This window comes from Sorex fumeus, unplaced genomic scaffold, assembly GCF_029834395.1.
Source record: "Sorex fumeus unplaced genomic scaffold, SorFum_2.1 ptg000077l, whole genome shotgun sequence".
NCBI classification, from domain to species: Eukaryota; Metazoa; Chordata; class Mammalia; order Eulipotyphla; family Soricidae; genus Sorex; species Sorex fumeus.
The window spans coordinates 3,833,104-3,905,192 of record NW_026606134.1 but is presented as its reverse complement, the minus strand read 5'-3'; positions in this window follow the sequence as shown (position 1 = coordinate 3,905,192).

Here is a 72,089-nt window from a genome sequence, read left to right as displayed (position 1 = left end):
GGTTTTGCTTAAGAACCAGCACAAATATGATTAATGGGAAAATGGGTATGGAAAGTTTATATTTTTTAAAAAAAATGTTGTAATCAAAACACAAAGGACTAAACAACTGTAAGTTATTTTCTATAGATTTGTTCAGGGAAACATATTTGGTAAATAAAAGTGAGAGGAGTACTCTATTGCCATTCTAGATGTCCTGATACTTACAGATGTGTCGTACGTAAATCTCCAAATCTATAGAGATTTGGCCAAGTCATTGGTAAGAACACAGATTGTGGAGTCATCGACCAAATTTCTCACTCCTACTTTGCCATTACCTGTGTGCATTTCCATTTTCTCATATCTAAGATGAATGTATTTCTTCTAGGAATTCAGTGTTTTCAGTTGTAAACAAAGCAGTTAACCCAGAGTCAATACAAAAATATTATAAATATTATCTCTGCCCTTAGTTTCATTTACTTGTTTTACTCCCCAATATCTATGCCTAGGATCCAACATATGTTGAAGTGGGGAGTGCATGGTCTGCAAGTGTGAGGTCCTGGATTTAATCTCTAATACCTGACAAATGAGGGAACAGGGGTTGGGGCTTCAATTATACTGGTGATGGGGAGAGTTGTATATTTATACGTTCAAAGTGCAGACTCACAACACTGAAAACATGATATCTAAGCTGTAGTCAAAATATTTGTAATGTTCCTGTCAAGGGCGGGGAAGGGGGGAGTAGAGCGGAAAGGAGGGGGATGGAGTGAAAATAACCATAAGAACGCTGGTGTAGAGAAGTTGACATTGGTAGTAGGGTTGGTGTTCAAATGTGTGTCTATAACTCAACTATCAAAATCTTTGCAAATCACAATTCTTTAATTAAATAGAAAGTTAAAATACATGCAATGAATAAATAACTCTCCCTTTTCATTAGTTTCTTTTACCATTCATCCCCCTATGACTATTTTATTTCTACTAGAAATTTATTTCTTAATTTCTAATTTAATTGTCTCCTTCTCAATTGCCTATTAAACCCTTGCTTGAATGGGTTTGGAACATTTCAGAACTTTCACAGATTATTATGGGTTTTGTTATCTATTAGCACATATAAGCTTTCTACCAACTTTATCAGATGGACTTCTACTCCTAATTTCAAATGCAGGTCTAGCTTCATTTCATTCCTCAGGTAAGACAAGATAAATTGAGGTATGACTGTTTTTTTTTTCTTTTTTTATTAGTGAAACACCATGAGGTACAGTTGTAGACTTACAAATTTTTGTGCTTGGGTTTCAGTTATACAATGATCAAGTACCCATCCCTCCACCAGTGCCCATCCTCCACCACCACGGGTCGCAGCATCCCCCTATCCCCCATCCCCCCAGTCCCACCCTGCCTCTGTGGCAGGGCATTCCCCCTTGTTCTATCTCCCTTCTTTTGGGTACTGTGTTTTGCAAGAGAGGCATTGAGTGGCAATCATGTTTGGTCTATAGACTACTTTTAGCATGCTTCTCCCACCCTGGGAGGGTCCTCACAACACCCTTTATTTGGTGCTCTCTTCTCTATCTGAGCTTCCTTTTCACCTAGCACGTGTGGCTGACCTTCAAGTCATGGAGCAAAATTCATGGTACTAATCTCAGCCATTCCTGGGTGTTAGTCTCCCTTTTTGTTGCTTTATGTTCCCCAGATGAATGCAATCTTTCTGTGTCTATCCCACTCTTTCTGACTCATTTCACTTAACATGATACTTTCCATGTAGTACCACTTGTATGTAAATTTCATAACTTCATCTTTTCTAACAGCTACATAGTACTCCATTGTGTAAATGTACCAAAGTTTCTTTAACCAGCCATCTGCTCTTGGGCACTCAGGTTTTTTCCAGATTCTGGCTATTGTAAAGAGTGCTGCAATGAACAAACAATTGCAGATGTCACTTCGACTATACCTTTTTGCCTCTCTGGGATATATTCCCAGGAGTGCTATAGCTGGGTCAAATGAGGTATGCCTGTTTTTTAATATCTTAGTTATTCATTGATTTTTTGCAATTATTCCTTCTGTATTCTTTGTACAATGTTCCCTGGCTAAAATATAAATTTTTAAAAGACAAACAATATATATTATTTTTTATTAGGTCTCTCAGAATCTAACACCCTGACAGATACATAGAAAATACATAATGATTATTTTAATACCAAGAAAGAATTATAAAGAAATACTAAAAACAATGCCTTTTACTGAAAACAATTACATTTTCACTGAATACTAAACTGATCATTTATGGTGTTATTCATATTATGAACAAATATGCAAATATAGAGAGTACACAAAATATATTTCTTAAAAATAGCAGAATTAGAAATGAGTTATATTTTATAATTTTATCCAGTTCCAAAGCATGTTACAAAGATATTTTTGTGATCATAATAGAGAAGATTCATCTCAAAGTTATCCTACTCAAAATTTATTATGACCTATTTAAACATTTAGTCAAGAATTTTGACTAAAAATAATGTAATAACTAGAGGATAAAGATATTAAGAATTTTTATGAAACTCAATATAATTCATATATTTCTTTAACACTGATTATGCATTATTTTATTCATAGACATATGATCTTTTTCTATGTCACAGTGTACACTGCAAACCCCAGATTCTTTTTTTATTGTTAAAAATTATTTCTTCCTTTATTCTCGTTGAGAAGTCTATTCTCTTTTTTTTATTAGTGAAACACCATGAGGTACAGTTGTAGATTTACAATTTTTTTGTGCTTGGGTTTCGATTATACAATGATCAGATACCCATCCCTCCACCAGTGCCCATTTTCCACCACCATGGATAATATCCCCCCCACCCCATCCCCCCATGCCCCCCTGCCTCTGTGGCAGGGCAATCCCCTGTGTTCTCTCTCTCCTTTTGAAAACCCCAGATTCTTAACACATAAAACTCATCTGTTGAACAAGATTTCTGGAAAGACAAAGCACAAAGTCATTTTGCCATCAGAAAGACAAGAAAATGTAATAAACCTTATCTTCTTTGAAGCCATTCAGTTGAATTTAAATATCTAAGGAAAACTGCCAGTTATAGTTCTTTATGTAATCAATTAAAAGTCTAGGGAGATTTTTAATCTATTACAGAGAGGGAAGGTGAGGTACACAGTGATCTTGTGACACATGTTGGCTCTCTGTGTCTCTTTTCATTTTTGTAGCATCATAGAAATATATGAACATGAATAATTTAGAGAATTCGGGATTACTTTTTAATTTTACTTATTTTGTTTTTCAGAAGACTCAGGACTATATAAGGTGACAGGATCTAACTGGGATCAGTGACATGCAAGAAAATGCCCTAACCTATGTATTATCTCTCTAATTCCTTACCTCCTAGTTTCATAGAGAGATAATTGAGTACTAGAATGAGTCAATTATTCCCACAAAATTATATAAGTATCTAAATGTAGCAACTGTTTCTTTATATTCTATTTATTACATTTGTTCTTTGTTCTCTATAAGAATAAGAAGATACAATCCTTTCCACAAACAGCATTGAGGACATACTTTAACCTTAATCCAGTGTTTATTCAACTAGTTATCAAAATAAAAATGTTTTGTGTTAACCAGAAAAGAAAAGTTACACATCAAATGTAACAGCACCTTTTTTCTTAATGGAGTTCAATGTGCTTTCCAAATATTTTTGATAACTCCATTATTTTATTTTCTTATTAAATAGTGATTGGTGACAAAGCCAGTAAAAAGATTAAAACTTCTAAATTGTATCTAATGATGAATATACTTATGATGTTTTCCTAAATCTTAAATGATAGTAAAGATAAAAACTGTTTTTGCCGGCTTCAAATTTCAATTGATGGTCATAGGCTAAGACAGTCTTGACTCATTCACAAAAAAAAAAAAAATGTGTTTGGAAGATGCGTTGAGACATGGATGAGCCTGCATTTCCCAATCAAGGCATGATTTGAAAGATAAAGGATCTCGCCCTGCCAAGATCACGAGTTGCCCCCCATGAGCAGCTCTCCAGCACGGCCATGACCCCAGAGGCACATGGACCTAATTCAGAACCCAGTATCTTCTGGCAGAAATGTTAATGAACTATGCAGTAAGCTATAGCACCATGCCACCCCAAGAGGAAAAGTGTGTCTGTCTCTTCCACCATTCTCTCACCCCCTGGCAGCATGGTGGCCGCCACCTCAGAGCTTATTGAACAGCCAGGTATGAGCCAGCAGTGATGGGACAACTGCAGTCTCATAGGATGGGGGAGGGGGGGCGGAGCAGAACCGGCACATCCTTCTTGCCCTGACGAGACCACGAGCTGCCCCCCACGAACAGTTCTCTGGCACGGCCATGGACCCAGAGGCACACAAACCAATCTTAGAACTCTTTGGCTTTTGGCAGAAATCCCTTCAGACTTAATTAGTAAAATATCAGAAATCCAAAATCGAGTGGCTGCTACTGCAATCTTGTGACATTGTATGGTCTTCTTAACCAGCAATAGAAAACAAAATATTTCATGATTCCTTTTCAGCAGGTGTGATTGTTGGGGGGAAATTCCAAATAATTATGGTGCATCTTTTGCTGAAATTATGAATGTAATCAAAGTAGAGAGAGAGTTAAGTGGAAATCATCTACCTCACAGGCACTGGGAGGGGTGGCATGGGGGTATATGGGGGTTCTTGGTGGTGGAAAATATGCACTGGTGAAGGGATGGGTGTTTGATCATTGTATGACCGAGACTTAAACCTGAAGGCTTTGTAACTGTTCTCACAGTGATTCAATAAATAAATTTTTAAAAATAATAATATATAAAAAAAGAAAGATAGAGGATCTAAGTTCTAGCTATATTTGTGCCCCATATTAGCTCAACTCTTTATGGTAAGATACCTCTTTCAGATGTCAATATCTTCACTAGTTCTAGAAAGAATTTATGGGACCGTCCTAATTCCTTTTCCATTTTGTACTGTCTCTGAAAGGTCATAGCAGGGGCTCTTTCTAACTGGCAGTCACCTGCGTACCAAGGGCCTTAGAATGCGTAGCAACTTATGGAGCTAGTGACAAGTTTAGAAGCCACTGGCATTTTAGGAAGCAGTGGGAAATAGAGATTGAACCAATAGGTGAGCATAGTTACACAGAATATCTGGAAGTCCCTACTCTAATATTCTAACTCACTTTCTGTGTTGAGATTCCTGAATATAAAATAAACTAAGAAAAGTCCTTTTGCTTGTAGAGCAGTTAGGTCAGATGGTTATTCTGTTATGTAACTATGTTTGTTTGACAGGAGATTAAACTTGGGACTTGGGACTTTCACAAAAAAGAGAATTCATGCCAGTCAATTCAAAGTCAAACATTTAAGTGTTCTATGTATTTCACTGGAAAAGGACCATGTACGACTTGATGGCTGACTCTATATATGAGTCTGTATCATCAAATATCCTGTCATTGACTTTCTCAGAAGACTTGGCACTTTGAAAAGTACTAAAACAGGACCAGGTACAGGCCTGCTGAACATTCAACCAGTTGCTCTTAATGCAACCAAAAGAACCTCCCTAATGGCCACAGAGACCCTTTGAGATCCAGGTTTTACTCACCCACAGCTCTAATTTCCATCTCTTTCCACTTTGATATCACTATGCCTCAAGCCCACAGGTAAGGTCTCTTAGGTCGTCAAAGGCCAGCCTCCCTTTCCATTTGTTGACTTGGAGCTATCCTCTTATTCTCACAGCATGGTTCTCCCAGAAATTTGGCTGGTTGATTCTTTCTAGTCATTTGGGATCATATACCAATGTATATAAACTTCCTTTGCAATTTATTCTTTCTATACTATGCACTGTCCCTATTTAACCTTAGTGTCCAGGGAACTAAATATTTATCTTCCTTCAATGCTGTGTCTTCAGGACTAGAAATTAATGCATAGCAATTATTTGAATGTCATTCATCCATGATCTATTTATATAAAAAATGTAGCTAGATGCAGCAATTGACAAAGAGTGAGAGATAGAAGAGAAACACTGGCTCTCCTTGGTTCTCTTTGCTTCCTTCTTTCTATGACCTTCTTTTTGAATTTGTGCCCACCATATCAGGCTTTCTTTGTTTGCACATTTCTTGTTGAATTCTGTATAACATCCTTTTGCTTTCATGCATTATGCCTAAACACTAAGAATTACTTTTCTTCTCTGTAGCTGGTTGGTTTGCATCATGAAGAAGGCTTAGCTGAATAGAACAATCAAAGAGCTACTCACATAATTAGAGAAAAAGCCTCCTTTCTTCATTAAAAAATGAGAGCAATGCTTCTGTCATTGTCTGCTTTCATATATGCCTTATCCCCCGATGCTCCATAAAGCTGAATTTTCAAATTTGTAATACTTCTTCAGGTCTCTGAGTTTGATTAATAATAATTGTCAGTCCATTAAAATGGATTATGATGATTCCCAAGGAATTGGTTGTTAACATAATTAACAGCTGGCTTTACTTTCAAGGCATTAATCAAAAGAGCAAGTCGCTGGAAATGACCAGGTTCTCACAAATGTTGCCAATTAGTAAAGGCATTGAAGTTGTGTGACAGTGATTCCTAATGCCATTATCTGCATGATTATATTGAACCTTTAAATCCTCCCATTGTGATGTTTTCTCCAGTTTATTCACCATATTCACCAATAAATATTTGAGTTAATTTGTTTTAGAACAAACAAACTACTAGTTTTACAAATTTCTGACATAATCCGGTCTTCAAAAATTGGAAAATGTGACCATGCTACACAGTGTGTAGCATTTTACATTCATAGATGTAAATGCATTTCGTGTATGCTAATGACTCGTACTGTTCCTGTGTAATCTATGTAGCTCTTTGGTCAAAATAACATTGATTTTTAAACGTGGAGATATTTCAGAAAAGTAGAATAGAACTTCTGTATGATCCAACGATACAAGTTCATATTATTTATCCTCCAAACACAAAATCATTTACTATTTCAAAAACATATGCACACTTTTGTTCATTGAAGTGCTTCATACAGTAACCAAAATATGGAAAAAATTTAAATGCCTCACTTCAGATGAATAACCTTAGTATATTGGGACTGGTGAAATAGAACAGTGGGTAGAACATGCCTTGCATCTGGCTAACCCCGGGCTTGATCTCTGGCATGCCAAATGGTCTCTCAAGCATTAATAAAAGGAAATTCTGAGTGCAGAGCCAAGAGTAACACTGAACATTTGTCAGGTGTGCCCACCCAAGAGAAGTTGTGGCATATACACCAGTGAAATATTATGCAATGGTTATGAAGGAATTCCTGTGAATTGTACAATTCACAGTAGCCTGGATGGACCTAGAGAATTACTTTGCAGAGTGAAGTCAGTCAGAAGTACAGTGATCGATACAGAATGATCTTTCTCATATGTAGGATTAAAGACACACAATAAAGGACCAAAAAAGGACCAAAGGCAATAGAACAAAAGAGTTGATTCACAGAACTGTATTTGCAAGGGATGAGGGAGTTTGAAAGGAAGGCAACTCTAAAACATCAGTGGTAGAAGCAGGCACTCTGCTGATAAGTGTGGTATTGAAAAGCAGTATACTTGAACCTATCATTAACAATACTGTAAATCACAATATTTTAATAAATATTAAATGTTATATATTAAATGTTCAGAATTCTTCAGCGAAATTTTAAAAAATGGTGCTTTAAAGCAGGAAAAACTTTACCCTTATATGCTCATATTGCACGTAGGTAAGTCTCTGTATGTACAAGCAATGCATATGGAAATTGAGGAAAGATAAATATTATAAAAAATTAGATATTAATATCAACTCCCACCATAAAAGATAGACTTCTGCTTACAATCTGAAGTATTAGACTCCACATGCTCATGGATCTAAACTATGCTTTTACTTTTGCAATTGCACTTTGTAATTTTGTATATATCCTGCTTTCTCTTAATATAAAACTGATACAAATAATTTTAGTTGGTATATATTTTTACCTCAAAAATGAATTTACTTTAAAATTTACTTTAAAATCCCCATTTGGGGGACTGGAGAGAAAGTTCAGTAAGTCACTTCCTTTTTATGTGGCCAACCCAGATTCAATCCCCAGAAGCTCATATGAACCCACAAGCCCCACCATGAGTGATCCCTGAATGCAGATCCAGATGGTAGTCCTGAGCACTGGCCGTGGCAAAAACCAAAATTTAAAAATTCCCATTTTATATGGAGTTTGAGTCATAAATTTTTACTTCTAAATATAACAGTATCATAAATCATTTAATCAATTATTTTAAATGCTTTAGTGCAAAAATCAGAAATAAATTAATCAAAAATCACTAATCCTATTTCTGTTAGAGATTCCAGGAGTCACTGTCACTGTCATTGTCCTCTCGTTGTTCATCCATTTGCTCAAATGGGCACCAGTAACGTCTCCATTATGAGACTTGTTGTTAAGTTTTTGGCATCTCGAATACACTCTGGCCCACTCCAGGAGTAACAAATGAAAATAAATAACTTGGTTAAATATTAATTTTATATAAATAATATATTTTGGGGCTGGAGCGATAGCACAGCGGGTAAGGCGTTTGCCTTGCAAACGGATTCACTTTCTCTGCCCCTCTAGGAGAGACTGGCAAGCTACCAAGAGTATCTCGCCCACATGGCAGAGCCTGGCAAGATCCCCGTGATGTATTAGATATGCCTAAAACAGTAACAGTACATCTCACAGTTTGTTGTGAGATGTTACTGGTGCCCGCTGGAGAAAATCAATGAACATCAGGGGGACAGTGCTACGGTGCTAATATATTTTAATATAATGTTGTTAAAATTTTAAACCATATTTAAAATGCATGCCATATGGTAAAATTATTACATATCTGAAATGTAAATGTATTGGGGCAGTATATATTTTACCTGGAATTTGTTGACAAAGAAGTTTATTCCTTATAGAAGAATACGGACAAATGGCTACCTGAGTCAAAGATGTCCATATCTTTTTTTTTTTGCATTTTGGGTCACACCCGGCTATGCACAGGGGTTACTCCTGGCTCTGCACTCAGGAGTTACTCCTGATGATGCTCATATGGAATACTGGGAATCAAACCCAGGTCGGCCACATGCAAGGTAAATGCCCTACCCGCCATGCTATTGCTCCAGCCCCATTCGTGTCTTTATTCCCATCAAGTATGAGCCTATAGACTAGTGGAGAAGGATGCTGTAGATGGAAGCAAGGATCCTAATCAGCTGATATTTGTATGATAATTCAGAGTATACTAAATTATTCAGGCTCAACATCCTCAGAAGAGTTCTTACACTCAAAGATGAAATTGAAACCAGAGAAACCATGATGAAGGAGACTCATCCAAAGTTGCTGACTTTGATTGTGAAGAAAGAGCCCAAAACCAGAGAAGTGGAGTGAATGGGTCACCATCCAGATAGCATTCTCTTCTAGAGCCCCTGGTCAAGAATCCAGCTCTCAGATATCTTGTGATTTTTGTCCTTTTGAGGAAGATACTCCCACACACTGTTTAGATTAATCCCAGGAACTATTTAATGGCATTCAACCGAACTGGACAGTTCCCTGCTTAGCCTTAATGATCTGACACTGTTAGGATCCAGCAAGGCTGACCAGCACTGGGTCTACTGTGGTAGTATTGGGGGACTCTAAGGCTTTTCCTGGGGGGTGTTTAGGAGGCTGTAGGGTGCTAAAAGTCTAACTTGAGTTTTAGTGTGCGCAATGCAGGTGCTCTGAACTCATCCCCATGGCCTAAACTTGTATTTTAAATGGTATTTTAAAGGCATTTAAGTTTGTAGTGTTTGATAGCTATGGAAAAGTAATACATGTAAGTTCATGAAGACTGGTAGTCACAGAACCATAAAGTAATCTGGATGCCTTGATTTTATTGTTGGAATGATACTCTAAAATATATTCAGAATTCCAAATGAAGACTCAGAAGGGATTTCCTAGAAGCTTGCTGCACGGTGAGTGCACGTATGTTTCTACTCCCTGGTTGGTTTTTCTTTCTTTTTTTTTTGGCGTAGCCCACCCTGCAACACTACAAAGGGAGCCTTCATCTTGAAAGCTGATATTGTTTTGTTCTTTGGTTTGGGATTGCTGGAGAATGACTTGAGAACTAGGAACTTCAAGCAATTGACATTTTCAACATTCAGTCATAAAATGAACTCAGATCAGAAGTTTCCCCCGGGAGTCAAACTACGTGAGAAATCAAAGAGAGCTGAACTACGTCATTGTTCTTCCGGGTAGACTTTCTCCCACTGAGAGGAGAGTCAAACCAATCTCCAAAATGTTTGTTAGTATCCAATGTGAAGAAGACCCCCAATATGAAATGCTTTTTTCTATTCATGCAGATCTATTATTACTGACAGAAAAAAAACCTGGAATAAAAGTTGCTTTGTTACAGGGTTGTGGAATAGGATGGTAACAACTCACTGAGTCCTGCACGTGTTTTCCTTTTCTAGCACTGATCTGCTCACGAGTTGTCATTAAGACAGGGGGAACTTTCCAGCCCATTGAAAATGTGCACATTTCACAGAGCTTAAAACAAATCAAATCTAGAGTTATAGCAGAGATTAAGACAGAGCCCTTCAGATCAAGATTTTCAGAGTAGTGAAGACAGGCCATAAACAAATCAGAGCTATGCATGTGATAAATGATCATGCAGACAACTGTCCAGGAAGCTCAGAGTCCTGGGGAGGCCATGGCAATTTACAGAAGCTTCCATAAGAATACAATGATTGACAAGTTGAAGTTGCATCAGAGATTTTTCAAGAACTCCAGCAGTCCATGTTCAGACATAGAAAGTGGCTGTGTTAAAGAAGTTAAGAGAATTATTCATTTTTCACGGTCACGGTCCTCCTGTTGTTCATCGATTTGCTCGAGCAGGCCCAGTAACGTCTCCATCATGAAACTTGTTGTTACTGTGTTTGGCATATCAAATACATCACGGGTAGCTTGTCAGGCTCTGCTGTGCGGGAGAGACACTCTCGGTAGCTTGCTGGGCTCTCCGAGAGGGGCAGAAGAATCGAAATTCATTTTTAAAAGAAAAAATAAAATATAAAATAGATGACTGAATGTAGTTGTGAATGTATATTAATTACTTTTTAATTTATGGCTATGTACATCATATTAATGTATAAGTATATACAAACATCTATATACATATATATGTATATATGAAGCAATTTCTTTGTTTCTTTGTTTATTATTGCACCCAGCAGTTTCCAGAAGCTGCTCTGGTTCTGTGCTGGAAAGTTTCTCTTGGTGCTGTTTGGAAGGTATTATGCAGTGCTAGGGAGTGAAGCCAGAACTCCTACATGCTAAACATACATTCAACTGCTTAAGATATCTCTTTAGTCCCACTATATAGTAGAATTCATTTCTTTCTTTTCTTTCTTTCTTTCTTTCTTTCTTTCTTTCTTTCTTTCTTTCTTTCTTTCTCTTTCTTTCCTCCTTTCTTTCTTCCTTCTTTCTTTCTTTCTTTCTCTCCTTCCTTCCTCTTTCTTTCTTTCTTTCTTTCTCTTTCTTTCCTCCTTTCTTTCTTCCTTCTTTCTTTCTTTCTTTCTTTCTTTCTTTCTTTCTTTCTTTCTTCTTTCTTTCTTTCTTTCTCTCCTTCCTTCCTCTTTCTTTCTTTCTTTCTTTCTTTCTTTCTTTCTTTCTTTCTTTCTTTCCTCCCTCCCTCCCTCCCTCCCTTCCTTCCTTCCTTCCTTCCTCTCTTTCTTTCTCTCTTTCTTTCTTTCTTTCTTTCTTTCTTTCTTTCTTTCTTTCTTTCTTTCTTTCTCTCTTGGGGTTGGGCCACAACTGGACGTATTCAGGGCTTACTCCTGGCTCTGCACTCAGGGATCCCTCTAGACAGGAGCTCCAGGGACCATGTATTTGTCACATCACGGGTTAGACCCAGGTTAGCCATGGGCAAAGTGAGTTCCTGACCCAATGTACTATGAACAATTCTTAAAATGATTTTGAGTCTCTTGTTTTTGAAGGATGTTTTTTGTTGATCATCTTGTACTAGGCAGTAGGTTAGGAAGTTGGTATGTTTTTCTGTTACTGCAATGCCAGAAGAGTTACTTGACCTTGGGTTAGACAAGATGTCACAAAAGGTCACTTGCTTTGTTTATAATGGGAGAGGATTCTATATCTAAACAATAGAAAGAGGAGTCAGGAGAATAGGTAGGTACAATCAGGGTTTTCCTGTTTTCAAGTGACTACGCCTATGCCAAATAATGTAGGGGAGAAACTTTAAAAAAGAAATAAATACTTCAACTCAAACTGTCATATTGTTGAGTAGGTTTGACTGAGGTAGTCCAGGGACCCAAGCATTGCTGCTTTTTATCCTAGAGCAATGAAAGAACTTCTCACTGCATCAGTATATATAGTCTTAGAGAACACTGGCACCTTGAGTCTATCCCTATGCCTCTAGCTAGACTGGAAGATTGTGAAATAAAATTGACTTGGCCTGCAATATGTCACATATGGCTGGAGGGTGAGACTCAGATTTGTAACCCCACAGGAACAATAAGAGAAAGTGAAGAAATCATTCTCAATAGAATGATGGATGTTCTGGATGGAAAGGAAAAAGAAAGCTTGGCAGCAAAAGTAATACCTACCCAGCACAGAGCAGCTGAAGATACAGGTACGAGAAATACAGCATCAATTGAAGAAGACCTCTTCTGCTTCAGATGGGAAGCAACACATCCCTTTAATGTCACCTCAGAGAGATTCTCCTGCCTACAAAACTGACACCTCTGCACTGCCTAAGTAACTTTCTGTCCTTCTGAACTTTTTATTTTCTTTCTAACACTATTCGTAAATTTATTCTACATAATATATTTCTTACTTGTTGACTGTCAAATATAAACTCCCTTATATCAGGAACCCTCTTTGTTTTGTGAACTATTTTAAATAACTCCTTGCATAGCATTTATTATATTTTGATTGAGTTAAAGATGAAATAGTTTGTGTGTGTATGTGTGTGTATAGCACATGTGTGTGTGCTTCTGTGTAAGGAGGAGGAAACAGAGGAAGGGCAGGAAGGTGGCAGAAGGAGAAAAGAGAGAATTAAAGAGTGTAAGAAAGGCCAGAGTGTTAGTACAGTGGGTAAGTTGTTTGTCTTGTATGAAGCCTACCAAGATTTGTTTCCCAGCATGTCATATGTTCCTCTAAACCCACCAAGGATGATCCCTGAACACAGACCTAGGAGTAACCTTAGTACTATTTTTGTGCACCCTCCCCCAAAAAGAAAGAAAGAGAGAAATAGATAAAAGGAAAAGGAAATAAAAGAAAGGAAGAAAAAAATAGAAAGAAAGAAAGAGAGAGAGAGAGAAAGAAAGAAAGAAAGAAAGAAAGAAAGAAAGAAAGAAAGAAAGAAAGGGAAGAAAGGAAGAGAAGGAAGAAAAGAGAGAAAGAGGAAGGAAGGAAGGAAGGAAGGAAGGAAGGAAGGAGGGAGGGAGGGAGGGAGGGAGGGAGGGAGGGAGGGAGGGGAGGAAAGAAGAAAGAGAAAATGAAGGAGGAAGGAAGGAAAAAGGGAGGAAGGGAGGAGGAAGAAAGAAAGAAAGAAAGAAAGAGAGAGGCAGGAAGGTAGGAAGAAAGGAAGGAAGGAGGGAGGGAGGGGAAGAAGGAAGGAAGGAAGGAAGAAAGAGAAAAAGGAGGAAGTAAGGAAGGAGGGAGGAAGGGAGGAGGAAGAAAGAAAGAGACAGCAAGGAAGGAAGGAAGGAAGGAAGAGAGGGAGGAAGGAAGGAAGGAAGGAAGGAAGGAAGGAAAAAAGGAAGGAAGGAAGAAAGGAGGGAGTGAGGGAGGAAGGGGAGGAAGGAAGAAAGAAAGAGAAAATGAAGGAGGAAGGAAGGCAGGAGGGAGGGAGGAGGAAGAAACAAAGAGACAGAAGGAAGGAAGGAAGGAAGGAAGGAAGGAAGGAAGGAAGGAAGGAAGGAGAAAATGAGAGGAAGGGAGAAAGGAAGGAAGGAGGGAGGAAGGGAGGGAGGGAGGGAGGGAGGGAGGGAGGGAGGGAGGGAGGAAGGGGAGGAAGGAAGGGAGGGAGAAAGAAAGAAAGAAAGAAAGAAAGAAAGAAAGAAAGAAAGCGAGCGAAGGAAAGAAAGAAAGAGGAAGGAAGGAAGGAAGGAAGGAAGGAAGGAAGGAAGGAAGGAAAAATGGAAGGAACGAAGGAAGGAAGGAAGGAAGGAAGGAAGGAAGGAGGGAGGGAGGGAGGGAGGGAGGAGAGGAAGGAAGAAAGAAAGAGTAAAAGAAGGAGGAAGGAAGGAGGGAGGAAGGGAGGAGGAAGAAAAACAGGAAAGAAGGAAGGAAGGAAGGAAGGAAGGAAGGAAGGAAGGAAGGAAGGAAGGAGAAAATGAGAGGAAGGAAGAAAGGAAGGAAGGGGGAGGGAGGAAGGAAGAAAGTAACATTGAAAGAAAGAAAGAAAGAAAGAAAGAAAGGGAAGGAAAGATAAAGAGGAAGGAAGGAAGGAAGGAAGGAAGGAAGGAAGGAAGGAAGGAAGGAAGGAAGGGAGGGAGGGAGGAAGGGAGGGAGGGAGGGAGGAAGGAAGAAAGGAACAATGAAAGAACGAAAGAAAGAAAGAAAGAAAAGGAAGGAAAAAGAAAGAGGAAGGAAGGAAGGAAGGAAGGAAGGAAGGAAGGAAGGAAGGATGGAAGGAAGGAGGGAGGGAGGGAGGAAGGGAGGAAGGGAGGAAGAACGAAAGAAACAAACAAACAAAACAAACAAACAAACAAAGAAAAAAGAAAGAATAGGAAGGAAAGAAGGAAGGAGAAAATGAGAGGAAGGAAGAAAGGAAGGAAGGAGGGAGGGAGGGAGCGAGGGAGGGAGGAAGGGAGGAAGGAAGAAAAAACAATGAAAGATAGAAAGAAGAAAGAAAGAAAGAAAGAAAGAAAGAAAGGAAGGAAGAAAGAGAGAGAGAGAGAGAGAGAAAGAAAGAAAGAAGAAAGAAAAGAAAGAAAGAAAGAAAGAAGAAAGAAGAAAGAAAGGGAAGGAAAGATAAAGAGGGAGGGAGGGAGGAAGGAAGGAAGGAAGGAAGGAAGGAAGGAAGGAGGAAGGAGGGAGGGAGGAAGGGAGGGAGGGGAAGAAGGAAGAAAGAGAAAAAGGAGGAAGGAAGGAAGGAGGGAGGAAGGGAAAAGGAAGAAAGAGTCAGGAAGGAAGGAAGGAAGGAAGGAAGGAAGGAAGGAGAAAATGAGAGGAAGGAAGAAAGGAAGGAAGGAGGGAGGGAGGGAGGAAGGGAGGAAGGAAGAAAGAAAGGGAGGGAGGGAGGAAGGAAGAAGAAGAAAGAAAGAAAGAAAGAAAGAAAGAAAGAAAGAAAGAAAGAAAGAAAGAAAGAGAAAGAGATAAAGGAACAAAGGAAGGAGAAAGTAGCTTTACAATTGTATCACATCACGGCAGTCCTCCCATTGTTAATTGATTCGCTCAAATGGGCCCAGTTACCTTGTGAGACTTGTTACTGCATTTAGCATATCGAATACGTCACAGGTAGTTTGCCAGGATTTGCCATGCAGGCGAGATACTCTCAGTAGCTTGTTAGGCTCTCTGAGAAAGGCGGAGGAATTGAACTCGGGTTGTCCGTGTTGGTTGTGTGCAAGGCAAACGCCCTACTTGCTATGCTATTGCTCCAGCCCAACAATTGTATATTATATGGAAATATAATTCTATAATCATGGAGCCATAAATACGAACAAAATGCACACTGATTACTTTGGCCACAATAATAAAACAATAGTCTGTTCTTTTCAATGGCATATGGAACACTTTACTCACGAATGTTTATGGTTCTGATTGTTTATTTTCCATTTTTTTCTAGGGTTAGAGACATAAGACAGTGGGTAGGGTGCTTGCCCTGCAAGTTGGCCAACCGCGGTTTTTCCCCAGCACCACATATGGTCTCCTGAGCCTTATCAGGAGTGATCCCTGAGAGAAAAGTTGGGAGTAAACCCTGAGCTCTGCTGGGTGTGGTCTGAATCCACCCCCCCCCCCCCAAATCTAATGGTGGTGCTGGAGGATGACTCAAGGGACTGTTTTCATGTTTTGCACATGGAAAGCCCAATTTCTATGCCCAGCACAAATGGTCTTCATGATCACCTGGGGTCATTCCCTTTAACAGAGCTCAGAGTAGGCTCTGGACACCAAAAGGTGTGTCCCCAAAAGCCCAAAAGTAATAATCTTTAATTTTGATTGCCTCATCAGAGACACATTCAGGGCTGACGAGATTAAAAAAAATAGCTAAATGTTCTTACTAAAAAGGCAATACTTATAAGCAACTTTTTATGTGGCAGATTGGCTCAATTTAGTTGCCTGGGGCTATATTCATAAAGTCTATAAATTTTGCTACAAAATAAAGATAAAGAATATCCTGCGACAACACATCTGAGGCACACACATGAAACATCTAGATGGAAATGTTAATGGAAAGAATCTTGAAAGTTAAATGACCATTTGTATGAAATCACGATTTAGACTTTCTTTAATAAGAGTTCCCCAAATATCTCTGCAGGGAAACAGTATAAAACTACCTTTTCCTGACAACTTTGGCAATGAGATACCCTCTTGTCTCCAAGTCAGCAATTGCTGGAAGTTTAACACATTTAGTAACAATACATTAGGTGAACTTTCAGAAGAACCTTGACAGCTAAGCTTTTTTAATACCTTATAAGAGAAAAACTTTTCCCTTAAATTACCGAAAAAAATTGTCTTCTTTCATTGAATTTTCTTAGTGAAGGTCTTGATAATGTTCAGTACTATACAAACAACGCACACAAAACCTTTTTGTGAGGAACACCAGTGATGTTTCCTCCTCCTAGGCCATATGTGTATGTGCATGTGTGTGTCATTTCACATAAATATGCATAGAAATACAGTTTCAGAAAAAGTAAATCTGAACAATGGTTTTGTGTGACAATATAGTGTCTTCTTTCCTAATTTTAGAAAACATTAAATTATTATATTACCTAAACTTTTGAATGTGTTTGAGTAGCAAACAGGTAGAAAAATCACATTTTTCCCTCTAATAATACACAGATTTTCATACACTATAATCCAATTGTGAGAGCTATCTTAATGCTTATGGGATATAAATAAAATAAGAAATATTTAGTCCCAATATTGAAAATATTATAATAAATAAACACAGGCAATAAAAAAACAATTTTCACTCTTGAATTATGGTGAAATCAATTACAATAATTGGGGTGAGAATAAAAGGAGAAGAAGAAGATTAAATTCAAGCATTCAAGTCTAATTTAGCCTATGTTTTAATTTTCTATAAAAATGAGGAGGGTTATGTTGGCTAAATGGAGACTCTGGGGGCCTCGATGCTCCCTGCTTAAAAGCTGCAGGGTTTTGGGGTTCTCAGTTCACTTTTTCTCTGGTGGTCAGTTTAGAACAGTCCAGCATGGAGATGGCAGGCGGTCTTGTAAAGAAGTGGTGGAAAAAGCAGACAGCAGGAGCAACCAATAGCTAAGACCTTCCACTTGATTGCTACTATACCTCAAAGTAAAACAAACTGAGAGTTTGTCCAACGGTTGAAACTTCTGGCATTTGGTGGACTCAGTTTCAGATCAGCTCAATGGATCTTCTTAATTGCTTGATGTAAAAAGTGCCCGGAATATGTAAAGTAGTGAGATGCCATAACCCAATGTACAATAGCTGAAGACCTTTCCAAACCTTGTGCAATATTCTACTCATTTTGCCTCTGTATTTTATTTCCCTGAGTATCAATATGCATTTTTCTTTGTTGGCATAAGATACTCTGAGACTTTGACTACTTGATGGCCCAGCTGAAAAGTAGGTTGACTAATTCAACAGAAGCACTTCTTTCTGTATGTGCTATACTTGGGCTTGGTTTGCAGAATGAAAACTATGGAGAAGACCATTGAAGATACCTCACAGTTTTTAAGCATTTCAGAAGAAAATGCAAAAGAATAGTTTGAAACATAGATATCCAAGTAATCTGAAATTTCTGAGCTTTCCATATGATTGCATAACTAGTTTTATAAATTATATGTTTTATTTTGTTCAAGTTCAATTCCTGAAGCAAGTCTTATTTTAGTCTTGAACATTAGGTTAGCATTCCTAAATATATAGTTATTTTAAAATAGATAAATTTATACGTATGTGAGTACGTACATATATTTATTAATATCTGCCCATATAATAAAAGGAAGGTATACTGTGAAGTGTTTTCTTCTAATTTCAAATTTATGATATTCATTTATACATGTACTCCCAGAGTGTGGTGTGTTTATGATTAAGTACGGGAAAACTAGAGAGAAAAAGAGAAAAAGTGAGAGAGAAGCAGCTTATTACAATGAAACTAACCTGCCCATTCAATTCTTCTTTCATTCATTTGCTAAACAATGTGCATGAAGTGAGATCTTGCCCCAGATTCTATGCGACTTTCTTGATGAACAATCTTTGTCTTCATTTTCAAGGGCCCATATTGGTTTGGGATCAGGTATGGAGACAATGGCTGGAGAGGTCAACCGTCTGCAGAATCCCATTCAGCACATAAACCAGAAGAGCCTTTTCTCTGGATTCCTTAAGAGAATTTTTGTCAGAAAAGTTCTTTCAGGAAATACCCCTAAACACACACACACACACACACACACACACACACACACACACACACACACCAAAAACTATTAAAAGAAAACCAATAAACCAATACATTTAAGAACTCATGTATGAAGGGGCCAGGCAAATGTTCCTTAGGGAAATGCCGAACTTTGTTCCCATATCTATGAGGCCTGATTTGCTGAGACAGTCTCAGCCATAGTCAGCTGTACCCAGAACACACTGGAGAGCTTGCAGGCACTCCGTTCTTGCCCAATTCCCAGAACTAGCTTGGACAGCTCTTTCCCAGAGCTGTCTCAGCAAGTTGTTCTGTGCAACTTCTCGTCACTCATATTCCTGGAATTGACCCAAAGACTCCCTTCCTGGTATTTTTTTTTCATTTCATCATCCTGTTATTCGTCGATTGCCTTGAGCAGGCCCCAGTAACGTCTCTTTCATCCTAGCCCTGAGATTATATTCAAGGCTCTTTAGGAGAATGAGACCCATCATTGTTACTGATATTTGGCATATTTGGTACGCCACGGGGAGTTTGCCAGACTCCGCCCTGTGGGCAGGCTACATTCGATAGCCTGAAAGTTTGTCCAAAGTAGGAATGAGATAATAAGATGTCATAAAAAGATGTCCTGATGTCGCGCAGCCGCGAATGCGGCCGCATGGTTCCGGGAGCTGGATTTTATAGTCTCTGAGTCTTGGCCGTTGATGGGATTACACGGCGCCAGGGGGCCAGGTGGTGGGTATAGGCTCAAAATATTTTATATACATCTCACTCCTTTCACTTTATATACATCTCACTCCTTTCACTTGGCTCAGATATTTGCATACAGTTCAACCCCGCCCCCCAGAATTAGCCACAACCATGTCCAGTAAATGACTCAACTGCCTAAGCAGCCCGAGTCCTGAAATAAAAACAATGCATCCTAAAGCCCTTGAGATGTCTCTCTGAAGGTCTCTGTTGTGTCAACATGTGATAGAATATAATCACTTGGTCACTTGACATCTTGTTACTCATGAATTTGCTCGAGCAGGTGCCAGTAATGTCTCCATTCATCCCTGTCGAGTGCTAATGCAGCCCAATACAATCTGCTCACACCAGGAACACAAAGAGCCTTAAACTGATCGTTTAGGGTCTTGACAAAGAAGTCTGACCATCTCGTAAGTGGATGGCCACATGATATTTTGATGTCCCGTGGAATCCAGTCGGTAACAGCTCTAGTCCAGATTCTTTCTCTCATTTGAGTGAAGTGTGATACTCCAAGCATAGCTTTTTTTATTCCATTTTGGGAGACCCAAATAGTGTTCTTATCCTGTTCACATAGAGCCTAGGTCTCTGAGGCATATGTTAATGCAGGAAGAACATTGGAATCGAAGAGATGTGCCCAGAGCTGGAGGTTCTTCATCCTCTTAGCTATTTCTTTGACACTCTTCAAGGCGTTCCAAGCTTCTCTCTTTCTCTTGGGCAACTCAGGTGCTAGGTCAGTCATCATGTTGAGTTCCTGACCTAGGTATACATTACTATTGCATTCAAAGTTGTTTGTTCCATAGAAAGCAAATTGAACATCAGGAACAAGATCATTTTTCATAAACATTCTCTTTGTGAGATTCAGCTGTAGTCTGACCTTTCCACACTCACAGTCGAAGTTGGCCAGCATTTGTTCAGCTTGACTAATGTTTGGTGTTATTAGAACAATGTCATCAGTGAAGCAGAGATGTTATAGTTGCAGACCATCTATCTTCACTCCCATTCCAGTCATCACATGAAGTTCTCAAGTTTGGCACTGAAGAATTTCGTGAAAGGGTATCACGCTGCCTAACCCTGTCTTGACATGGATGATCACTTCCTTACAGAATGGTGAGATCCTGGTAGTGAATCCATAATACAGCTCATGGAGGATCCTGATGTATTGAGTTTGCATTCCCTCTTTGGCTAGGGCTTTGATGACTGTATCTGTCTCAACGGAATCAAAGTCCTTCTTTAAAACAATGAACGTTAGACAGAGTGGCATCTTGAACTCCCGAGAAAACTCAATGAGCTTGGTTGTCATGTGGATATGGTCATTTATGCTGAATCCTTTTCAGAACCCGACTTGCTCGCATGGTTGTACTTCATCTAGTGTTCTGCCAATCCTATTCAGGATGACTCTAGTGAACAGCTTGTAGACGACAGACAACAGGTAGATCAGGCGATAGTTGCCAATATTGTGGATGTCCCCCTTCTTGTACAGTCCTGCTTGATTTCCATTGGGATGGAACCGTGAATTCAGAGAAGTAGCATATGAAGAGCTGAGCCAGTGTATTGATGAGTACTGATGGCAGGTTCTTCAGGTGTTCAGCTCTAACCTTGTCTGCACCAGGTTCTGTTTGCTTCTTTTCCAGTGAAATGGTGGGTCAGATTTTGGAAGGGAGAACATTGGGAATGACATATCCATCCTGTGGAATTTGGTATATGGGCAGGTGGACGTGGCTATCAAAGAGATACAAGTAGAAGTCATGGATAATCTTCTCCATTGCTCTTGTGGAAGATGTGATAGATCCATCAGGACGTCAGAGAGCAGTATACCTTGGTCTTGTAGTTGGCAACGGACAGTCATTTTCCCGGCTTCTGCTGTATTTGCCAACACTGCTGCTCTTCTCTCTTTGAGGTCTTCCTTTATTGCTTCTCTGCACTGCTTTGCAAACTCGGACATTCTCTTATGGTTGCCAGAGGCTTGCACCCAGCCACGTTGGTGAATGAGCTCAAGAGTTTTCGAAGACAGTCATCTTTTTGTGGCTATCTCTCTCTCTTGATATTCCTCGCACAATCATGGAGGTACTGAACCAGTTGATTGTATTCTTCATCGATGTTGTCAAGGATGGCATCATCCCATGTTGCCACAATCGTGCCAAAGAGTTCCCAGTTGGTGGTTATTATGAGAGTTCTCTTCTTAAACTTTGCAGCCCTTTTTCCCTGCTATGTGAAGCAGAATTTTGCACAAAGGAGAAGATGGTCTGATCCTGTTTGTAATTTTGGGACAACCGTGATATCTGTCAGACAAAACCATTGCTTGTATATGATGTGGTCAATTTCGTTGTGGAACTGTCCACCGGGAGACTCTCATGTCTAACGTTTAGATTCAGCCTTCTGGAACTGTGAGTTACCATGGATGTTCTTGGTGGACATGATGAACTCAGTCTATCACCCTGTTTGTTCCATTCTAGGCCATGAGTCCTGATGTGTAGTTCTTAGGCTGATCTGCTCAGTCCTATCTTGGCATTAAAATCACCAACAATGATCTTGTAGAAAGTGTGGTCTTCTTTATAGAACTTCTCCAGCTCCATGTAGAACTTCTAAGTTCTTCTTCATTATAATTGTATATTGGTACATAGACAACGAAGAGAGAAACTGCTGGCAGTAAGCCATTATCTATTCAAGTGTAATTGTCTGATTCGGGTCGTTGGGCATTCTAATGAATCAAAGCTCATGGCCAAGTTTGTGTTGACAAGGACACCAACACCACCGACGACTCTTTTGTTGCATGTTCTGAGGAAGAGTTCTTCTCCAGTGTCGAAAATGTGATATGGTTGATCCCTTCTTGTCTCAGTCAGACCAATGATGTTGTAATTGATCTTTCATGCTTGCACCATCAGGTCCTCAATGGATGCATCTGATGCCAGCGTACGTGCATTGAAAGTACAATCATTTTTGTCCTTCTTCGTTTTGGCAGCCTAATTTGTCCTTGAGATTTTATCAGCCTTTCCTTCCTCATCCTTCTTCACACTGCCATATTGGTGACTCTTTCACGGTCAGGGTAATGAGACCCATTGTATTTACTGTGTTTGGCATATTGAATTCACCACAGTTCTCTGAGAGGGTTAGAGGCTTTTAGGGTGGCCTCTCATCTCCCTTGTAGGCGTTCCCATAATTCATACCACATTTAAACCCCATCAAATATGGTGTGATAATCTTGGAAGATTGGTATTAAGTGTCTTATGATGTGCCCTGAGGCCACTTTGTGGCCACATGGTCCAGAAAGCAGCCTGAAGCGTGGTGGTGACTAGGTAGTGGAGGTAATGGAGGTCTGCTGATGAGGTTTTTATCTGGTACCGATAGAGTCGGCTTCTGAGTGTGATCCCTGGGTCTCTGGAGATTGGTAGAAGCAGGCAGAGCAGGGTAGGTTGGGGCTTCTTGGTTTAATCCCTGGGTTGCCTGAGATTGGTGGGAGCAAGCAGAGGATTTCTGTTTCCAGGTCCTGTTGAGCTGGAGTCCAAGTTCACAGAGTTCCGCTAACCTGGTTCTGTGATATATTATTTATATTATATCTTAAATCCCATTGATATTTTACTTGCTCAATTTTAAGTATGCAAAATCATTTCCATAAGTCATGAAATAATTGTAAATAAGGAATAAATATCAAATTTTACTTCATTGGTTTATTATCTTTAGTAGAATACACTTATGAAGCCATCTGTTGCAGCATTTGGTGAGGTAAAGAAAAATATAGAAATGTATAAATGTATTCTATAGATTTTATTTCCAATAGAATACCTATCCATTTGCAAGAGTTCAGTTAATAACTTTTTATACCTTTGCTACATTTTAATTATATATGATGCATAGCATTGAACATACAAAGTAGGAAATATATATTTCCTTGGGTACTTTCTCAAGTAATTTGAGATGTTCCTTAATATGTGCCTCAATTTGCACATTTATCCCAAGTGAAGTAAGTTAACAAATAAATACCAAAGCAATATTTTATGCCATACCAGGTAATGTATTATGCCATGGAGGATATATAATGAGCAATAAAATGTAAAAGTACCCTCCTTTCAAAGAGGTTATTACTTTGCAATAACGGTGGTAATTAACCAGGAAATTGTCAGATGGTCCAGTGTTATAATCTGAGAACTAAAATATAGTCCCCATTACAAGGGCACAGCGACTACATGCTGGAAGAAGGTTTAGGGGAGGCCCTCTAGCAAAAAAAATATGAAATACAGAACCAGAAGATGAACCAAAAGGGCTTAGAGCAAAAAAGAGAAAATTCAATTATAGTCTATTGGACAGAAGGGAAATCATGTAAGGCCCTTTATGCAGAAAGTAATTTATTCTTTCTCCAAGAAAGTAAGAAAATATTCATTTATTTCTAGATACAGTATTTGCCCAAATTTTCTAATCTCTTTGTTCTGTTAGTGCCATTTTACACAGAAAAAGGAAAAACCCAAATAGTGCAATTTTATAATTTTTAAAAATCTGAAATAATACTTGCTAATGCTTAGGTGGTTCTCAATCTGTGTGATGACTTTATAAGTGAACATTTTCATCTCCTAGCTTATTTAATATTACAACTTTAAGAAGTTGGTATCTAAGTAGTCCTGGATCTAAGGAAGTAATAAACCATGTTATAAGATTTAGGAAAGTTACTGTCACCAACCTCAAAGTAGCCAAAAAAGCATTATGCAGTAACCTACTTTGCGGTCCCAGGAACTGAGGCCTTATAAGACTTTAACTTGACCCTAGCATGGGCCCAGGGAAGACTGGATCCCTCTCTACAGAGAAGTTCCAGCAGGACAAAATAATTGGGATATGGGTCGGGAGAGAGAAAAGCATGGAGAGCGCTTTCCTTACATACAGCCAACCTGAGTTCAACTCCCCAACACTCGGTATGGTACTCCAAATCCTACCAGGAGTAATCACTGAACATAGAGCAAAGAGTAAACCCTGATAATCGCTGTCTGTGAGCTAGAAAACAAGAAGAAAGAAAAGGGGTGATGGTGTGCTGGGGGTTTTGCGATAGGGACGTGAAGGTGCCTCAACGAACGTTTCAAGCTCTTCCTCTTGCCAAGGCAACTGTGAAGGACTCATTTCCCTCCTAGAGGCAGTTAGGGGAAAAAACCCTTAAAAGGAACCGTAAAGGCAAGAGAGGGGCTTCCCCATTCCGTAGCCTGTGGTTGTGGAAGATGACCCAACTTTCCACGGAAGACCTTTACTATTTGTCCTTTCCCTTTTGCAGAAGCCAGTCTTCTCTCTTGACTGTCATTCTTTTTCCCTCCTCAGATAGTTAGTTAATAGTTCTATAGATAGTTAATATGAAAACACTGGTTTTTTGCATTTTTTTCATTCCTTTTACTCTCAGAAATTCTGTGAAGGATTTTCTGTGAAGGAAGGTGACTGATCTGGAAAGGCTGTGTTAAAAAATTTAAAACTCATTTGCCATTTCTGCAAATAGCAATTTTCACTCTGACTTCGCTTCCATGATTCCCCAAGAAATTTGGTGGTAGGACTCAATTCACATCAGGGACAAAAAAAAAGTGGAAAACAGGTTAAGCATAATAATTAACTCATGGAGCTCGATGATACGTAAGGTAAGGTATGTACCACACTTGAACTCATCCAAGATTTATCAGCCCTAGATTTCCCAAGCACTGCAGCAGGGGATGGAGGTGAAAAGAGAGGGACGCCACCACAGCAGTTCCTTTTCTTGACACAGAAAGTCACAAAGGGACATTAATTTAGGGTGTCACAGCTAAAAATTTATAGGTGAGATAACTGAGAACTAGGTGTCTGACCACAAAGGATAACAACAGCCATTAGTTTATTTTAATTTTGAATTTCCTATTACAAAGTTATATAATAATAAATGTATCTGTTATAAACATACAGTTAGTATTTGCTATTCATATATGTACTGGCCAAAGTGCTGATTGCTTTTCCTTTCTTGTCATATTTAATCTTCACAATAAGAATAATTATCACCTTTCTACAAGTAACATTAAGCCTTAACATGATTGAACTATATATCCACAATGATACTGTTAAGGGGTCATAAATCTGGGAATCAATCCTATTTATTCTGATCAGAGTAAGAAGATATCTTGCCAGGTTGAAGTGCCATATGAAGGAGAACAGATTGTAAGTATTCCTCTAACCATCATTGTGTGGAGAATTACAGATAATTGTTACAATTTTGTGGATTCAGATTTTTTAATTTCTCAAAGGAATGATTTTATCATAGTAAAGAAAGTAACTTTTAAAAATTTCTCCTTTACAAAGTGAAAAGATAACTTCAAGTCAAATAAACCTAAATAGTTTCTTCTTTTTTATTCCATAATCCAAAATTAAGTGAAATCAAAGTCAAACCTGACACAACTCATTTTCTCAGGAACTGGTGAAATAGGTATTTTTTTATTGTTAATATGCTTTATTTTTTAGTGACAGTGCTTTATGTAAAATCTAGTCAAAAAACCTCAGAGATTTAAATCCCTTATCATACTATGCATATAGATCACAATTAGTTTGAATATTTTATTTTCCATTTTTCTTGTTATGTTTTTCATTTATTGAAATAACAAAAACACACTTTAATAGATTTTGGGTCAAGGGATTGAAATTAATGAAGCTTGGTCTCATCTTTGAGGCCAACTCTTAGCACATATCTCATTGTCCTTTCAGAACTGTGCTTGGGGCTTAAGTCAATCTTAACTGTATGAAAAGTCTCTCTACTGTTGTGAAATTTATAAGGCTATTACTAATCTAATATTTCTCTGCCTCTATTAAATCTGGATTGAATTAGATCGAGTGATTCAAAGTTGCTTAAGGATGATATAGAAATTCTACACAGGAAACCACATTTTATGACTTTATAGTCTATCTTTGCCCACTTGATAGATGAATTGTTTAAATACAAAATAGTGAGCAGTTGAAGTTCATTATTCATTTATTATAAAAAAATTATTACAACAAAGATATGATATTTACTGTGATATCTTAATGTATTTCAGTGAGATTTAAAGGTGACAAAGCTTATTTATCTTGTAAGTGACCACTGTTTGACTAAAATTTAAGTGGAAGTCTAAATTCTCACATTTTGAAATTGGTTTTAAAAACATGTTTGATGTTGATAGCTACCTATTTTGGAAGTGCTCAAGAAATATCAGCATTTCACTACTGGAATTATCTGCATCAAGTCAGCATTTTAAAAAATGGGCTATTGTATTAATCCAACAAGAATATTTTAAATTTCTATTTAAAGCACTTAAAGTGAACTGCAAAAATAAAATTGTGGGCTTTGTCAGATACTGTAATAAGTAAACATCCTCCAAATCTTTAGCTTTTTGTTTTGGGGTCAGACCCACACTTTGCCCCAAGAACTCATACAACGTGCCTGTGATATATCTGTGGTCAGCTGGCTACATGAAGGCAAATAACTTAAGCTCCATACAATATTTCTGCTTTACTTCCACAAAAATATATATATACATATATTTAATTTTATTGAATCACCATGAGACAGTTACAATCACACAATGATCAAACACTTATCCCTCCAGCAGTGCACATTCCCCACCACCAATATCCCTGGTATACACCTCCTTTCCCACACTCCCACTGCCTCCATGGCAGACATGAATCCCCATAATGTCTCTCTACTTTTGGGCATTATGGTTTGCAATACAGACCCTGAGAGGTCATCATGTTTTGTTCTTTGTCTACTTTCTGTATACATCTCCCATCCTGACCGATTCTCCCAGCCATCTTTTCCTTAGCGATCCCTTCTCTATTCCAGCTGCCTTCTCCCCTTTGCTCATGAGGCAGGCTCCCAGCTATGGAGCAATCTACCTGTCCCTACTATCCTTAGCTGTCAGTCTCATGTTATGTTGTTTCATACTCCACAAATGAGTGCAGTCCTTCTATGTCTGTCCCTCTCTTTATGACTCATTTCACTTAGCATGATACACTCCATGTATATCCATGTATAAGCAAATTTCATGACTTCATCTCTCCTGACAGCTGCATGGTATTCCATTGTGTAGATGTACCAAAGTTTCTTTAACCAGTCATCTGTTCTAGGGCATTTAGGTTGCTTCTAGATTTTGGCTATTGTGAACAGTGCTGCAGTGAACATATAGGTACAGATGTCATTTCTACTGTGTATCCCCGGGATATATTCCCAGAAGTGGTATTGCAGGGTCATTTGGAAGCACAATTTCTAGTTTTTGAAGGACTGGCCATATTGTTTTCCAGAAAGGCTGGACTAGTGGGCATCCCCTCAACCGTGAAAGAGCATCCCTTTTTCCCCACATCCACACCAGCACTGGTTATTTTTGTTCTTTTGAACATGTGACAATCTCTGTGGTGTGAGATGATATCTCATTGTTGTTTTGATTTGCATTTCCCTGATGACTAGTGACATGTAGCATTTTTTCATTTGTCTTTTGGTCATTTGTATTTCTTTTTTTGAGGTAACTTCTGTTCATTTCTTCCCCCATTTTTTGATGGGGATGGAAGTTTTAGCCTGTACAATTCTACTAGTGTCTTGTATATACTGGATATTAATCCCTTATCACATGGGTATTGGGTAAATATTGTTTCCCATTCTGTGTGCTCTTTCTGTATTTTGGTCACTGTTTCTTTTGAAGTGCAGAAGCTTCTTTTTTTTGTTTTCTTTTTGTTTTTGCTTTTTGGGTCACACTCAGTGATGCTCAGAAGTTACTCCTGGCTCTTCAGGAATTATTCCTAGCGGTGCTTGAGGGATTATATGGGATGGTGGGAAAAGAACCCCGGTTGGCCAATTAAGTGCAAAGCAAATGCTCTCTCCGTTGTACTGTTGCTCTGGCTCCCCGCAGAAGCTTCTTAGTTTGATATAGTCCCATTTGTTTATGTTGCTTCCAATTGCATGGTCAGTGCTGTTTCATCCTTAAAGATGATTTTAGCTCCAATGTCGTGAAGAGTTCTGCCTACATTTTCCTCTATGTACCTTAAGGATTCATGTCTGATATTGAGGTCTTTAATCCACTTTGATCTGACTTTTGTACCTAGAAGTAGACAGAGGTCAGAGTTCATTTTTTTTTTTTTTTGCAGGTAGCTCTCCAATTTTCCCAGCACCACTTGTTGAAGAGGCTTTCCTTGTTCCACTTCACATTTCTTGCTCCTTTGTCAAAGATTAAGTGGTCATATATTTGGGGGTCTGTGACAGAATTTTCAACTCTGTTCCATTGGTCTGCAGGTCTGTTTCTAGCCCAGTACCATGCTGTCTGAATTACTACTGCTTTGTAATACAGTTTGAAGTTGGGGAGGGTGATGCCACCCATCTTCTTTTTTCCCAAGGATTGTTTTAGCTATTCATGGGGATTTGTTGTTCCATATGAATTTCTGGAGTGTTTTGTATGCTTCTTTGAAAATTTTCATGGGTATCCTGATAGAGATTTTATTGAATTTGTATAGTGATTTTGGGCAGTATTGCCATTTTGATAATGTTAATTCTCCCTATCCATGAGCAGGGGGTGGGTCTCCATTTCCTAGTGTCCTCTTTTATTTCTTGAAGTAGTGTTTTGGAATTTTCCTTGTGTAGATCCTTAACCTCTTTGGTTGAGCTGATTCCGAGGTACATGATTTTCTCAGGTACTATTGTGAATGGGATTTTTTTAATGTCTATTTCTTCTCTTTTGTTATTTGTATATAATAAAAGATTTTGTTTATTTGCTATTTGTATATAACAAAAGATTTGTATATAACATCAGCGGCCAAGACTCAGAGACTATAAAAACCAGCTCCCAGAACCGCGCGGCCGTTCTTATTATGACATCTCATTCCTCATCTCATTCGTACTTATTATGACATCTCATTCCTACCGAATGTAGCCTGCCCACATGGCAGAGTCTGGCAAACTCCCCGTGGCATACCCAATATGCCAAATACCAGTAACAATGATGGCTCTCATTCTCCTAAAGAGCCTTGAATATAATCTCAGGGCTAGGATGAAGGAGACATTACTGGGGCCTACTCGAGGCAATCGACGAATAACAGGATGATCTGTGATCTATGATCTGTGATATAAGAAAGTCATGGACTTTTGGGTGTTGATTTGGTAGCCTGCCACTTTACTAAACTGACATATTGTTTCTAGGAGCTTTTCTGTAGAATCTTTAGGGTTTTCTAAATATAGTATCATATCATATCGTCTGTCAATAGTGATAGCTTGACCTCTTACTTTCCTATCTGTAGTCTCTTGATACCTTTCTGTTGCCTAACAGCAATTGCCAGGACTTCCAGTATTATATTGAATAGGAGTGGAAAAAGCAGGTAACCTTGTGCCCAATCTTAGAGGGAAAGTTTTTAATTTTTCCCCAATGAGAATGAAACTTGCTGTGGGCTTGTGGTAGATGGCATTGACTGTATTGTGGAAAGTTCCTTTGCTGCTGATTTTGCTCAGAGTTTTCATCATAAACTGGTGATTGATCTTGTCAAATGCATTCTCTGTATCTATTGATATGATCATATGTTTTTTATCTTTTCTTTTGTACATATGATGGATTATGTTGATAAATTTCCAAGTGTTAAATGCATCCCTGGGATAAATACTACTTGGTCATGGTGTATGATCTTTTTGATGAGTTAGGGTTTTTGATTTCCCTTTCTTTGTGTGTCTTGTAGAGGCTTTCAATCTTGTTTATTTTGTCAAAGAAGGAGCTCTTGGTTTCATTGATCTTTTGGATTGTTTTTGGAGTTTTTAATATCGTTAATTTCTGCTCTGAGTTTTATTGTTTCCCTCCTCCTGTTCGGGATGGGCTCCTTTTGTTGGTCATTCTCCAAGCTCTTAAGCTGTGAGTTTAGGTTACTTATTTGGGCTCAGTTCTCCTTCCTGAGGAATGGTTGTAGAGCTATAAACTTAACACAGCTTTTGCTGTGTCCCATAAGTTTTGGTAACTCATGTCCTCATTTTCATTCTTTTCCAGGAATCTTTTGATTTTTCTCTTTGATTTTCTTTCTAAGCCACTCATTATCCAATGATGAGCTATTTAATTTCCAGGTGTTTGATTTAGTTTTCTGTTTGTGTGTGTGATTTACTTTTAATTTCAGCACATTGTGATCTGAGAAGATTGTTGATACAATCTCTATCTTCTTAATTTTATGGAGGTATGTTTTGTGGCTCAACATATGGTCTATTTTGGAGAATATTCCATGCACACTTGAGAAGAATGTGTATTTAGTTTTTTGAGGATTGAAGTATCCTGTATATACCTACTAAGCCTCTTCCTTCCATTTTTCCCCTCAGATGAAGTGTGCCTTGCTAAGCTTGAGTCTGGTTGATCAATCAAGAGGTGATAAAGCAGTGTTGAAGTCTCCCACTAGCACTGTGTTGCTATCGATGTCTCTCTTCAAGTCTATGAGTAGTTGGTTTAAGTACTTTGCTGGTCCCTCATTAGGTGCATATGCATTTATTATTGTAAGTTCTTCCTGTTGTACAGATCCCTTGATCAATAAGAAATGACCTTCACTGTCTCTTGTGACCTTCAGTCTGAAATTAATGTGATCTGATACTAGAATGGCTACCCCACCTTTTTTATGGGAGTTGTTTACCTGTATGAGTGTTTTCCAGCCTTTGACTTTGAGTCTGTATTTGCTCTGACTATTGAGATGTGTTTCTTGCAGGCAGCAGATTGTTGGGTTCAATTTTCTAATGCATCCTGCCACTCTGTCTTTTAATTGGTGCATTTAGCCTGTTGATGCTGAGAAATTATTGTTTTGGGGTTTTGTCCCATTTTTTCTGTTGAAATTTGGTGTATTTGAGGGACCTGTCTGTCTTTAAGTAGCCCATTTAGTTGTTCTTATAACCATGATTTTGAGTCTATGAAATTTCTGAGCTATTGTTTGTCTGTGAAACTGTGTGTTGTTCCTTCTGTTTTGAATGAGAGTCTCACTGGGTAAGGTATTTTTGTTGAGCATTTATTTAATTGAGTTTGAGATAGTCCCATTTGTTATTCTCTATTTCCACTTGGTTGGTTAGTGGAGTGTCGTCTTCGAAGACACTGTTAGCCTCAATATCGTAGAGGGTACTGCCGAACTTGTATTCAATGTACCTTATGGATTTTGGCCTGATTCTGAGATCTTTAATCCATTTTGATCTGACTTTTGTGCATGGTGTTAGGTTGAGGTCTAAGCCCATTTCTTTGCATATGGTTGTTCAGTGATGCCAGCAGCATTTGTTGAAGAGGCTTTCCTTGCTCTACTTCACATTTCTTGCTCCCTTATCAAAGATTTAGATGTTCATACATTTGGGGTTGTTTGTATGGATATTCCACCCTGTTCCATTGGTCTGAGGCCTTGGCTTTGTTCCAGTACCAGGCTATTTTAATTATTACCACTTTGTAGTAGAGTTTGAGGTTGGGGAGGGTAATGCCTCCCCACGTCTTTTTCCCAAGAATTGGTTTAGCTACTCATGGGCATTTGTTCTTCCATATCAATTTCAGGAGTGCTTGATCTATTTCTTTGAAAAATTTTATAGGTATCCTTATAGGGAGCACCTTGAATCTGTAATGCTTTGGGGACTATTGTCATTTTGACAATGTTAATTCTTCCTATCCATGAGCAGGGAAAATGTTTCCATCTCCTCGTGTCCTCTTTTATTTCATGCAGTAGTGTTTTGTAATATTCATTGTAGAGGTCCTTTACCTCTTTAGTTAGGCTGATTCTGAGGTACTTGATTTTCTGGGGCACGATTGTGAATGGGATTTTTTTCATATCTCTTTCCTCTGTCTCATTATTTGTGTATAGGAAGGACATGGATATTTGGGCAATATTTTATAGCCTGCGACTTTACTATACAAGTCTATTGTTTCTAGGAGTTTCGTGATAGAAGATTTAAGATTCTAGAGATATAGTATCATATCATCTGTGAATAGTAAGACCTTGATTTCTTCCTTTCCTATATGGACGCCTTTAATGTATTTTTCTTGCCTAATTGCTATTGCAAGTACTTCCAGTACTATATGGAATAGAAGTGGTGAGAATGAGCATCCTTGTATTGTCCCTGATATTAGAGAAAGGCCCTTAGTTTTTCCCCATTGAGGATAAGGCTTGCCATGGGTTTGTAGTAAATGCTTTGACTATTTTGAAGGAAGATCCTTCAAAATCCATTTTAGTGAGAGTTTTCATCAAAAACGGGTGCTGTATCTTCTCAATCGCTTTCTCTGTGTCTGTTGATATGATTATATGATTTGATTTTTATTTTTACTTTTGTTGATATGATGCACTATGTTGATGGATTTATGAATGGTAAACCTTCTTTGCATCCTGGGGATGAATCCCACTTGGTTGTGGTGTATGATCTTTTTGATGAGTTGTTGAATTGTATTTGATAGTATTTGGTTGAGAATCTTCGCATCTGTGTTCATCAGGGATATTGGCCTGTAGTTTTCTTTTCTTTTGATGCATTTGTTTCCTTTTTGTATTAGGGAGTTATGTACCTAATAGAAGCTGTTGAGAGAGTTCCTGTTTTTTCAATTTCCTAGAAATACTTAAGGAGAACTGGCAACAGGTCTTCTTTAAATGTCTGGAAGTATTCACTAGTGAATCCACCTGGGCCTGGGCTTATGTTTTTGGTAAGAATTTTGATTACCCTTTCAATTTCCGTGATATGAATAGGTCTATTTAGATGTGCCAAGTCTTCTTGGTTCAATCTGGGGAGATTATAGGAAACCAGGAATTTATCCATTTCTTCTAGTTTCTCTTGATTTGTGGCATACAGACTCTCAAAGTAGTCTCTGATGAACTTTTGAATTTCAATGGTTTCTGTTGTAATATCCCATTTTTCATTTCTGATTCGGTTTATAAGGGTTCTCTTTCTCTTTCTTTGTGAGTCTTGCTAGTGGTTTATCAGTCTTGTTTATTTTCTCAAAGAATCAGCTCTTGGTTTCATTGACCTTTCAGATTTTTTTTGGGGGGGAGGGTTTCCATTCCATTAATTTCTGCTCTAAGTTTTATTATTTGTTTCATTCAGTAAATTTAGGTTCTGTTGTTGGTCTTTTTCTAATATATTGAACTGTGAAGTCAGGTGATCTTCCTTCCTTCCTTAGGATTCTTTGCAACACTATAAATTTTCCTTTAACATGGCTTTAGTTGCATCCCATATGTTCTGGTAGCTCGTGTATTCATTCTCATTTGTTCCCAGGTATCTTTCGATTTTGCCTTTGACTTCCTTCCTGACACACTCTTTGCTCAACATTGAGTTGTTTAATTTCTGGGTGTTTGATTTGTTTCTCGATGTCTTTGTGTGATTCTCTTCTATCTTCAGCTCATTGTGGGGTGAAGAGATTGTTGATACTAATTCTATCTTCCTGATTATATTGAGGTATGTTTTGTGGCCTAGCATGTGGTTTATTTTGGAAAACGATCCAGGTGCACTGGAGAAGAATGTGTATCCTTTCTTTTTGGGGTATAGAGCCCTGATAGGTATATTAGCACTCTCTCTTCTATTTCTTCCTTCAAGGCCAATGTTTTCTTGCTGAGTTTCATTCTTGTTAATCTATGCAGAAGTGTTAAAGCGATGTGGAAGTCTCTGACTACTGTTATGTTGCTAACAATGTCCTTCTTAAAATCTGTTAGCAGTTGTTTTAAGTATTTAGCTGCTCCCTCCTTAGGTGCATATACATTTAATAGTGTGATTTCTTCCTGTTGTACGTATCCATTGATAAAAAGAAAATGGCCTTTGCTGTCCCTTCTAATCATTTTCAACCTGAAATTTATTTTTTCAGATACTAGTATGGCCACCCTAGCTTTTTCTTTTTTATAGTGAAAAACCATGAGGTACAGTTGTAGACTTACAAACTTTCGTGCTTGGTATTCAGTCATAAAATGATTGAGTACCCTTCCCTACACCAGTGCACATTCTCCACCACCAATGCAGTAGCCCTCCCACCCCCACAGCCCATCCCCCCACCCTACCCCTCCTCTGTGGCAGGGCATTCCCTTTTCTCACTCTTTCTTTTAGGGTGTTGTAGTTTGCAATAGAGGTATTGAGTGGCTATCATGTTTGGTCTATAGTCTGCATTCAGCACACATCTCGCATCCCGAGCAAGTCTTCTAAACATCCTTTACTTGGTGTTCCCTTCTCTATCTGAGCTGCCTTTTTCCCAAGCATGTGAGGGCAGTTTCCAAACCCTGGAGCAGACCTCCTGGTACTTATCTAAACTATTCTTGGGTGTTTGACTCCCATTCTGTTACTTTATAATCCCCGGATGAATGCAATCTTTATATGTCTATCCCTCTCTTTCTGGCTCATTTTCACTTAGCATGATACTTTCCATGGAGAGCCACTTGTATGTAAATTTCATGACTTCATGTTTTCTTACGGCTGCGTAGTATTTCATTGTGGATATGTACCAAAATTTCTTTAACCAGTCATCTGTTCTCAGGCACTCATTTTTTTTTTAAATTTTGGCCATTGTGAACAGTGCAGCAATGAACATAGAAGTGCAGATGTCATTTCAACTGTACTTTTTTGCTTCTCTGGGATATATTCCCAGGAGTGGTATTGCGGGGTCAAATGAGAGCTCACTTTCTAATTTTTTGAGAAAAGTCCATACTGTTTTCTAGAAGGGGTGAGCTAGTTGGCATTCTCACCAGCAGTAAAGAAAAGTCCCTTTCTCACCACATCCGCACCATCACCAGTTGCTTTTGTTCTTTTGGATGTGGGCCAGTCTCTGTGGTGTGAGATATCTCGTTGCTTTTATCTGCATCTCCCTGATGATTAGTGAAGTAGAGGATTTTCTCATATATCTGTTTGCCATTCGGATTTCTTCTTTGAGAAAATTTCTTTTCATTTTGTCGCCCCATTTTTTGATGGGCTTGGTTGTATTCTTTTTCTGGAGTTCAACCAGTACTTTGTATATCCTTGATATCAACCCCTTGTCCCACCCCAGCTTTTTTTAGGGAGCTGTTTGCTTGCAGGATTGTTTTCCATCCTTTACTTTTGAAACTTTGTTTGCTCTTACTGTTCAGATGAGTTTCTTGTAGACAGCAGAATGTTGGTTTCAGTTTCTGGATCCATTTTGCCACACTGTCTCTTGATCGGTGCATTTAGACCATTGACATTGAGGGAGATTATTGTCATGGGGTTTTGTGCCATCTTTCTGTAGGGGTTGCTTGTGCTTATATGTGTCTTCCTTTTTATCTTCCAGGAGCCCCTTTATTCCTTCATTTAGGTTTGGTTTTGAGTCTATGAAGTTCCTGAGCTGTTGTTTATCTATAAAACGGTATATCATTCCATCAAATTTGAGTGAGGTTTTAGCTGGATAAAGTATTCTTGTTAAGGCATTCATTTCATTGAGTTTTTTCACTATATCCTACCATTGTCTTCGGCCTTGGAGGGTTTCCTCTGATAGGTCTGCTGTAAATCTAAGAGGTGCTCCTTTGTATGTGATTTTCTTCTTTGACCTTGTTGTTTGCAGTATTGTGACTCTATCCATGGCACCCATCATTCTGACTATGATATGCCTTGGAGTGTTTTTCATTAAGGTCTCTTTTAGCTGGCACCCTTCTGGCTCCTTGAATCTGGATGTCTACATTATTTAACTCTGGAAACTTTTCAGCAATGATATTTTGACTGTGGCTTTTTCATTGGGGTTGCCTCCCTGTCCTTCTGGTACTTCAATGATTCTAATGTTGTTCCTCTTGGCATAATCCTCTAGGTCTCTGATTTTCCTTAGAACTATTTTGAGGTCTTTTCCCATTGTTTATTTTCCCCTATGCAATTTCTGTTGCTCATCTTTAAGCTCACTGATTCTGTCTTCAGCTGTAGTCATTCTAGTCATTCTACAGCTGAGGGCACTCACTGAATTTTTAATTTCAGCAATGAGTCTTTTATTTGTGACAATTCTTTTTGTAGCTTTATTATTTCTGCTCTCATTTCTTCCTGTATTTTCTCAACTATCCATTCCACTGTTTCTTTCATTTCTTCCTTTCATTTTCTGGATGTCTCCTCCATTGATTCTTTGAGTAGTTCCTTGAATACACTCAGCATTTCATCTCAGAATTCTTTATCAGATAGAGCATGTTTGTGTGAAACCCCTGTTGAGGATTAGGGACTATTTTCTTCGTCCTCTCCTTGTAGTGGAGATTTGCGTTGTTTCTTCATGCAGTTGTGGTTGTCTAGAGGTAAAACCTTGGAATTCACTAGCACTGTTTCCGCTTATCGTGGTAAAAGATTCTGAATAAGTTTGGTTGATTGTGGTCTCACCCTTCTCCCTTTCTAGAATCTGCCCTTCCTCGCAGGCATTATTCTGTGGCTTATGACGGGCATCTACTGAAGCGTTGGAGAAGGTACCCTTTTATATTGGGCTTGTACAGCTTCTTGCTTACTGGTCTTTTGTTAGAATTGGAGTAGGTCAGTCGATTATTCTTGTATTGCAGTTGAGGTGGCCAGGATTTTTTTCACAGAAGTAGGTGATAAAGATTGGAATGTGAAGTCGAGAATGCTGGGAGTGGGAAATATAAATGTGGCCTCAGAGAAGTCCACACCCACTTTGAGGAGGTCACGCTCCTTATGTGGAGAACTTGCCCCTAGCCGGTCCAGGGCCATGTTGACCTAGAAACCTTCAGAGGAGGATGGCCCAGCGGAGAGGTCAGCTGTCCGGTGGAACTCTGGCAGGTGTTCCCCAAAATCTCCTCTGGCTTCCAGCAGTGGGGGCCCAGCAAAAGGAAAGGGACCTGCACGCTGGGTGAGGAAAAGGGACGCACTTCTCAGCTCCCCAGTGAACCTGCAGAGTGTGTATAATTTTTAAGTTGCTGTACAGCACAAAAAATACTATTTTTAGATTTTGAGTGTTATTTTTGTTTCAAACAATATCCCTCCAAATTGCTACTGATGGATTTAAATTCTGACTTTCAAACACTTCTCATAAACACTTGTATATTTATGGTCTAGAATTTGTTTTCTCAGGGAATTCCAATGTGCATAGAGAATAAATATTTAAATGCAAATGGGTGGTCAGGACATCATGTTTAAGAAGCTGATGTGTCATGTCAGACCTGAGGTCAACAAGTAATCAGATACAAGACCAAAAAAAATAGAATATTTCCAAGTATTAAGGTAAGGAAGAGAAAAAAAGCCAAAGCTAAATATGTTCATTTTACCCTAAAAATTCTCCTTATTGTGTTTCATAAACAACTATTGTAGGTAGAAATTCTGCCTTCCAATTTACAAAAGATACATTGTTTATTAAATTGCCTGGAAAAAAGTCAAATGGTAATCAGTAACAGTATAAATGTCACATGACTTGAAGATAGAAATTTCAGACTATTCTTTCACCTTAGTTAGAAGAGAAAGACATTTCTGAAAACAAATTGATGATGTCTTTTTTCTCTTTTTGGGTTACACCTGGCAATGCACAGGGGTTACTCCTAGCTCATGTACTCAGGAATTACTCCTGGTAGTTCTCAGGGGACCATATGGGATGCTGGGAATTGAACCTGGGTCAGCCGCATGCAAGGCAAGTACCCTACCCACTGTGCTATGACTCCAGCCCTGTGTCTTTTCTTTCTAAAGCCATAGGTATCACTCTCATTCTCTTACTTTTTGTCTTCTGATATATCTCTCAGATACCCAGGATATTTTATTTATGGGGTTTCTCATAGAATACTGTTGATTATTTATTGGTGGTATATTTCAACACATTCCTCTGATTTTTCTACTTATGTTAAATTAGCTACTGGAGTCATATATTTCATCAGACTCAACTTCTATGCCTATGGTAATGTTGTAGACAATGCTGTACTTTTGTCATTTCTAAGTTATTTTGTGTTTGTAGTTAATGATATTTGAAGTCTAGATTTACTTAATTTATTAGGAGTTACAAAATGTTATTCTAATTTTGGAATTTAATTCCCATTTTAACAGCGTCCCTTTTGTAAGAAAATCTTTTTCCTTTGCCTACTAGTTTTTTATTTTATTTCACAGTACAGTTTCATCAGAAAAAAAAAGTAAATGCTTGATGTGTTCATACATTTATTTAGCTTCTAAGATATTAAATTGGTTTCCTGTTATCTTCAGAGAAAGAATAGTTTTGTATCATTTCTTATGTATTTAATCTTTTTCTTCTTTCTTTCACTTTGAGTATTTTAATTCTGAAGTAACAAAAACTAATTTTAAATTGCATGTAGTGAAAAATGTTAGAGGTTTTTATATTGGTTGTCCTTAATTCTGCTTTTATAGTTTGTCTATATCATTTTGTCAGATCATATAGCCATTACACATTTTAATTGCTCTTTATTTTTGTAATTCTGCAAATTTTGTAATTTTGTAATTATATATAGCTGTTGCTTATTCTTTACAAAAAGCATTTATGTATTTCATTGCCACCATTGCTTGTGATATAAATATCTCTCTAGCCATTAAGGCTATATGAATTTTGGTAGATTCTTTAGGAAGGTCTCAGGATCTCACTGAATTACTACAGGCAAATGGCAGCTCATGTTTATTTATTCAGGTATGCTGAGATAAACTTTTTGATTTAAATTCTCTTTTGTTAAAATTTTTGCCACAAATATGCCTGCCAAGAAGTTAGCTGATTTTCTAGTATTTCTAGCCCTTGTGTAACATGATGTATTATCATCTGTTTCTTCTAATGATATTTTTCTCCTTAACATTCGAAACTTTACTAGAAATTTCCTGAATTGCAGCTTTTAATATTTTTTTTTGTTTTTATTCCTCAGGAATTCTATCACTTACATTCTTTTACATTCTTTTTTTTTTTTTTTTTTTGGCTTTTTGGGTCACACCTGGAAATGCTCAGGAGTAGTTACTCCTGACTGTGCACTCAGGAATTACCCATGGCGGTGCTCAGGGGACCATATGGGACGCATCAACCACGTCAAGGCAAACGCCCTACCCACTGTCCTATCACTCTAGCCTCTCAATTGGGCTTTTGATGTTGTTTACATATTCTCAATATTTGCTTTCTCTTGAATCCATTGTTTTTTTTCACTTAAAAATGTAGTAACTAAAAAAAATGTAGTAACTTTTGTACTGTTTATCAGTAGACATTCTTTACTGTGATTTTTAGTTTTTCATTACCTTTTGCTTTAGATTTATTTCTAAATATTTATCTTTCATATATAATTTTTTGACTTCTAAGTACATTTTAGGTGTTTAAAATTACTTATTTTTATATCACTTAATCACTTCTATCTTCGTTGTCTACGCACCAACATCTCATTATGATGAAAGAGAAATCGAGAAGTTCTACATGGAGCTAGAGAAGTTCTATAAAGAAGACCACACCTTATACAAGATCATTCTGGGTGATTTTAATGCCAAGATAGGACCGAGAAGATCAGCTGAAGAACTTCACATCGGGACCCATGGCCTAGAATGGAACGAACAGGGTGAGAGACTGTCTGAGTTCATCATGTCGACCAAGACCATTCATGGGAACTCACAGTTCCAGAAGGCAGAATCTAAACGATGGACATGGGAGTCTCCCGGTGGACGATTCCACAACGAAATAGACCACATCATATTCAATCGACGGTTTTGCCTGACTGATGTCGCTGTTGTCCCAAAATTTCAAACGGGATCGGACCACCGTCTCCTTCGTGCAAAATTCTACTTCACAGAGCGGGGAGAAAGGGCTGCAAAGTTCAAAAAGAGAACTCCCAGAATGACCACCAACTGGGAACTCTTTGGTACTATTGCGGCAACATGAGAAGATGCCATTGTTGATAACTTATTTTTATATACCATATTTAAAATACTATAACTTATTTTGATACTATGCACTGTAGTTTTTATTAATATGTGTACATATTTATATGATATACCTTCAGAGTATAGAGGTATACTATTTGATTTATTATTTTTCTATCTTTTAACTCAATAGATATGGTTTGGTAAATTCATGTTGTTCTTATTTTTGTGAATCTAGATTTTTCTAAATGCTAGAACAGTACATTGTTCACCTATGCTTTTGCCTGTTCTGTTATTTTTTATGAAATTATTGGAAATAGAATGTCTTGACATTTGAGATTGGTTCTGTTCCATACTTACATTTATATATGAGTCTTGTCTCTTTATTTTTATCTTGATTTGGGGGCCACACCCAGTGGTGCTTAATGAATGCTCCCATCTCATTGCATAGAGGATGCTTTTGAGGGTGTTCAGAAAATTATGCACTGCTGGAATATAAGTCCAGGGCTTCTCCATACAAAACATGCACTCTAGTCTCTTGACATAGGACTTTGAACTTATTTTTTAAAAAGCTAAATTTTTACTTATCCTTCTCAATTTTATTTCAACTCATAGTAATATATCTCACTTTGAGATCCATGGCTATGTAGTTATTGACTTTCTAAGATTTAAAACAGGTAACTTCAATAGCCTCTAAAAATTCTGACCAAGGCCACCTGCTGATGTTCATCCTGGTTTTCAGAGGAAACGCTTTTGCATGAATCAACTTTGGTTCTTAAACACCCTACCTCTGTGGCAAGCGCTAATATAAAAAGGAGTCTTGTGACTCCTCTTGAGTTTCTCTCTCTTGTATTTAACATTCCTTAACAATTACCTATATTTTGAGTCCACATAAATATAACTATGGTTTTTAATTTCACTAAGTATTTCTTTTATTTTTGTGGGCATTTGGGGAAATGCAAAATCTTCACCACACTACTACTACTACTACAACTACTACTACTACTACTACTACTACTGTAGTAGTGTCTTCCTGTAAATTTCAAGAATTTAAAAAAATTATTTAAGTTGCAGATCTTAGAGCTAATATTTCACATTGAAAGGTCAGAGGTGCCTTTAATGTGTTCATCATCAGAAAAGATAAACGTTCTTGATGGGTATTGAATAGTAAAGACTTCTATTTTTAGACTATAGGGTTGTGAAATGCTACTGTTCAACAATTTTTTTGTTTTCAATCACAAAACCAAGATGTAGGAAGCTTTTATGAGACCTGCTACAAGATAATAAGTCATATCTATCTTAGGTAATCATAGTGAGGAAATAAGCCCTGTGCTTGCCCCTTCTGGAAATTTTAGTAGTTTTTTTCACCAAGAAAAGGCCCAGATGCTTACTTATAAGAACTCAGCAGAATAATTATTAGTAGGATGTAGGTAACATTTGAACAAAAAAGGAGAATGCATGTCAGTGAAATTTCCTACAATTCTCAACTTTTCTGCTTTGATATCAGACCTGACTTCAAACACTAAATCATGTAAACATCCCTTCTAATAGTCAAGAAAGGATATATAAATCTAGACAATTCACAAGACTTGATCATTTTCTCTGGATTTCTAACTCTGGAGTACACTTTCCTCTACTTGCAAAGGTATAATTTTTCTAATCATTCTCCCCCTACCTATGTATCTGTCAGAACTCCGCACCCATTTGTCACCCCCAGTTATTTCTGTTCCAGAATAATTCTTGGTCTACAGTATTAGATCACTTTGCTGTGTTAGAAATATGTATGCATATTATCAGTTTCTGACTAATAACTTTTAAAATATAAACTGAGAAGTCTTAAATTTTTGTTGGGTCAAGATTTCTTCCTATGGAGTACTTCTATTAGGTATCATCCTAATCCCAAATCTTAAATGAAAGTGTTACTATGAAATACAACCTCTATGAAAGAAAAGTAAAATAAATAAATAAAAACAGAAAAAATTCCGAGTAGATCATTTATATAGTTTAAACGTATAACAGAAAATCACATATGGGCCCGCCTTTCTTCTGCACAGGTGGGACCATCTGTGCGCCCCCTTCCCCATTCCCATGTCCCCCTCACCGAATCCCACCCTGCGGCCCCGATTTCCTGCCATCAGAGAGATCCCTGAGGGCACCGGCTGGAGTTCACCACGCATGCCCACCCACCTACGACCCCCTTTCTTCTCCACAAGCCCTTAGGCCCAGGTAGCATGATCTGAGAGACTGGGTGTGTGGCCTCCACTGTACGGGGTTTGGGCTCCTCAAAAGTGGACGTGGCCTTCTGTGTGGCCAGCAGCTGCTTATGCAGTCACAGTTATTTTCCCATTCCCAGCTAATATCCCAACCTATATCACCTAATACTGTGCAAAACGTCCTGGCTGCCTCAAACACAATACAACAATAATCAAGAAGCCTACACCAGCTTCATTAAAACACCAGCCTATGCAAAAAGCTGTACAAGCCCTATATAAAAGAACATATTCTCCAATGCTTCACTAGATGCCATTCATAAGTCAGAGAATAATGTTTGAGAGGAAGGCCATACTCTAGAAGGGGATAAGGGTGACCAACGTCGACTGATCTCATTCAGAACCCTTTCCCACAATAAGAGAGAATAGTGCTAGTAAACTTGTATGTTCTACCTCTATACAACCAAAACAACATGAAGAAACAGTACAAATCTCCACCATGAGGAGAGGATGAAGAAAAGAGTCCTAAATCCTAAACAAGGGTTCCACACAAATATGATCTCTCCATAAATAATTCCAAGATAAAATATTGAGGATGTTCAAGGAACTCAAAGATCCAGAAGACATCCAGAAAATTAAAGGAAGAACTGAAAGAACATGGATTGGATAGTCAAGAAAAAGGAAGAAATGAAAGCAGAAATTTTTAAAAAAACTACAAAAAGAAGTGTCACAAATAAAAAATTTGGTAGATGAAATTAAAAACACAGTGGGTGCCCTCAAGAGAAGAATAACTACAGCAGAAGTAGTAGTAGGATCAGTGAGTTGAAGATGAGCGGCAGAAGTCATATAGCCAAAAACAAACGATGGGAAAGACCTCAAAATAGCTCTAAGGCGAATCAGAGAGCTAGGGGATGATGCCAAGAGGAACAACATTAGAATAATCTGAGTACCAGAAGGACAGGGAGACAACCCCAATGAAAAAGCCACAGTCAAAGAAATCATTGCTGAAAAGTTCTCAGAGATAAAGAATACAGACATCCAGATTCAAGGAGCCAGAAGGGTGCCAGCTTAAAGAGACCCTAATGAAAAACACTCCAAGGCATATCATAGTCAGAATGATGGGTGCCATGGATAGAGACACAATACTGCAAGCAGCAAGGTCAAAGAAGAAAATCACACACAAAGGAGCACCCCTTAGATTTACAGCAGACCTATCAGAGGAAACCTTCCAAGCCTGAAGACAATGGTAGGATATAGTGAAAAAACTCAATGAAATGAGCGCCTCACCAAGAATACTTTATCCAACTAAAATCTCATTCAAACTCGATGGAATGATACACGGTTTTATAGATAAACAACAGCTCAGTAACTTCATAGACTCAAAACCAAACCTAAATGAAGGAATAAAGGGTCTCCTGTAAGACAAAAAGCAAACACATATAAGCACAAGAAACCCCTACAGAAAGATGGCACAAAACCCCATGACAATAATCTCTCTCAATGTCAATGGTCTAAATGCACCAATCAAGAGACACAGCGTGGCAAAATGGATCCAGAATCTGAAAACAACATTCTGTTGTCTACAAGAAACTCATCTGAACAATCAGAGCAAACACAGACTCAAAGTTAAAGGATAGAAAACAATTCTGCAAGAAACAGCTCCCTCAAAAAAGCTGGGGTGGCCATACTAGTATCAAACAACATAAATTTCAAGTTGAAAAATATTAGAAGGGACAGCGAAGGCCATTTTCTATTTATCAGATGTTAAGTACAAGCGGAAGAAATCACACTCTTAAATGTATATGCACCTAATGAGAGAACAGCTAAATATTTAAAACAAGTGCTAACAGATTTTAAGGAGAACATTGCCAGTAATACAGTAGTAGTTGGAGACTTCAACACCACCTTATCCCCTCTGGAGAGATGAAGAAGAATATAACTCAGCAAGGAAATATTGTCTTTGAAGGAAGTAATAGGAGAGAGAAGGATAATAGAGCGTTACAAGCCTTACATCCCAAACAGAAATAATACACATTCTTCTCTAGTGCACAGGGAACATTTTCCAAAATAGACCACATGCTAGGTCACAAAACATACCTCAATAGAATAAGGAATATAGAAAAAGTATCAACAATCTTTTAAGATCATGATGTACTAAAGATAGAGGCTAATCACACACAGACACAGATAACCAAATTAAACACCTGGAAATTAAACAACTCCATGTTGAACAATGAGTGAGTCAGGAAGGAAGTCAAGGACAAAATCAAAAGATACCTGGAAACAAATGAGAATGAAGACACGAGCAACCAGAACCTGCAGGATTCATCTAAAGCCCTGTTAATAGGAAAATTTATAGCAATGCAAGCATTCCTAAGGAAAGAAGAAAGGGCCTACATAGATCACCTGACTTCACAGCTCAATATCTTAGAAAAAAAGACCAACAAAAGGAACAAAATTCAGCAGAAGAAAGGTAGTAATAAAACTTAGAGCAGAATTTAATGACATGGAAACACAAAAAACAATCGGAATTGTAAATGAAACCAAGAGCTGGTTCTTTGAAAAAATAAACAAGATTGGCAAACCACTAACAAGACTCGCAAAGAGAGAGAGAGAGAGAGAGAGAGAGAGAACCCTAATAAACCAAATCAGAAATGAAAAAGGGGACATTACATCAGAAACCAATGAAATCCAAAAGGTCATCAGAGATTACTTTGAGAGTCTGTATGCCACTAAACAAGAGAACCTAGAAGAAATGGATAAATTTCTGTATTCCTATAATCTCCCAAGATTGAACCAAGAAGACTTGGAATACAGAATAACCCATTCTTATCAAGGAAGTTGAAACTATAATCAAAAGTCTTCCCCAAACAAAAGCCCAGGTCCAGATGTATTCATTAGCAAATTCTTCCAAACATTCAGAGAGGACCTGTTGCCATTTTTCCCCAAGCTTTTCTGGAAATTGAAAAAACCAAAACAACAGGAAATCTCTCAAACAGTTTCTATGAGGCACATATCTTCCTAATACCAAAAGCGAACAAAGACACCACCAACAAAGAAAATTATAGGCCAGTATTCCTGATAACACGGGTGCGAACATCCTCAACAAAATATTAGCAAATAGAATCCAACAACTCATCAAAAAGATCATACACCACAACCAAGTGCAAATTATCCTGGGGATGCAAGGATGGTTTAACATTCAAAAATTCATAAACATAATCCATCATATCAACAATCATAAAGATAAAAACATATGATCATATCAAGAGGTGTAGAGAAAGTATTTGACAAGATCCAACACCCATTTATGATGAAAATTTTCACCCAAATGTGTTTAGAAGGAACCTTCCTCAAGATAGTCAAAGCCATTTACAAACAAAACTACAGCAAACATTATCCTCGATGTGGAAAAACTAAGGACCTTCCCTCTAAGATCAGGGACAAGACAAGGATGCTCACTCTCACCACTTCTGTTCAATATAATACTGGAAGTACTGGCAATAGCAGTTAGACAAGAAAATGATATTAAGGGCATACAGATAGGAAAGGAAGACATCAAACTCTCACTATTCGCAGATGATATGGAACTATATGTAGAGAATCCTAAATCCTCTATCAAGAAACTCTTAGAAACAACAGGCTTGTACAGTAAAGTCGCAGGCTATAAAGTTAATACCCAAAAATCCATGGCCTTCCTATATGCAAATATTGAGACAGAGAAAAGTGACATGGAAAAAACAATCCCATTCACAACCATGCCCCAGAAAATTAAGTACTTCAGAATCAGCCTAACTAAAGAGGTAAAGGACCACTAAATGAAAACTACAAAATGCTACTCCATGAAATAAAAAAGGACACAGGAAAATGGAAACATATCACCTGCTCATGGACAGGAAGAATTAAGATTGTCAAAATTGCAATACTCCTCAAAGCGTTATACAGATTCAATGTGATTCCTATAAGGATACCCATGAAATAATTCAAAGAAATGGATCAAAAACTCCTGGAATTCATATGGAACAAGAAACGCCCACGAATAACTAAAGCAATTGTTGGGAAAAAGATGTTGGGTGGCATTCTCCTCCCCAACCTCAAACTCTACTACAAAGCGGTAATAATTAAAATAGCATGGTACTGGATCATAGGTAGAGCAATAGTCCAATGGCACAGGGTGGAATATCCTTAGACACAACCACAGATGTATGAACATCTTTGATAAGGGAGCAATAAATGTGAAGTGGAGCAAGAAAAGCCTCTTTAACAAATGGTGTTGGCAAAACTGGACAACCACAGGCAAAAAAATGGGCTTGTAACCTCAACCTAACACTATGCACAAAATCAAATCAAAATGAATTAAAGAGCTCAACATCAGGTCAGAATCCATAAGGTACATTGAGACAGGGTTGGCAAAACCCTCCACAATATTGAGGCTAACGGTGTCTTGAAAGATGATACTACACTGACTAACCAAATAAATACAGAGATAAACAAATGGAAAATGGAACTATCTTAAATCAAGAAACTTGTGCACCGCAAAAGATGCAGTGACTAAACTACAAAGACAATATGCAGAATGGGAAAGGATATTCACCCAATACCCATTGGACAAGGAATTAATATCAAGAATACATAAGGCACTGATTGAACTCTGCAAGAAGAAAACATCCAACCCCATCAGAAAACGGGGTGGTGAAATGAAGAGAAACTTTCTCAAGGAAGAAATACAAATGGCAAATAGACACATGAAAAAATGCTCTTCATCACTAATCATCAGGGAGATGTAGATCAAAACAACTATGAGATACCACCTCACACCACTAACACTGGTACACATCCAAAAGAACAAAAGCAACTTGTGTTGCCATGGATGTGTGGAGAAAGGGACCCTCCTACACTGCTGGTGGGTGGGAAGGCAGACTGGTTCAATCTTTCTGTAAAACAGTATGGACGATTCTCAAAAAAATTAGAAATTGAGTTCCCATTTCACCCAGCAATTCCACTCTGGGGAATATGTCCCAGAGAGGCAAAAAAGTATAGACAAAGTGACATCTGCACTTGTTTGTTCATTGCAGCACTGTTACAATAGCCAGAATCTGGAACAAAACCTGAGTGCCCAAGAACAGATGACTGGTTAAAGAAACTTTGGTCCATCTACACAATGGAATACTATGCAACTGTTAGAAAAGATGAAGTCATGAAATTGACATACAAGTGGTTCTACATGAAAGTATGCTAAGTAAATGAGTCAGAAAGAGAGAGACAGACATAGAAAAATTGCATTCATCTGTGGAATATAAAGTAACAGAATATAAAGTTAGGAGACTAACACCCAAGAATAGTTAATAAGAATAAGAAAAATAGATAACAATAATAATAGTTAATAAGAATAAGAATAAGAGGACCATGGCTTGGAGGCCAACCACACATTCCAGGGGAAGAGGCAGCTCAGATAGAGAAGGGAACATCAAGTAAAGGGTGTTGGAAGGATACACCCAGGATGGTAATGCATGCTGAAAGTAGACTATAGACCGAACATGATTGCCACTCAACACCTCTATCACATACCAAAACACCCAATAGGAGAGATAGAAAAACAGGGAATGCCTTGCCACACAGTCAGGGTGAGATGGGGTGGGATGGGGAGGTGTAGTGGGATACTGGAATCATTGGTGGTGGAGAATAGGAACTAGTGGAGGGATAGGTACTCGACCACTGTATAACTGAAGCCAAAGCACAAAAATTTCTAAGTCTAAAATTGAACCTCATGGTGTTTCACTAATAAAAATTTTTTAAAAAGGCTAAATCACACATGGACAACAATTCCAAATTCATACTACCACAAGGAACCTAAATATTTTTCGGCACAGACCAATGTATGGCTAGATGTTATCATGACATGTCATTGTAGTGATAGTTTAGTGTATGATACCACAGGCAACAATGTGAATCTGCCCAGGTTTGCAGGTAATAAGGACAATTAATGCCCAGAATATATCCTGATATCTTCATCCCAAGTCAACAAATTTAGTTTCTTTCCCATTCAAGTTTCTTATTTAGCAATGACATAGCCATGAGTACTGTAGTAAAACCCATTATTAATATCTATATCAGAAGTCCATCCACACATGAATAGATTATTTTACATCTAAGATACAAAGACCATGCTTGCAATTTTAAATGCCAACACAAGTAAAAGCAGAGGTGGTACAAATAATGTGAGCAATGATGACATAAAATTCTGTAGTCATCCCAAAATATTTTTAAAGAAAATGTTTCCTTATTTCCATATGCATACATGCTTTCTCCTCACAATTTTTCACAATTTTTAAAATTGCAAATTTCTCTCTATGATTTACTTCTCCATTTATAGCAAATACACGGGGACATTTAAATTTGTCTTTCCTCCTAGGGAAATAATAATGCAGAAAACAGAACAAGTACAACAACAACAAAATACAACAGTTGACACTTGACCCATTTTTTTCTGTAATTATTTTAAATCTTCAAAGTAAAGGTCCCATCCAAAGGTATTTTTTCTACTCAGCTCCAGCTGATTTTTTTCATAAAGGAACACAGGTCCAACATTGCTAGATTCTCCACACTTGACCAAAAAAAAAAAAAAAGGATAACATCCAGATTATTGTGTGAAATGTCTCAAGACTTAAATGCTAATGACTCATTCAATTAATCTTTAAACATTGTGTAGGCAAACAGTGTGGGCGCCAAACAAAACACATCTGCAGGCAATGGGACACAGTGTATTACGTCTGCTTAAGAAGCTCAGGCCAGTTTTATTTTCCTAACTTTTGTTCATCTTTTTCCAGATCAAGCTTAAGGACTAACTTCTTGAAGAATTCCTTCCAGATGGCATGCATCATTCCTTACATCCTCATTATTTTCTAAGTAGATTCCTATCACAATATCTCTGTAATTTTTCCACTTCTTTGACTATCAATCACCTATATTTAGCTGAAACCTTCTTCAAGTAAGACATTGTGATGGATAAAGGGAAAGTCCTCAAATTATCACTGTGCCCTACACCCCAGATCAAAAGTTCCCTAATTAATTTTGTCCACCATCCCTTCTGGAGGAACAAAATTACTGTGTCATCCTGGAATTCTACCTCTTTTGAAGAAACAGGAAACTCCCCCTAACTGCATCCAACTGAAGCCACTATCCTCTGAACATTCTAGCCAGTGATCTCCCTCCTCCCACTGGGAGGAAGTGCCAGAGCATTTTCTATCCTGCCCTATCCTGTAAGTTTGAACATATTCAGAAAAAGCATTTCTGGAGTTGTACAATTAATACTGTTGAGATGAGATCATCCTGGATTACGTGGGAGTGCCCAAAACTGAATGACACATATCCTTACACAAAAAAAGAAGAACAGGAGAAGGTCCTATGAAGACACAAGTAAGGATTAGAGAGACATCTATAAGCCATCCATTGCCTGGAGCTACCAGAAGCTGGAAGAGTCAAAGAATCTTCCTTGGTACTTTCAGAGCAAGCATGCTGTTGCTCTAGATGAGATTTCTTATTGCCCTGAAAAACAAATAAACAAACAAACAGAAACTGTTCTTACTCTAAATTACATAATGTTTCCAGATTTTTTTACAGGAGCTCTAGAAAACTAACTTATAACTCAACTCCTTTGCGCAAAGTTCCTAGGTGACTGGAAAGAAAACTGCTGGTTCTTAAGAACCAAAACTGTTGAACTGTTACTTGCACACACACAAACACACACACAGAAATATATGTTGAACTGTTACTTGCACATACAAACACACACAGAAATATATATATGTATATATATGTATATATATATCTGTATATATATATATACAGATATATATAAGTAATGGGATGATTTTGCTAAGGAGGAAGAGAACAGATAATCAAGACCTCTGATTACTCTCCCATTTAGATTCTCAATCTGTTTGGTGACTTGAATAAGCTCTTATTTGCACAAGTCATATGTGATCTAATTGGCCCATCTCACAGACTTTCCTTTACTCTCACTGTGAGAATACAGTTATACATATAATCACAGGTCACTGTGTCTTGACAACCTAGCTTCTGGATTCCTGTGGATAGCGAGTAAGAATACCACCTTGACTTCCAGATACCTTCAGTAGTACAGCTTTTTATTTATAGCACAGAAGAGTTCAACAACAACTTTTGTCTCTTGAGTAACCCCAATAACTCAGTTCTATCATCCAGTGACTGGTGCTTATATTGTTCATGCCATGTAATACTATATATGTTTTAAATATATATTCATATTATCTATGTCATGTATCCCTCCCCTTAGCTGTTTCTGTTATCTGCTGCTAGAGTTTCTGGTACCTATGTAAATGAGATTTTGTAAAATAATCAATCTGATTGTTTACACAAAAACAACCTATAGGATTGAACATATCACAACCAATCAGAGCTCTTGACTAGCTGGCCCCTCCATCCACATTTTTCCTGCTAACAATTTTATAGTGGGTTTTGTGTTGGGGTTGTTGTCTCGCTCAAGGGAATTTCTGATATTCCATTCTGATTGAATTCATCAGCACTGCTGCTACTGATTCCGTTAGTGTCATCCCAGGGAGCTGTTGCTATGCATACTGTAGAGTCAGATGCATGAAGATACATGATGGTCAGTGTGCTATTCTTACCTCTATCCAGAAGAACTCAGATATGCTGCAATAATAATCTTGCATTCCCATAATTGAAGATCTCAATGAGCTTAGAAGACTCAGTTGACAAACTAGCAGACCAGCAGTTGGTGTCAGAAGGAATGTTTTTACATTGTTCCTCTCAGCAGAAGGGCATACATTTTGCCTTTCTATAGATAAGTGCAGTGGAATCACCACTTTCTATCACTATTACTCTTACTATTACTATTATGTGCACTGTTACTTGAAGTGCAATATAAAAGATAATTCCTTTTCTAAGAAAGTGATCATCCTTAAGGCAAAAGAGCAGAGTGAACTCTGACAACGAGAAGACTTGGATTTCAATCCAAGTGCTATTTGTTACTCCTCACAAGACCTTAGGTAAATCACTTAACTTCTCTGAGGGAATAGGGGGAAAAGGGAAGTAATAAATACTGTAATAAAAGGATTACATAGGCTAAAAGTCTCCACCAAGTTTCTGACTTATAAGGGACTTTAAAAATGTTACCTGCTTTTTACAGGTTTCTAGCATGCTGTTTTCTCTTGATTGAGGAATTAAAGATTGGGAAAATGTATTCACTGAACCTACTGGTTTGAATTTAAGGGTATTAAGTTGGATTTCCTATTCTTAAAATGCAATCCAGATTTCCCTTGTATAATTCCTGAAAAGCTGTTTGGGGGCTGGGTAGAGTGAGGGGCTAGGACTTTTAGTAGTTGGAGAGTCATTAAAATCCTAGAATTGTTACTTCCTTCCCAAAATAAAAAAAAAAAAGAAAAAGGTTAAAAATCAAGTTCTGTCTTGGCTCTGCATTAAAAACCCCTCTTGCTGATTGTTAGTTGGTGCTTATAATCAACAGTATGATTCACAAGGAGAAAGTTACAAAGATGAAATCATGCACCTATGGTGAGAATCACTTCATATCAAGGCTTTCTGTGCTGATGCAGGTCTTACAAATTACATTGAGCCTTATCAATTCAGTTTTCTAAGTTGGCAAAACAGATTCAGCACAATTTTAGTATTGTTGATAATTATGTCAACCTTCCCATCAATCTTTCTAAAAGGAAAATACACGCCTGACAGCAGTTGTTAAGGACAATGGCTTTTCTCCCATTGTGTGTGAACCAGTCTAAGTGCAAAGAGCAAGTGCAAAGAGCAAGAAGTTTGTGAAAGAGAAAAATCTTTCATTTTATCAGTCTCAAAAAATATACATGGAGTAAATTAGGTGGCCTATGTGACTTATCAGAATCAGCAGAGCTTAAAAGGGATGTTTTTAAATTGTAGATGGTTTTTGACTATGTCTTGAAGTATTTTTGGTTTTGGGGAATGGGGATGCTCCTGACACTTAAGATGTGGTGGGGGATTCTACTAAGTGTCTTAAAATACACAGGACAGTCTTTACAAGCACAAATTATTTTGGACTAAAATGTCAATATCACCATGGTAGAGAAATCATAAATAGGTAAATAGGATATTGCTGTATTGAAAGAAGCACACATTTAAATGTGGACCAAGGGTCAGAGAGATGCCACAGTGGGTAAGGTGTTTGTTTCCAGAGGCTACTCTAGGTTCTGGAGCGATAGCACAGCGGGTAGGGCGTTCGCCTTACAAGCGGCCAACATGGCCGACCCGAGTTCGATTCCTCCGCCCCTCTCGGAGAGCCCGGCAAGCTACCGAGAGTATTCGATATGCCAGACACAATAACAACAAAGTCTCCAATGGAGATGTTACTGGGCCCGCTCGAGCAAATCGACGATCAACGGGAGGGCCTTTACCTTTACCTTTACCTTTACTCTAGGTTCAGTCCCAGGCACCTTATATGTCCTCCTGATTATCAGAAGTGATCCCTAAGTGGAGTCAGGAGTAAGTGCTGACACCACTGGGTGTGGTTACCAAGCAAAAATAATAAATGTGGGGCAAAGAGGATGTTATGGGTCAGATACACAAGACAATGAAGATCAAAGATAGAGACCAAAAGATAAAAGTGTAATTTTATAAAGGAGATTGAAATGCATTTCTTCAAGACATGCTGCAGAGGCCAGAGAGATAGTATGCAGCTAAGTCTCATGAGTTACCATGGGTTGATCACGGCCAGTTCTAGTTGAATCTCTAGCACCACATTTTCACCGAGAGGTGCTCTTCAGACGGGCTCTTCGGAATTTCAAAATGGAAGTCTTCTGAACTTGAGGGACTTCTATGGTACATAAGTATGAGTGGCAACCCTCCACCCCCCCTCTCCCTTAGCTCACAAAAAACCCTACGCAAATCAATGTGTCATCATATTGAGCAACATTTGGTATAAGAAGTGAGATAGACTTGACCTTATCTTAGGGGTATAGTTTTGACAAAGGCACGGCTATTTTAACTAAGGCTGTGGAGAAGCAAATATAAAAACTAAAACAAATTTTCCTTCATTCTAGTATACTATGTTGATCACAGAAACATGGACCTTAACAGTATTCAAATATAAAGGGCTGAATTTTAGTGTCTGGGCATTGAGTTTTAACAATAGTCCCAGAAAGCTACCACAGATAATAGGAAGAGGCAACAAGCAAGGAGAAGCATATTAATATGCTCATCTAACAGTGTATTTTCAAGGGATATTATCTAGTTTTATGGAACATTTAATGGAGATTGGAAGCTATTGCTTAAAGGCAGAAGCTTCACTAATGCAAAAATAAATTTTTAACAATAAATTTACTTTCAGAGCTGAAAGTTAAGACAATTTATTTAATTATTCAAAAGGGGTAGTTAAGATAAACTTTATCACCAGAAAGTTAGGAGAACAAGCATGCAAAACAAGGTTAAGAATGAAAGTTTATAAGTCTACAACTGTACCTCATGGTGTTTCGCTAATTAAAAAAAAAAAAGAGCTATAAAAATAATCACTGTCTGCTCCCCCTTGGTGGCTCAGTGGCAGCCATTCTCCAGAGACCGTTGGACAGTCAGGTTTGGGCCCGCAGTGACAAGTTAGGCCTCACAGAATAGGGGTGGAGCCAGTCCTTTCCTCCTCACCCCAAGGAGACCCCAAGTCATCGTCCATGAACGACCTCTCTGGCTCATGATCAAGCTGCTTAACGGCCATGATCCAAGAGATTCAGAAACAAATCTCGGAACCCAGTGGCTTTTGGAAGAAATGCGTCTAGACCCCGCAGTAGGTTTTTAGAAATAAAAAACCATATATTTCTATCATATCACATATGGTTTTGATTCCTTTTTAATATGAAATATTAATTTTCTTCTGCCTATTGTAAGCCATATTCTCTTCCTCTCCCTCCATCTCTTCCTTCCTTCCTTCCTTCCTTCCTTCCTTCCTTCCTTCCTTCCTTCTTTCTTTCTTTGTTTCTTTCTTTCTTTCTTTCTTTCTTTTCTAGTACCCAAAGATATTCAGGAATTATTCCTGTCTCTACACTCAGGTATCATTCCTGGTAGGATCAGGGACCATCATATGTGGTGTAGGAAATCAAACACTGGTTGGTGGCAAGATAGCCACCTTGTCAACTTTTCTATGTTTCTGGTCCCCATATTATTCTTTCATCTGAATCTGAGAATGTTTTACCTTCCCCCTAAGAATTACTTTCCTCTAAGAAACTACCTTGGACATCCTTCAGGAGTACTAGGAAAACTATTGTTTTGGCATCTTTCCACTTAACATTCTATCAATGCTGTAATTTCCACAGAGAGCAAACTTACCAAAGTGTCACATAATCATTTGCTTTATTCTCATCTCTTTCAATAAATGTTGAATCCTCTAGAATTTGTGGCTTTGCTTCTTGGTTATTATTGTTTTCCTAGCACCAATTTTGCTCCTCTATCTCTAGCAAACAATCCACAAAAGCAATTTGCAAATGTCTTAGAAGACAATGAAAGGCATATCACAAATTCCATATCTGAAGCTCTAAATTTTATGTTTATAAATTTGAAATCTCAAACAAGTCCTGTTGAATTGGAATTCACTGACAATTTTTCAATATTTATCTCATAGATAAGTTATGAGAAACAAAATGCTATTAAGATAATGATAAGAACACTTTACAAACCAAGGTGTAACAAACATATTGTGCTTTGCTATTATTATGTTGATACCACTGATTGGAAAGCATCTCAAGAAACATCGATTTCATCACTATAAAATGGTTGATTTCCAACCAATCACAGTGTGTGTTTCCCTCTCTTGACCCTTTCAACCAATCCATATGACTCACAAGTGATGAGTTATGCCATTTTTTTTTTTGCTTTTTGGGTTACACCCGGCAATGCACAGGGGTTACTCCTGGCTCTGAACTCAGGAATTACTCCTGGCGGTGCTCAGGGTACCATATGGGATGCTGGGAATTGAACCAAGGTCTACTGCATACAAGGCAAATGACCTACCCGCTGTGCTATCGCTCCAGTCCCATTTTTTTTGGAGTTATGCCATTTCTTAGTAAGATGCTGAGTATTAAAACAAGACAACTGCAATCGAATGTTTATTTTTATAAAGATTTTTAGAATAGTCATATGACTATGAATGTTTTGAATACTACCTGAGCTGTTGAAAGGGATTGTCCTCTAAGATTGTATCTTAATATTTGAGTCAAGCCCAAAGTAAAAATTTAAGCATCAGGAAACTGTGTGTCATTGCTCTTTGTGTATCTCAGATTTTTTTTAAGTTCAGAGAATTGTTTTCCTTCTGAATTGTCAGTTAGAAGGAGAAATAACCACTTGAATTCATCATGAAAACCTTTAAATACCTCTCTTGGGTTTTCGTTTGTTTGTTTCCCTGCTACTAATGTGATGTGGATCATCAATACACAACAAATTGGCACCCAAATTTTATTTAATAAAATATATAGATGTAGATCTGAAATGTGATCTACTAATTTTATAATGTGACAGATACATACTAAATGAACATTAATGAATAATCCTTGAAAAGCTAGAATTTAACATCTGCCTTTCTTTAAATAAAATATGAAATTTATTTTTCACTTGAGGGTATTTGAAATGCAGATACTGCCTAGAATGTAAAATTTTTAAGCTATGGTTTGGTAATTCTTCTGAAACCTTTTTACGTTTCTGAGCTTATCTGTGATTACAAAACATAAAAACACACTCAAACACTTACAGAACAACAAACAACAAAAAGAACTAAAAATTTTTATAAGGAAAGTGTGTTTTTTAAAAGATATTTGATTGTAGATAAGTAATTAAAATTTAAATTGTTAAATTTAAAAATATTGAAAATTTAAGGTGAAAATGGGAAAAGTATTAAGTAGAGCCACATATACTAAAAAAATATTCTTTGACTGTTTCGGGTCTTTTCATAGCTTTTGTTGTGAATCATCCTGACCCACAGGATCTTCTGATGGAATTAAAATACTCTGAGTGATTAATATGCAGAACCATGAAACTCATCTATCAACTGAAGACTGATGAAAGGTAGGAGGCATGCTGCATCGGATTGTTGGGATGAAAATCTTTGTGCTTTGTGTTTTTGACCATGGAGGATGATAGGGAACAAGGAGACAGGATTCACTGTCCTCAGATTTTACATCTGGCTCTGTGCTCAGGGATTACGCAAGGCTATTGGTGAGGGCTTCTATGTAGTGCCAGGGATCATGGAAGTAAAGGCTAAACCGCTCTACTGCTGTGCTCTTGGATGAAATTCTTGAGAATTGTTACGAAGCCAATATTTGGGCTAGCCCTTTAGTTTCTTCAAATTCGTATACTGAAACCCAATTCCCAATGTGACTAGAATCTGAAAGAGATTTTAGGTCCTGTAATAATACTAGTGTGCCTTCAGAAGAAGCAATGAGAACTTTCTTTCTGTCCTTCATGCGCACAGGGAGAAAGTTCTCACCTAATTCTATTCCTGCTGTATCCAGTCTTAGATCTCAACCTTCAGAACTATGAAGAAAACAATTTGTTGTTTCAGTCACTCAGTTTATGGCATTTTGTTGTAGAATCCCAGAAATATTGTGACTTGTTTCATTTTAATGTGTTTGTGTGTGTATGTGTTTATACGCACATGAGTCATAGAAAGTCTGGGAACAATAACCATGGCATGTGCAGCCTGGCTCAGGCATCCTCAGTGGAATAAGTAGGCGAGGGTAAGATTAATTTCATCGAAAACAGACCCAAGAAAAATTGGAGACCATCAATTTGAAAGCAAGAGAAGACAGCACAAGAGAACAGAGATAGTCTGGGAAGTCTGTAGATCTATCAGTCTTCTAATACTTTTATTAAAGCCCGAATGAATAAATGAATGAAATCATCTTGGGGGCTCTGTGTATGTGTGTTTGTGTGTGAAGTGTTCGGAGGAGAGTGGGATAGAGATTGTCTTAATTATTCTGTTAATATTGTACTTAATCTGTCAAAATCCACTGAGGAGTCATATGGGTGAGTAATCACTAGCAAGTTAATAATATAAAACATGTTTATTTAAAATTAAGTATATGTATATACTTATATCACATTTATTTAGCCTGTTATACATGCTTAATAACTACATTAATATATTTAAAAATTCTACTCTAATAACAGCACCTCTAATTTACATACTTTCACCATTTGAACGCCTTTTTAATATTGGCTTATAAAAGCCCTGATAGAATCAGATAAAGAGAAGTAAAGGCAAACTGACTAAGCGAATGCACACCCTATAATTAGGTGTGATTGGCAGCTTTAAGATATTAACAGTAAACAACAGAGCATCACGATGGGATTAACATCTGGTTTTACAGTTGAGCAAGAACATCTTCACATTCTAGCTGTGCTGTTAACTGAACAAACTTCAACTGCTTTCAAGCCCTCGGATTAGGTTGCACATCTATAAGTGTGGGGAAAATAATGACATATCCTCAGGGTCATCAGTAAAATATAATAGGACAAGAGCTACAACCTGTTGAAATAAAATTTTGAATATTTTAGATTAATTAGTTAACTTGCTAAACTATGCAAAACATCAAAGTTTCAGTTTAGTTATTTATTCTAATTTGGTTATTTAGTTAATTTGCTAAAATATGCATGGCATCAAGTTTAACACTTTAACCATTTTTGAATGGTAGAGTTCAATAACACTGGGTATATTCACATTGTGAAGGTAAAACCAAACTCCAGAACCTCTTTTTCATATTTTCCAAACTGAAACTCTTTATCCTTAAGTACTAATCCTCCCATCAGAGTCCTTGACAACCACTATTCCACTTTCTCCATCTAAATTTGAACTTAGCAACCCCATATTTAACTTAACACGGTATTGGTCTTTTAGTGACTGGCTTATCTCACATACTATTATGACTTTAGGATTCTTCCATGCTATAAAGTGTCAGAATTTAATTCCATTATAAGATAAAATAACCACACATTGTTTACCCACTCAGATGTTGATGGAAACATTTTGTTTGAAACGATGCCATGAATATCAGTGTAGTAATACCTTTGAGCCCCTAATTTGAATTGTTTGGGATTGATGCTAAGAGTGGCATATCTGGATAACTTGGTTATTCTCTTCAAGTTTTGAGGAAGTATTTCTACTGATTTTAAAATTAATCTAATGGTTGCCATTCTTTTGGCTTTCTTAATACATTGAAAAAAGATGACGATAAAAAATATACATAAGGTTTGCCATATAGCTGTAGAATTTTCAGCACCTTGTTTACAACTTGTATCCAATCAATAATTGCAGAAGGAATTTATCACTTATATTGTTGTTCAGGGTACTGCACTGACACGTGGGAAGAATATGAAGGTTTAAGCTTCGGTATCACGCATAACTTAGAGTTACTAAGAGTTACTCCATAACTTAGAGACCAGCCGGGTATCCTAGAGGAAAGGGCAGCTCAGATAGAGAAGGGAGCACCAAATAAAGGATGTTTGGAGGATCCTCCCAGGAGGGGAGATGCATGTCGAAAGTAGACTATGGACTGAACATGTTTGCCACTCAATGCCTCTTTTGCAGACCACAACACCCAAACGGAGAGAGAGAACACAGGGGATTGCCCTGCCACAGAGACAGGGGGAATGGGGGGGATGGGGGTGGGGGGATATTATCCATGGTGGAGGAAAATGGGCACTGGTGGAGGGATGGGTGTCTGATCATTGAATAATCGAAACCCAAGCACAAAAAATTGTAAATCTACAACTGTAAAAAAAAAATAAAGGGAAAAAATTAAAAAAAATTTTTTGTGCTTGGGTTTCAGTTATAAAATGATCAAGTACCCATCCCTCCACCAGTGCCTATTCTCCACCACCAATGATCCCAGTATCCATCCCAACCCCCAACCCCCATCCCACCCTGACTCTGCGGCAGGGCATTCCCTTTTGTTCTCGCTATCCTTTGGGGTGCTGTAGTTTGCAAAAGAGGCATTGAGTGGAAATCATGTTCAGTTTATAGTCTACTTTCAGCATACATCTCCCATCCGGAAGGATCCTCCGAACACCTTTTATTTGTTGCTCCTTTCTCTATCTGAGATGCCTTTTCTCCTAGCATGTGCGGCTGGTCTCCAAGCCATGGAATAAACCTCCTGGTACTTATCTCGGCTATCCTTGGGTATTAGACTCCTATTTTGTTACGTTATGTTCCCCAGTGGGTGGGAGCGATAGAACAGCAGGTTGGCGTTTGTCTTGCACGCAGCTCATGTGGCCAACAACCGGAGTTCAATTCCTCTGCCCCTCTCAGAGAGCCCGGCAAGCTAATAAGAGTATCTCGCGCTCACAGCAAAGCCTGGCAAGCTACCCGCGATGTATTCAACTTGTCAAACACAGTAACAACAAGTCTCACGACGGAGACGTTACTGCGCCTGCTCAAGCAAATTGATGAACAACAGGAGAACAGTGCTAAAATGCAGTGCTATGTTCTCCAGGAATTTAGTTTATAATTTGCTGCAGGTTGACTTTAGGTTGACCTTGCAGCCACTCACTACGAGAGCATAGCAGGTAGGGCATTTGCCTCACATGCAGCCATCATGGCCGACCAGAGTTCGATTCCTCTGCCCCTCTCAGAGAGCCTGGCAAGCCATATTCATCAGGGATATCAGTCTGTATTTTTCTTTTCTTGTGGTGTCTTTCTTTCCTTTTGGTATTAGAGAGATATGGTATTCATACAAACTGTTTGGGAGAGTTTCTGTTTCTTCAATTTCCTGGAAAAGCTTGAGAAGAACTGGCAATAGGTACTCTTTAAATGTTTGGAAAAATTTGCTACTGAATCCATCTGGACCTAGGCTTTAGTTTTTGGGAAGACTTTTGATTACAGTTTAAATTTCCTTGATGTTAATAGGTCATTCAGGTACTCTAGATCTCTTGATTCAGTCTTGGGAGGTTAAAGGAATCCAGGAATTTGTCCATTTTTTCTAGGTTCTCTTGTTTCGTGCCATACAGACTTTCAAAGTAGTTTCTGATGATCTTTTGAATTTCTCTGGTTTCTGTTGTGATATCACCCTTGTCATTTCTGATTCGGTTTCTTAGGGCTCTCTCTCACTCTTTCTTTGTGAGTTTTGCTAGTGGTTTATCTATCTTGTTTATTTTCTCGAAGAACCAGCTATAGGTTTCATTGATCTCTCAGATTGTGTTTTGGGTTTCCATGTCATTGTTTTCTGCTCTAAGTTTTTTATTTATTTATTTTTTTACAGTTGTAGATTTACAATTTTTTTTGTGCTTGGGTTTCAATTATACAATGATCAGATACCCATCCCTCCACCAGTGCCCGTTTTTCACCACCATGGATAATATCCCTCCCACCCCCATCCCCCCATCCCCCCCTGCCTCTGTGGCAGGACAATCCCCTGTGTTCTCTCTCTCCGTTTGGGTGTTGTGGTCTGCAAAAGAGGCATTGAGTGGCAAACATGTTCAGTCCATAGTCTATGCTCTAAGTTTTATGATCTCTTTCATTCTGCCTGACTTCAGCACCTATTGTTGATCCTTTTCTAAGATCTTGAGTTGTGAAATCAAGTAGTTTATGTGAGCCCTATCTTCCTTCCTGAGAAATTCTTGCAGAGCTATAAATTTTTCCCTTAACACAGCTTTAGTTGCATCCCATAGGTTCTGGTAGCTCATGTCTTCATTCTCATTTGTTTCCAGGTATCTTTTGATTTCGTCCTTGACTTCCTTCCTGATCCACTCATTGTTCAACATTGAGTTGTTTAATTTCCAGATCTTTGATTTGGTTCTCCGTGTCTGTGTGTGATTCACTTCTATCTTCAGTGCATCATGGTCTGAAAAGATTGTTGGTACCATTTCTATCTTCCTGATTCTATTTAGGTATTTTTTGTGGCCTAGTACATGGTCTATTTTGGAAACCGTTTCATGTGCACTGGAGAAGAATGAGTATTCTTTCATTTTGGGCTGTAAAGCCCTGTATAGGTCTATAAGTCCTCTCTCTTCTATTTCTTCCTTCAAAGCCAATGTTTCCTTGCTGAGGTTTGTTCTTATTGATCTATCCAGAGTTGATAAGGAGATGTTGAAGTCTCCAGCTACTATTGTGTTGCTAGCAATATCCTCCTTAAAATCTGTTAGCAACTGTTTTAAATATTTAGCTGTTCCCTCATTAGGTGCATATACATTTAATAGTGTGATTTCTTCCTGTTGTATGTATCCCTTGATGAATAGAAAATGACCTTCGCTGTCCTTTCTAATCTTTTTCAACCTGAAATTGATGTCGGATACTAGTATGGCCACCCTGGCTTTTTTTGAGGGAGCTGTTTGCTTGCAGTATTGTTTTCCAACCTTTAACTTTGAGTCTGTTTTCTCTGACTGTTGAGATGAGTTTCTTGTAGACAGCAGAATATTGGGTTCTGTCTCTGAATCCATTTTGCCACTCTGTGTCTCTTAGTTGGTGATTTAGACCATTGACATTGAGAGAAAGTATGGGTATGGAGTTTTGTGTCATCTTTCTGTTTGGGTCTGTTGTGCTTGTAGGGTTTGTCTTTTTTTATAGTAGCCCCGTTAGTCCTTCTTTTAGTTTTGGTTTTGAGTCTATGAAGTTCCTGAGCTGTTGTTTCTCCACAAAATAGTGTACCATTCCTTTGAGTTTGAGTGAGAGTTTAGCCGGATAGAGAATTCTTTGTGAAGCATTCATTTCCATGAGCTTTTTCACTGTACCCACCATTGCCTTCGGGTTTGGAGGGTTTCCTCTAATGTATCTGCTGTGAATCTATGGGGTGCTCATTTGTATGTGATTTCCTTCTTTGACCTTGCTGCTTGCAGTATTGTGTGTCTATCCGCAGCTTCGATCATTCTAACTATGATATGTCTTGGAGTGTCTTTTAGCTGGCACCCTTCGGTCTCCTTGAATCTGAATGGCTGCATTGTTCAGCTCTGGGAACTTTTCAGCAATGATTTTTATAAATGTGGCTTTTTCATTGTGATTGTTTCCCTGACCTTCTGGTAGTCCAATGATTCTAATGTTCCTTCTCTTGGAATCATCTCCTAGGACTCTGATTCACTCTAGAGCTATTCTGAGGTCTCTTACCATTGTTTTTTGTTGCCTGTTGGCTTGGTGCAGCTGATTTCCAGCTCACTGATTTTGTCTTCAGCTGTTGCCATTCTACTGTTAAGGGCACAAACTGAGTTTTTTATTTCATCTACGGTATCTTTTATTTGTGACATTTCTGTGCGTAGCTTTCCAATTTCTGCTCTCATTTCTTCCTGGATTTTCTCTATTGTCCCATCCATTGTTTCTTTAATATCCTCCTTCAATTTACTGGATATCTGTCTCACTGATTCATTGAGTTCATTGAACATCTTCATGACTTCTTATCTGAATTCTTTCTCAGAGATGTTGCTTAGGCGAGTAGCACCGACTGAGGCTTCTGGACTCTTTATCATACTCCCCAAGTGGTGGGGATTTGTGTTGTTTCTGAGGTATGGAGATTGAGATTGTTGGCTATGAGTAGATTTCCTGTGTCCTCGTGAGCGGCCGCCTGCCAAAAAATAGGCCATGCCAACTTCTACAAAAGCCATGACCACCTCTGAATAGGCCACACCCCCTATGGGTACCTGGTGTGGGGACGGTACAACATGGGGGAAGATAAAGACCGGTACAGCGTTGGGAACAAACAGGAAGAGGCTCAGATATGCTGAGCATCCCAGGGTCCTAGTGGACGCCTGGGATGGGATGCGTACGCAGAGAAAGACAAGTCCTAGGTTCAAATACTGATGGACTAACTGACTTGGGAGAGGAAGAAGACTGACACAGTGTTGGGGACAAACAGGAAAGGCTCCTAATTTTTTTAATAGTGTAGGAGTACTGCTATGTGTTCTTAGTTTCACTTTCATGTGTAAAACAGAAGAGACAAAGGGCCTCTTTTTAAATGACCATGTAGAAATTGTGATTTTTTTTAGCTTTTTCAAAATTTTCCTGAAATAGCCATATTGTATCTTGAATTTACTATTAGAGTTACATTAAAAATATTTTTTGGCTAAAACTATGAATTCTAGCTCTATTGACCCACACATTTAAGCACTACAAATTAGTCTCGAAAATTTAAATATTAATATTTACATTTTTTTGAACATCAGGATTGGATGCTGTTAATTTGCTGAAACTGTTGAGAGAAAATCTACAAAATGTTACAGTTTGAAAAACTTAGGGGTTAATTTAGAATGAATAATGAAGAAAGATGGGGCCAAAACAACAGTTGAGTAGGGAGTGCACTTGCACAGACTGGCCCAGGTTCAATCCCGGACACTCTATATGTTGCCCCAAATATCATCAGGAGTGATACTTGAGCACAGAACCAGGAGAAAGTCCTGAGCACTGCCAGGTGTGGCCCAAAATACAGACAAACTAAAACAAAAAAAAAGAGAAGAAATAAAATTTTATATAATACAATAACTAAAATACAATCAAACCTGACTCCTATCTCTTCACTTTAGAAGCCTTTTGCTACAGTATGTTAATTAGGTGCTAGGTACTTTGAGGTCCATGGAAATGCTAGTGGTGCTCTTAGCTCTAGGTAAAATAAACTTAATTTAATAACTTTAAAGAAAAAATCGAGGGTCCTAGCAGTTTGCTCCGAGAACTCAAGTAAGAATTGAATAATAACAATACAGAAAGGTCAGGAATAAATTTTATTTTCAGGCACAAGTGGAATTTGTAACTGAAAAGCTTCCAGAACTACCTACACTGATTTTTATTTTATTTTATTTTACTTGTACAGGGGTCACTGAATTGTTAAATAGCTTTCCTAGGTGTGGGAAGAAGCATGTGGTGCCTTGGATGGGACAAGTTGCTCATTCTAATCGGCTCTCCTTAAAAAGAACTGCCAGCTTATTTCGAATGTCACCTACTAGAGAAAGGATGATTTAATTTTCTAGTTAATGGACTTCAGAACAGGTTTTAGTTCACAGAAAAATAAGACATAGTTTCTATTTACCTCTTCTTTAGCATACCCTTCCCTCTTTGCGGTATTAACTTCATGCATGAATATGGTGTTTTGTTATGGCGCTATGCCCAAACTGTTAGAATTACAGCTTTCATTGGGGCTGACTCCCCATTTGTATGGTCTCTGGTTATTGGTGAATATATAACATTGACACATATCTACCATTAGATTGCATATAGAATATTTTCACTGTTCTAAATATATCCCTGGGCCATTGCTTATGCTTTCCTCTTCATGTGCTCCAATTCCAAACTGATTATTGTCATAGTTGCTTGTAAACTCTTACCTTTTTTGATACATCAGATGTATGAGATATATGTGAATATATAACACATAGGTAAAGGTAAGGTAAAGGCCCTCCCGTTGATCGTCAATTTGCTCGAGCGGGCCCAGTAACGTCTCCATTGGAGACTTTGTTGTTACTGTGTCTGGCATATCGAATACTCTCGGTAGCTTGCCAGGCTCTCCGAATATAATATTTATATGTACGTACTAAAATCTCATATATTCACAGGAATTTTTCCTCTTCATGATTAGCTTTGAATGTTTCTCCTTGCCTTTTTATGGTTGGATGCTCTTTTTCTTTTTCTTTTCTTTCTGAATTTAGGAATATTTTATTTGAGATCTATTTAAGATTTTTTTAAGAAAGGGTATAGAAAGGGCAGGAAGCTTTCACATGGCATAAAATAAGTTCCTAATGCAGGATTTTTTACATGCACACTTTTTGGTACCAAGTAACTAAGAAATTCTGTTACAGGATATACCAGTTTTATTTTTATGTTTTTATTGTTCCAATTATTGGAGGAAATATCTTTTTTCCTGCCTAGTTATGCATACACAGGTGCCACAAACAAGAGTAGTGTTGGTTTTGATTTTATTTTTGATGTCATACGTTTGTAATTGTTTCTTTTATTAACTTAAAAAAATAGGGACGTACTCTGATCAACTAATCTTAGGATAGGAGCTTCACCCAGGGTTCACTGATAAGATGCATTTGTGGGGCTGTTAGAAATAACGACCACAGCAGCTCTGTGACTTGAAGAGTGCTCTTTGGGGGCGGAAGAAGGTTGACATGTGGACTTCAACTCCTTGCAGATTTCACATATTTTTACTCTTACAATTTTAGAAGTTCACTTTAAAAAAATTGGAACTTACTAAGACTTGGAGAGGTTAAATGTGTGTTAAAAAAGGTTAATAACTGATATATCCAATGTGTAATCATATTCAAAAGCTATATATCAACTTCTTAACACAGAGAAATATGACATCATACAGTTTCAGAGTTTTATATTTATTGAACCAGAACTGAGTCTCAAATTTGAAAGGAATTCATTTTTTGTTTTGCTTTTATTGGACCACACTCGTCAATGTTTAGGACTTACTCTTAATATTGCACTCACAAATTATTTCTGTTCCTGCTCAGGGGTCCATATGAGACATGAGGGAAGAAACCCAAGGAGGCCACGATCAAGGTTAGTGCCCTACCCACAGTGGTATCTCTCTGGTCCCTTGAAAACAACTCGTACTATAATATCTTTCTCATTGAATTTTTGCCAATTGCTTATCATCTCCAAAGACACAAAATGATTTATTCAGTAAAGGATCAATACCTGACAAATATAAATTATCGTTGCTGTCACTAAATATTCTGATGATATTGATGACACTCTGATGATAATGATATCTTCATCATTAGAGTTTTGAAAATTTCCCCAATTACAATGAGCTTAAAGATTCATCTACTCAATCACAAAAGATTTTAGTCATTTAATAAAAAATTTTGCTTCCACAACTATTTTTGAGTTACATAATAAAGAGGAGAACAACTGGGTTGAAGAGTAGATGAGTAGAGTTATTATCCATAATCATAATTCACTGGATAGTATTCATTCCACCTATCTATTGCTGCATAATAAATAACTTCAAAAAGTAGTAACTAAAACAGCCATATCTTTAGCCCACAGTTTTATGAGACAGGAATGTTGAAAGGTCTCAACTGGGCAGACAGTCAGCAACTACCAGCTGACTCTGTGTGTGGTCCCTGTCCTATGAGCTGGGTCAGTCAGGTCTGGAAGGTCATTGCAGTGATGGTTCCCTAACTCACTTTTGGTGCATCACTTCTCCTTCCCCTTTATTTCCACATGGCCTATGATCCTCTGGAGCCCTCCCAGATGGACTGAGATTCTCCCAATGTAGTGGTCTCATAGTCCCATTTCTGATATAGAGATAAGAAATTGGTGCATATGATGTTAATTAACAGTTGAAATTCTGTTTCACTGAACCATCCCAAGCTTTTGTAGGATCGCTTTATACTCTCTATCATGAAAGATATAGCCCCCTATATTTGGGGATATAAGGTCATATCTCAAGATAGGTAATGAAGAAAAGAACATAGAAAATAGGAGTAAAGAGAGAAGGCACTGCAAAGCTGCCCTTCTTCATGTCTGTATATAGCCAAGCTCTTGTCATCGCCTATAAAAAAATTACTACACTCAGAATTTTGGCTATAGAATTTTAGAAAAACCCACTAATCTTATGATCTTCCTAGTAATTTCTAGTTAACATGAATGACTGTCCACCTGTTGTTATAGGTATCATTGACTCCAATATCCTCTGTGACTGAAAGGCCACTCAGATCATTACATATACTCCATTTCAAAAATTAATATTGATTTAAAACAGCCTTATAATTAAGTATTTGTATCCTTTAACAACTCAGGATGTAAAGGCTAATAGAGTTTACACAACTCTAATGGAGTAGACTTGTGAGTCAGACCTGATGGTGAAGCATCTATGCTATATTTCCCCTTATACAATTGCGTGTGTGGTAAGTTAATGTTTGTGTGTAGAGAGAGAAAGCATACATATGAGCAAGAGAAGAACAGCAGTGCCCCTCTCCATATCCACACAGCTCTTTCTCTCTCTCACAGACTTTCTAATCCAACCTCTGCATAGAACATAATAAGTTTAGAAATAAACAGGATCTATAACACAAAAGGGAAATCATGAATCTGTGGATCCTGACAGAATGTGTTCACCCCAATTAAGTTCTCAATTAATAATAACTATATATACCTAGAAAGATTTTAAGGACCACAAATCACAGTTTCTTATGAATGTTTGAATTCTGCTGCCTTTATGGCATCCTAATGCTCAGAAAACACAGTAGTTCCAAACTGGACGTCATCTCTATTGAACTGTGTGATATACAAAATATTAGGGAAAATAGAATTCAGTCTTGGAGTAATGGGGATGTGGGGAGTCATGAGAAGGAAAAGGAATTACTGGCCAGAGACCAAATGGGGAAAATATTGGACAACATACAATCCTGTTTGAATATTCTTTTTTTAGTGGGCATGAAAATATATCTCCACAAAAAATGACCCACAAATTTTAATGTTCCATTATATATATGCAGGTAGACTGACTGACTGGTAATGTGGTACCATTCTATTGTTTTATTTTCACTTTACTCTTTTCATTCTTGTCACCCTCTTCATCTTCCTCCCCACCTGCTCAATAAAGAATGTAAATATCTAGTTAACTCAGATGAAACTGCATGTTTTATGATGATAATTTAGTTTAAGGAGTTTTTAACATTTATCATTGGATGTACTTTTAATATAACTCCTACTTATTCTACTTAATATAACTCCCCATGACCAGAAATTGTTTGAATATCTTATACTTTATGATAAATTTATCCTGATAACCAGGTATTAAAAAATAGCACTGTAAGCTGGTAGAGGACCACATATTAAAAGTTTTATGATGTTAGCAAGCTAAAAAATGATTTCATAAAACATTGTGGGTAGTAATAATGATGCTAATAAAATAAAGCAGCTTCTCTTAGATGTATACTCCTATCATTAAATTTACCTCTAAAGAAAAAATAGCACATGAGAAAAAGATTTAACTTTTGTTAAAGCAGTGTTACACATAATTACATGTAAGTCCATAGTTTTAACTACAGAGCATTGAAGAGACTATTATGTTTTTAGAATATTTGACTTGCTTTATAATTTATAGGATATAAAAATAACCCAAAGGCATTTTGCTTCCATTTTTCCTACTTCACAAATGAAATCTGAAGGTTAGTCAAAGGAAAACAGTTTCCAGGAGGAAAGATTTTTTTCGACAAATCAGAAGAGCAGACTCCTCCAGACCCAGAGGCAACTGTAACCTCACCTGTCAAATTGCATCTGAATCAGAAGACAGTCAGAAAGGACAGCAAATAGCAGAACTCCTACAGCCTGGATCTATTTTGTAGCTTCCAAGAAAGAGAAAGGTTTTAAAGAGCAGAGAGATGTCCTTTTTCTTAGGGACTCCATATTGTGATTATACATTCAAAATGCTGCCAGGAAGAGCAAAATAATATTCGCACTCAATGCTCATTAATCGGGTTTCCTCATTTGTCAATAATTGTGATCACTTTTGTGATCTGTGGCATGTCTTTTTTGTCTGACAATGTTCTAGGAAATTGAAATCGTTTTGTCAAGGAACATGTTGTGGCAGGAAATTTTGTAAAGAAGAAGAAAAGACAACTACACCAAATCCTTTGAGATGAATGACACTTTTTGGAATCAAGGTTATAAAATATTGCCTGAAATGTCTGCCCAAAAAATGTCTGCCAAAATCTATACAAGGTTTTGGATGCTGTGAACTGAAGATAGAAAGGTGTCCGGGCATTTAGGTATGCTTCTGCTACTTTTTCTTATTTTTAAGGATTGGTAGGAATCTAAGATTTGGGATGTATTGCAGTCTTTCTAATTTGCTTCTGGTAATTCTGAGTTGAACATAAAGGAAGATTTTAGCTTCAGGAGCTCCGAAGGCAAAGCAAAGGTATCTCAGAGTTTGGGACTTGGATATTCCTGGAAATATACTCAAACTCCAATGATTTAGATATCAGTAAGGAAGAACAGACTATGTATCAATAGTTGTACTGATGATGCATTAATTGGTATTGGTCCTAGGAACCATAAAATGAGCCCTCTTCTCTTGTCTGAATTAAGGGGATGTAGTTTGACCTGCAGCGGCCACCGGAGAGCCTCCTCGACACTACTTCCACTACCCAGCCGTCGCCACACTCCAGGACGCTTTCCGGACCCGCGCGGCAGCTCCGGCCGAGACCCACGCACAACTGAAGACCCACAGAACAAGGTAAGCGGAACTCTCTGAGACCTTGGACTCCAGGCTCGGCGGACCCAGGGACAGAGCTTCTCTGCTTGCTCCCACCACCACAGGTGACAAAGGGATTCTAATCAGGAGCCCCACCCTACCCTGCCCTGTCTGCTTCCATCAACCACCCAGGGATCGAATTGTGCACAGGAGACCCACCCTACCCAGATAAATACCCCACTGGCAGACTTCCACTCTCGACACTACTTCCACTACCCAGCCGTCGCCACACTCCAGGACGCTTTCCGGACCCGCGCGGCAGCTCCGGCCGAGACCCACGCACAACTGAAGACCCACAGAACAAGGTAAGCGGAAATCTCTGAGACCTTGGACTCCAGGCTCGGCGGACCCAGGGACAGAGCTTCTCTGCTTGCTCCCACCACCACAGGTGACAAAGGGATTCTAATCAGGAGCCCCACCCTACCCTGCCCTGTCTGCTTCCATCAACCACCCAGGGATCGAATTGTGCACAGGAGACCCACCCTACCCAGATAAATACCCCACTGGCAGACTTCCACTCTCGACACTACTTCCACTACCCAGCCGTCGCCACACTCCAGGACGCTTTCCGGACCCGCGCGGCAGCTCCGGCCGAGACCCACGCACAACTGAAGACCCACAGAACAAGGTAAGCGGAAATCTCTGAGACCTTGGACTCCAGGCTCGGCGGACCCAGGGACAGAGCTTCTCTGCTTGCTCCCACCACCACAGGTGACAAAGGGATTCTAATCAGGAGCCCCACCCTACCCTGCCCTGTCTGCTTCCATCAACCACCCAGGGATCGAATTGTGCACAGGAGACCCACCCTACCCAGATAAATACCCCACTGGCAGACTTCCACTCTCGACACTACTTCCACTACCCAGCCGTCGCCACACTCCAGGACGCTTTCCGGACCCGCGCGGCAGCTCCGGCCGAGACCCACGCACAACTGAAGACCCACAGAACAAGGTAAGCGGAAATCTCTGAGACCTTGGACTCCAGGCTCGGCGGACCCAGGGACAGAGCTTCTCTGCTTGCTCCCACCACCACAGGTGACAAAGGGATTCTAATCAGGAGCCCCACCCTACCCTGCCCTGTCTGCTTCCATCAACCACCCAGGGATCGAATTGTGCACAGGAGACCCACCCTACCCAGATAAATACCCCACTGGCAGACTTCCACTCTCGACACTACTTCCACTACCCAGCCATCGCCACACTCCAGGACGCTTTCCGGACCCGCGCGGCCGCTTGCGGCCGCGCGACACATCATAAGACACTAAATACCCGTCTTCTGGAATTGTCGTACCATATTTGATAGGGTTCAAATATGGTAACACCTACAAGGGTGATTAGAGGTCACCCCAAAAGCCTCTATACCTCTCGGAAAGACTGGCAAGCTACCGAGAGTATTCCGCCCGCACGGAAGAGCCTGGCAAGCTATCCGCTGTGTATTCGATATGCCAAAACCAGTAACTACAACTGGTCTCATTCACCTGACCCTGAAGGCTTCACCAACATGGCAGCACAGAGAAGGATGAGAAAGGAGAGGCCGACAAAATCTCAAGGCCGACCTAGGCTGCCACAACGAAGGAAGACAAAAATGATCGTCTGTACTTTCAATGCACGTACGCTAGCATCAGATGCATCCATCGAGGACCTGATGGTACAAGCGCGAATGATCAAGTACGACATCATTGGTCTGACCGAGACAAGAAGACACGAATCTCACCATGCCGTTTTCGACACTGGAGAAGAATTGTTCCTCGGAACATGCGATAAAAGAGGTGTTGGAGGCGTCGGTGTCCTTATCAACACAAACTTGGCCAAGAGCATTGATTCATTCGAATGCCTAACAACCCGAATCGGACGTTTACATTTGAATAGATGTGGCTCACTGCCTGCAGTTTCTATCTTCGTTGTCTACGCACCAACATCTCATTATGATGAAAGAGAAATCGAGAAGTTCTACATGGAGCTAGAGAAATTCTATAAAGAAGACCACACCTTCTACAAGATCATTGTGGGTGATTTTAATGCCAAGATAGGACCGAGAAGATCAGCTGAAGAACTTCACATCGGAACCCATGGCCTAGAATGGAACGAACAGGGTGAGAGACTGTCTGAGTTCATCATGTCGACCAAGACCATCCATGGTAACTCACAGTTCCAGAAGGCAGAATCTAAACGATGGACATGGGAGTCTCCCGGTGGACGATTCCACAACGAAATAGACCACATCATATTCAATCGACGGTTTTGCCTGACTGATGTCGCTGTTGTCCCAAAATTTAGAACGGGATCGGACCACCGTCTCCTTCGTGCAAAATTCTACTTCACAGAGCGGGGAGAAAGGGCTGCAAAGTTCAAAAAGAGAACTCCCAGAACGACCACCAACTGGGAACTCTTTGGTACTATTGCGGCAACATGGGAAGATGCCATTGCTGACAACATTGACGAGGAATACGATCGACTGGTTCAGCACCGCCATGAATGTGCGAGGAACGCCAAGAGAGAGATAGCCACAAAAAGTCGCCTATCTTCGAAAACTCTTGAGCTAATTCGCCAGTGTGGTTTGGCGCATGCCTCAGGCAACCGCAAGCTAACGTCCGAGCTTGCAAAGCAGTGCAGAGATGCGATCAAGGAAGACCTCAAAGAGAGAAGAGCAGAAGTACTGGTAGATGCGGCAGAAGCCGGGAAAAG